The following is a 72,089-nucleotide window of genomic DNA, read 5'->3' as shown; positions in this document are numbered from 1 at the left end:
TTTTGAAACTCCTTCGAACAGAGCAGTTATACGCCAAGTTTTCAAAATGCGACTTCTGGCTTCGTGAAGTCCACTTTCTAGGACACGTGGTAAACAAGGACGGGATTCATGTGGATCCATCTAAGGTAGACTCGATTAAGAACTGGCCTGCACAGCGTACACTAACGGAAATTCTCCAATTCTTGGGTTTGGCAGGGTACTACAGAAGGTTTATCAAAGACTTCTCGAAGATTGCGCAGCCGCTTACACTACTGACACAGAAGGGTGTCACCTACCGTTGGGGTAGTACACAGGAAACTGCTTTTCAGCACTTAAAAGACAGGCTCTGCAGCGCACCTATTTTTTCATTGCCAGAGGGCACAGACGATTTTGTGGTTTATTGCGACGCATCCATTCAGGGTCTTGGATGTGTGTTAATGCAGCGTGACAAGGTCATTGCTTATGCTTCGCGCCAACTTAAAGTCCACGAACGGAACTATACTACGCACGATTTAGAGCTGGGAGCTGTTGTTTTCGCGCTTAAGATATGGCGACATTACCTGTACGGTACCAAGTGCACCATCTACACCGATCACAGGAGTCTCGAGCATATCTTCAAACAGAAGGAATTGAACATGCGTCAGCGACGATGGGTCGAACTTTTGAACGATTACGAATGTGCCATCAAGTACCATCCAGGCAAAGCCAATGTTGTGGCCGACGCCCTTAGTCGAAAAGACACCATACCTAGACACGTACGAGCATTGCAACTCACTATCCAGTCTAGTCTTCTTTCCCAGATACGAGATGCTCAGGTAGAAGCATTGAAACCAGAAAGCGTCAGGGCTGAAGCCCTACGCGGCTCAAGGCAACGGTTAGAACAAAGGGAAGACGGCGCCTACTATGTAACAGGACGCATTTGGGTCCCACATTATGGAAACTTACGCGAGCTGGTAATGGATGAAGCACATAAGTCTCGCTACTCAGTACATCCTGGTTCAGATAAGATGTACCACGATCTCAGAACTACGTATTGGTGGCCTAGCATGAAAGCCCACATAACAACTTACGTTAGCAAGTGTTTGACTTGTGCGAGAGTCAAGACGAAATACCAGAAACCATCAGGCCTACTTCAGCAACCAAAGATACCACAATGGAAATGGGAGGAAATTTCCATGGATTTTGTTACTGGCATGCCTAGATCTCAGCGTGGGAATGATACTATTTGGGTGATCGTGGATCGACTCACTAAGTCTGCACACTTCTTGGGTATCAAAGAAACAGACAAATTCTCTACTTTAGCAGACATTTACTTGAAAGAAGTGGTTTCGAGGCATGGAGTGCCAACCTCCATTATTTACGATCGTGATGCACGATTCACTTCAGAACTGTGGCAAGCAATGCACAAATCTTTTGGCTCACGATTAGACATGAGTACAGCTTATCACCCTCAGACATGTGGGCAGTCTGAGCACACTATTCAAACTTTAGAAGACATGCTTCGGGCATGTGTCATCGATTTCAGCAACAGCTGGGAAAAGCATCTCCCTTTAGTAGAATTTTTATATAACAACAGTTACCACACCAGCATTCAAGCCGCTCCATTCGAGGCATTGTATGGGCGTAAATGCCGATCACCTCTTTGTTGGGCAGAGGTGGGTGATAGTCAGATTACTGGTCCAGGACTTGTGGTGGACGCAACGGAAAGAATTGCTCAGATACGGCAACGAATGGCGGCAGCTCGTGATCGTCAGAAAAGCTACGCTGATAAGCGCAGAAAACCACTCGAGTTCCAGGTTGGGGATCGAGTGCTACTCAAAGTCTCACCTTGGAAAGGTGTAGTTCGTTTTGGCAAACGAGGCAAGCTCAATCCGCGGTATGTTGGACCGTTCAAAATCATAGAAAGAATAGGCAAAGTGGCCTACAAACTAAATCTACCAGCAGAACTCGGTGCAGTTCACAACATTTTCCACGTGTCGAATCTGAAGAAGTGTCTGGCAGATGAGACCCTCATAGTTCCTTTGAAGGAGCTCACTATCGACGAACAGTTGTGATTCGTCAAGGAACCAGTCGAAATCACGGACCGGGATGTTAAGGTCCTCAAGCACACCAGAATACCTCTTGTTCGAGTTCGTTGGAACTCCCGTCGTGGCCCAGAGTTCACCTGGGAACGCGAAGACCAAATGAAGCAAAAGTATCCCCAATTGTTCGCAAACAGTACAACCACTACTGAGGCTGAAGCTACTGAGGAATTTTGGGACAAAATTCCAAACCAACGGGGGGAGGATGTGACACCCCAGGAAAACCATGCAACTTAGCTAGCTTCCTCAGTGAGTACGTACCAAATTTCGAGATGAAATTTCTTTCAACTTGGGAATAATGTGACAACTCGTATTTCAAACCTCTTATTGTACTTTGTTTATGTGATTATGTGAACTTGTGGATTAATTGAAATGTTATGTGGTTATGATATGTGCATGTATGTATGTAATTGGACTACACAAAACGAACCGACCGCACAACACCCGTCCAATCGCACAAGCCCATTTGGGCCGTATTTCTTGTATCCGAAACCAAGGGCAACCCAAGGGAGAGTTCGGCCCACTCTTTTATACGTATGCACATATCCAACTTAGGGGTTTTGTTTCTCATAGCTTGCAAAACACATCACACACACAAAAACCCTACTCTCTCTTTCCCCTCTCTCGAAGCCGACGGCAATTCTCATAGCCAAAGCCATCTCGTATTGGATCACCTTTGTGTTACCTTTTAATCGGTTAGTGTTTTATTATCGATTTCATGATTGAATAATGTTATGGCTCATATGTATTGCATGCTGGTTTAGGGATGGTATGTGTTTGATTGTGATGAAAAATTGATATGGTATAATGTTCATGAAAAATCGATTCACATGTGTAGTATATTTAGATCATTGTAGAATTGATAATTGTATGATGTTAAAGAACCGAACTCATGATAATCGGTTGTGATATATTATCAATCGGATGAATGTTGTGATGCTATGATAGGGTACATGCTGGTAACCTAGATCATGAGCCTGTTAATGTGATTAATGTTATGGTTGTTGTTCTTGCCATGAATGTGATTAGGGTTCATAGGAATAAGATGATAAAATCTTAGTTTGATCGATTATTGCATGATTGGAAACAGTTATTTTGATTGAATGAATGAATAATAGGAAACTGTTGAATGATTGAAAGTAATTGCATGAATTTCGGGGATTAGTTAACCAATCGCACAATGCTCCTCAATCGTACAAGAGACAAACGTACAAGCTTCCCATCGCACAAGTCTTTGATCACACAAGATCAGATCGCACAAGATCTGATGTGATCGCACAAGCTTGGTACAACCGATAAAGCACAGGGTACTGTTTAGTTATGCATGATCACACAACATATTGTGGATCGCACAAGCTGGTGCCGATCGCACAAGATGTTGGGCCACACACAAACTACTTGATCTGTCTCGCTGTTGGGCCTTAAAGCCCAAATATCAGTCGCACAAGATACATTGTAATCGCACAAGATTATCAGAATCGTACAAAACTCATGTTTATTGTTTGGGCCATTTACATGCTGGACTGCTTATATTTTATTGGGTCGGGTATCATTGGGTTTCAACGGATGAATCACACAAGACTGTTAGACTTGCGCGAGCCCATTCTTTGAATCGCACAAGTCGGACATGTATGTACTTGACTGTTATGTGTTTGCCATGATCCATACGTGCTCGAAACCTGTTAGTTTATGTGTAAACATACGTGCATTACTTGAACCTAGTCCTGACTTGTATGGTAACCATGTCAGGACGTGGTTGACCACTTATAACTCAAGTGACCTTTTGTTTATCTGCCGAGCAAACCAAAGTGAGTTCACACTCTTACCAAGGCATGGGATTCCCGGGGTTGGGAATGGGAATGGATGAATATAGATACAGGTAGACTGGTAATACATGGGAAGTCCCCACTAAACTTCGCACACATGCCTGGAATGGCCGCGATACGAATACTAAACTTCACACACATGCCTGGGTGGCCGCGCTATGAATACTAAACTTCGCACACATGCCTGGAGGGCCGCGATACATATACAACTAGTCTAGAATACATGGGAAACCCCCACTAATCTTCGCAAACATGCCTGGAGGGCCGCGATACAAATAAATATGATACATGGTTTATAAAACGAACATGTGAATTACGAAACGGATACTATAACTAAACAACCAACTGTGAACTCGCACAAATTTGTTGTTGACTCGTTGTTACATGCCTTGCAGGTCAATAGGTACTCATGGAGCTTGCACTGGGAGGCGCGGTCGTTGTGGACATGGATCGGGGATGCCCTGATAAACATTTATGACACTTCAAACTTATAACTTATGTTGGGTTTTACATTATTGCTTCCGCTACACACTTGATTATGTTTTGGTTTTTGAACACCTTTCGTACTGATTAATGATTGTTACATATTACCTATAATGTTCAATATCATTGGTGGCTTGATCCTGGTCATGTCACGCCCCCATGCGGTGATACTCCGCGTGTGGATTTTGGGGGTGTGACAATAACCGACCCGCTACTTTCAGTTTTCAAAAACCATTAACTGACCCACTGGTTTTTTATTTGGTTCAGTTTTTTGGTTTGGTTTTGTCGATTAATTCGGTTATGGTTTGGTTAATTCGGTTTTTTGCATACTCCTATCATTAGGCGACGTATTAAAGGAACTTGCGTACAAACTGATGTTATGACCATGATCATTCTGTAAAAATACTTTATTTATGATATAATATCAGTAGGATATCAAACATATGTGAGTTTTATGATTTAAGACCAAACTATGTACCGAAGAGGCATTTTGGTCAATATGAACATAGTTTGAAAACTTGTTTATAAATCTGAGTTAAGACCATGTACCTAGTGTGAAAACATTATAAATAAGTTATATAATCAGTAGGTATCAAGTTTTGATTGATAGTTATGATTTGAAACCATGCTATGCGCCAAAAGAGCATTTCGGTCATGAAATGACGTTATTTGAGATCTTTAATCAAAAGTCAGGTTAGGAACTGATTTGATATCCCAAAATATTTTAATTATGATATTATATCAGTAGGTAGTGAGTTTGTTATGAGAAATTATGTTTAAACCAATTCTATGTGCCGAAAGGGCACTTTGATCATTTAAAAACATAATTTACGACATTATACGAAAACTCAGTTTATGATCAGTTTAATAACATAAAAATATGTTAATTACATTAACATATCAGTACATATATCATTTGCAAGTTCTTTATGGATTAGAACCTTATTTTAATAAAAAGGGCAATTTAGTCAAATTATGGTATATTAACGAATCTTTAACACAAACTCAGAATATGATTATGATCGTGTAATATAACCTCAGAGGGTTATGCTCCATTAAATTACGATCATAATTCAACTTTAAATCAGTAGCAAACTAATCTGAATCCGGTCTGTATCGAAAGTCAAAGAAGAAGTCAAACTTTGCGATTTCGATTGTGAACCGACCTTAAAACTGGAATTGACGAGCTGAACATGTTCACACATGTTCTAGTAATTATTACCAAGTTGTTTAAGTTTTAAAATATAATTTAGAACAACTCTAAGATCATATTATTATAATTTCAAAAACTGGCCTGTTTGACTTTTTAAATATTAAAACGTTGACCCGTCAATTGACCTAGTAAACGTGATTTTCAGGAGGTGCCCTTTTAAGGGATTATCACCTACCTAATTACCATCACGTAGCCATGTTCTTCTCAAACAGTGGCTGGACAATTAAGGTCTACACCAAAAGTCAAAGCATTTATCGAAAATGCTTGACTTCTTGCTTTAAAAGCCTAATAAATGAAAATGCACTTGAAAGGATCACTTATCAGTGAACCTTAAACCTTAGATGAAAATGCAGTAATTAGGAAGCTCCCTTCAGCTGGGAATCTCCAGAAAGAAAGATGAGAGGAATGAAAATAGAGAAGGTGGAAGGATATAGTGTTGCAACAACACTCTATTTATAGTGTCGGTGGGATTCTTGTGAGGGTACCAGGTGTAAGGTGTAATGGAGGGTTAGGAGGTGCCTAGAAGTGTCCTCATACGTGCCCTAAACCAGCATACAACATATGGTATCGAAATGGAAGTGTTTTGGCAGTTTGTGTGGGCTACAACATGTTTTCGATGCTGGGCAGGCCTTAGCGGCCCACGATAGGCCTAGCCCCGTCCTTACGCGGCCTGCGGCGGCCTGAAATAACTTTGAAAACTTGTCACCTTTAGCCCCTGAACCTTTATACTCTTATATTTTATCATAATAAGCATAAATAGCCCCTCGTGGCTAATACTAGGCACACCCGAGAGTATGACCGAACATCATTAAGCTCCCGGTTCGTTTAAAGGGTCACTTAGAGGTATAAATTAACATGTTGACGCCTTTAGTCCTCCAATTAACAAACTTTCACATAATTTCACAAACGGTTCCTCTCGTCCAACAAATGGCTCGTTTGAGAATACGGACACCATAAAAGGTCACTCAGAAGCATAGTTTCAGCATGTTGACACTTTTACTCCCTCCACATCATACTTTCAACATTTGGCAAAAATAGTCCCTCCTAGCCAACATTAGGCATAATTAGGAATAAGGACACGTGTCACATTACCGAAGAAGATTTTACAGGTGTTACTTGTAGTAGTGTTAGAATTATAAATAATCATATTTGTATTATTGTTTAAATTTTTAATATTATTATTATTGTTAAAATAAAAATTTATATTATTGTTAAAATATTAATATTAATATTATTATTATTATTATTATTTGTATTATTGTTATAATATAATTATTATTAATATTTGTATTATTGTTAAAGTTATTAATATTAATATTATTGTTAGAGTTAGAATTTGTATTATTGTTATTATTTATATTATTATTATTATTATTATTATTGTTAATATTAATATTTGTATTATTGTTAGAATTATTAATATTCATATTTGTATTATTGTTAAAATTATTAATAGAGTAAATTATCATTTTGGTCCTTGTGGTTATATCACTTTTACCCTATTAAAGCAAAAAGGAATCTTTTGATATATATACCCCCAACGTCTCTTTATCTAACTATTTTGACCCCTTCAACAAACACCATCCATAACCAAGTTAAAAATAGGTCAGGAGCCCCTCCCATGAAGGGCAATTAAGTCATTTCAGCCCCAAAAAATATCAAATACGTATTTAATTCAATTTAATATCCCACCCTTCTCTCTCTTTCTCTCCTAGCTACCACCACCACCCCCACCACATCCGAACCCTAACCTACCACCACCACCTCTCATGTTCCCCTCTCTTTAGCGTTGCCACCAGCGAAACCTGTAAGTGCAGTTCCTGCAGGGTAACTGTCGCTTATCAGTTATGTGTCAACCAAAGCAGAAGTCCAAGTTAAAGTCAACGATAATGAAGATTATAAGAATTGCTGAAGGCATTCCGGACGACTTTCTAGTGTTTCGGATTATTGTATTGTTTTGTATCCCGGACAATGTGTTTTGTCCGGGTTTAGTCCCTAGCCTGTATATATGTGTGTATTGTGTAGATTAGGGCAAGCTTTGTGCTCCTCTCCTAACTTTTGTTCCTCCTAGTGTGCACATCCTAGAGAGAGAGACTATGTGTTAGTGAGAGAAAGCTAGGGTTTAGATCTTTATGATCTAAACCAGCTTGTAGATGATGTATACTCCTTTGGTTTATGTAATCTGTGATGACTGATTCAACAATAAAGGGTTCATCTTCTACATATTTCTATCTTGTTCATATTTTGTTCTTCATGTCTTGAAATCAAGTGCAATGTTGGATGTTCGTCATCGATCCGGTACTTTCACAGTGCTATCAGAGCGTGGTTACCGATTCGGAATGGTCTAACCGCCTTCCGAATAACCATTGCTCTTGATTTGATGTTTGTTTCCGCAAAACATCTTGAAGACGTGAAGATTTTGGTCCAGATATGAAGAAATTCGAGAGCTGTGTTAGAGAGAACTGCTGGGTTTTTGGTAGATCTAGGGTTTTGATCTGAAAAAGGCTTTGTCCGGATTTTTGTAAGTGTTTTACTCGTCCGATTTTCCATTCTGTGTCTGTGTTTCTGGGGTTTTGGTGAACCAGTGTGAAGTCACACTGGGGAGATAGTTCGGAGACTAGTTACTGGAGCTTGTCCGAGTTTTCTAAGGTTTTAACTGATCTGAGTTTTTCTTTACATCTGATCCGAGTTTTAGATCATTTTGTGATCCGAGTTTTCTTTACAACTGATCCGAGTTTTAGATCATCTTGTGATCCGAGTTTTTCTTTGAGTTTTAAATCATCTTGTGATCCGAGTTTTTCTTTACAACCGATCCGAGTTTTAGATCATCTTGTGATCCGAGTTTTTCTTTACACCCTTATGAGGTCAGAGTTTCTTATATTCAGAGTTTCTACTTCAGGGTTTTCCAGTATTCAGAGTTTCTTATATTCGGAGTTTACAATTTTAAGAGTTTCAGGGTTTATCTTTCAAAGAACTACAAGTATTCCGAGTTTTGGAACTCCAAAAGGTCAGAGTTTTTTTTTCTTGTGTGTATTCAGAGTTTTGTGTGTATTCAGAGTTTTGCTTTGAAAGATCGAAAGATCAGAGTTTTTTTTTTTTTTTTTTTTTGTGTATTCAGACTTTTGCAAGAATTCATCAGAGTTTAGCACCTTCTTTTTCTATTTCAGAGTTTATTATGTCCGAGTTTTAAAACCTGTCTTAGGTCCGAGTTTTAGAATCTCCTTTGGGTCCGAATTATAGTGGAGTCTTTTTGTTTAAAATTAAGTTCTGAGTTTTAAATCCAGAACTTGAGAGGTTCCGAGTTTTGAGCTTGTGCCCTTTATTCCGAGTTTACCTTCTCTAGTTTTATCCGAGTTTCTAGTTAACATTATGTCCGAGTTTGGTTGATCATTAGTATTGTGTCCGAGTTTCCATAACCTTTGTGGGTCCGAGTTTTAATATTCAATCAGAGTTTATTGTGTTTGAGGGGCTTTAAGTCCGAGTTTTCTTGAGGTTAAGTCAGAGTTTTTAAAATTAAACTAGTTTGTCCGAGTTTTAATAGATCCGAGCTTAGACTTGAAATTTTTAGAGTTTGGGGTGTTGTCCGAGTCTTTGGTTTTAATCAGGTTGTGTGATCCGGGTTATACCACTCTGATTCTCTCCGACTTTTTACTCCGTGTTTCTAAGTTTCTTTTGTGTCTCCAGATTCTGTTAACTTAGAAACTTTTCCAGATCAAACCCACTTAGAACCACAACCCTTTCAATACTTTCATACTCTCATAACCGTGTTCAATGATGTGATAAAGTTTCTTGATTTCTTAGTGATTTCAACTTAATCTTCATCAAGAACTTAATCCTCATCAAGAAGTACTGATTCAAATGATCTGATCCGAGGTTTCAAGAGCTTTCGGGTTTTACGAGTTCTAAATTTTCTAGAATTCCGGGTTACCTGGGGTACCGGATTTTTAGCTAAATTTAGAAGTTTGTGTTGTTCGAAAGTTTCGAGTTGTGCATGTTCCGAGTTTTTCTAGTTATTCGGGTTACCTGGGGTACCGGATAATTAACTAAGAGTCAGAATTATGTGTAGTTTGGAAACTTGAAGTCGGTTTCGGATTATCGAAAAGTTTTATGGTACTTATGTTGTCCGGATCAAGTGAGGAGGTGAAGATAATAAGACTTGGTTGAATTTTTGTATTGTTTACAAAGAAATAGGGGGAGTAAAAATTTTGAAATTCCTATTTTCTTTGTAAACCAAAAGCTCGTGGTGCTACATCGAAACAAGTTCATGTTTACTATCTTTGAGATTAACTTAGTGTTAATCTTACTAGTGGCGAAGTGTTTATAACATGAAGCAAGTTAGAGCTAGTGTATGATTGAGTTTTGTCAAGTTTGTTCGAGGTTTAATCAAGTGTTGACGTGATGAAGCAAATTGTTCGTTTGGCAACTAGTTTGAAGGTCATGCCTTTATCATATGCTGGTTAGAGTAGAGAAGATTAGTCTTCTTGGTACCTCTTCCAAGTTGGTGACTGATCGGATTTTCGAAATATGGGGTTCTTACATTGAGGGGGAGATCAGAGACGAAAGTCATCGGGTAATTGGTGGATTTGTGAAGATACGAGATTGGATCTTGAAGATTCGAGATGAAATGATTTTAGACACTCAGTTGTAGACTTTGATCAAGATGGTGGATGTACATTTTCGGAGTTTGGTTTGTTATTAATTTATCGAACCAAACTTCATGTCTTTGCGAAATTTGAAGTGTTCAAGGCTGGGCATTGGAAATCCAATGTTTCTTTCTGCTGTTGGTTAGGTTTGAAGATTAATGTATCGAGCGATATTCTTACATGTGGTTGTAGGTCGGTTCGCGTTAACTTGATTCAGGAGTAGATTGAGGGGGAGGATCAACAGTGTTTGATGTTGGATTCTTCGGGTTTCACAAAGCGGTCATTTAGGTGATCGTCAGCAAGTCTTTGATTAGAAGGGTTGAAGATCACAGTACTCTGCCAGAAAGATCAAGTCTCAGCCAAAGTTGAAAGCTGACATGTAATCTGTGATGACTGATTCAGCAATAAAGGGTTCATCTTCTACATATTTCTATCTTGTTCATATTTTGTTCTTCATGTCTTGAAATCAAGTGCAATGTTTGATGTTCGTCATCGATCCGGTGCTTTCACAAAACCCTTCCGTCTAAAAACCTTCGAACTTTACCCAATTTGAGAGTTTTCACTAATTTTGTTAGAAAGCTCGCTGGAGCACTAACTACAATAGCAACAGTTTCAATTTCGGCACTTCAGACGAATTCAATGACAACTTATCTCAAAACAGCGAGACTTTCAATTTCGGATTGGGGAACATTTGGAACAACACTTTCAAATGACGATTCAGATGATTCAACAGCAACACTTTCAATTTCGGATCTGTATAGTTACGATTCATGTGAATTCAACAGCAAGACTTTATATTTCGGATCTGAAGAAGCAGTTGGTGGTGGTGAGTAAAACGACATTAATTGAGACTCAAGAGTTTGGGTAATGATGGAGTGTGTTTATATTCCTATTTTTTTCTTAATTTAGTTAAATATAAGAATAGAAAACAAGAGATAAGTATCTTATCACTTGTCCAGAGTGAAAGTCAATTTAACCGAATCAAGGATGATGCAGAGACCTTGGTGTATTGGAAGCGGTTTGAACGTCTAAGTGGCGACAACGGTGGTTGGGTCACACAGAGACGAGAAATTAACTATGATAGTGGCGCGATTGATCAACCCAGAGTATTGTATTGTGGCACATCTGGGTCCGTCAGTTTAAACATAGATTACGGACAGATTCGTTATGTCTAAAAAAATAAAGGCTTCTATTTGGATTCAAGAACACCAATTGGAATTTGCGGAGTAGTAATTCTGAGTTTTCGTTGTTGAAACTTTTGGACGAGTCTCGATATCGTCGTTGATGGTTCTTCATTACAATAGAAGGTGAAGGAAATTGTGGTTGCTAGGAGAGAAAGAAAGAGAAGGGTGGGGTATAAAATTGAATTAAATAGGTATCAGATACTTTTTAGGGCTGAAATGAGTTAATTGCCCCTCATGTGAGGGGTATGCGACATATTTTTAACCTGGTTTATGGATGGTGTTAGTTGTAGGGGCCAAAATAGTTAGATAAAGAGACGTTAAGGGTACAGATGTCAAAAGATTCCTTTTGGGGCTAATAGTGTAAAAGTGATATAACCACAAAGGCCAAAATTGTAATTTAACGGTATAAAAATTTTAAACGATATAATCTTCAAACCGCACCGAGACTTGGTATACTATTTTAATTTAAACCATATAGTATTGAAACGGCATAATATATTCGTACCGTATCCTAATATTTCAAAATAGTTAACGGTATAATATTTTAAACGTTATAGTATTCGAATCGCACCCAGACTAGGTATAATATTTTAGTTTAGACGGTATACTATTGAAACATTATATTCGAACTTTACCCGAGTATTTCAAAATATTTAATGGGAAAATATTTTAACGTTTTAGTATTCGACCGAACTCGAGTATTTCAAAATATTTTATGGTATAATATTTTAAACGTTATAATATTCAAACTGCAACCAGATTTGGTATAGTATTTTAATTTAAACGGTATAGTATATATAGGAGTAGGATCAAATACAAACCACTTTTCGTATACAAACTATAAGAACTCTTTAAAAAGTGTCATGTAGTATCAAACCATTTATAGAGAAATGATAAGATAATAACCTAAATAATATCAATTATATTTAATTCCCTATAATTTTGCTAACAAACAGTCAATTCTTTATTTGGATCATCCTCTTATTTTCAAAGTGCTCATATAACTCTCAATAAAGAAAAGTGCTGATATCATTCACATATGTGCTAAAATCAATTTCTTGACTAATTTTCATGTGCTAATATAATTCACAAGTGCTAGTTTTATGTGTGTATTGTTTTAGTATATGCTAAATTATTTATTTTTTAAGTGCTAGGATCTGTTCTTACGGTTTGTAGGATAAATATAATTTGTACCGTAACCATGCCCTAGTATTGAAACCGTATAATATATTTGAACCGTACTCGAGTATTTCAAAATAATTAACGGCGTTAAAGTATTCGAACCGCACCCAGACTTGGTATAATATTTTAAGTTAAACGATAACAGTATTCAAATCGTACTGTAGTTTTTCAAAAGATTTTAACGGTATAATATTTTAAAAGATTTAATGTTCGAACCGGATGAGAATTTATAACACCAAAACACCAAATTCACAAATTATAATTCTGGTAGGTTATTTACGTTGTGTATAACTTTATACGCAACGTATATAAATCCTAGTATTCTGTGCTAATAATTGTTGGCCAGACGCTGAAATCCATGCATTCTATACACTGCGTATAGCTCTATACGCAGCGTATATAAACCATAAGTGTGCAAATAGGCAGCAGTGTGCCAATTGTTTGAGCCTACTTAATATCTATTTTTATTTGTTAGCATAGACACCTCTAAACTATTTAATCGGCTAAACCTGTGGACGATTCGGTTTCTTACCAACGATATATTAGACAAACGATATATGCATTTGCCTTTAGGTGTGTAGTTAGTAAAAGTTAGAAAACATATATATAAATTTGAAACTCGTTCTTTGTACATTCATATACTATCACACGCACGTCAACTCTTAGATACTATCTAGAGTAAATTGCCAAAATGGTTCTCGAGGATTGGTTACTTTTGCCACTTTAGTCCAAAATTCAAACATTTTGAATCTGAGTCACTGTGGTTTCAATTTTGTTGCCATTTTCATCTAAAAAAAATTGGTCAGATTTTTCAGTTAACATCCAACTTTTTTTTGTTTTTTGCCTCCCTTTTAATGAAAGCCAAAAGGATCAGATTTTTTTAATTTGTTATAATAAAATGTTAAAAGACCATTTTGCCTTTCATTAAAAAGAAAGAAAAAGACAAAAAAAAATTGGATGTTAACTCAAAAAACCTAACCAGATTTTGATTTTGATGCAAATGGCAAGAAAATTGAAACCATACAGACCCAGATTCAAAAGGTTTGAGTTTTGAACTAAAGTGGCAAAAGTAACCAAACCTAATGGACTATTTTGGCAGTTTACTCTACTATCTAACACACAATACACCATCACATTGTAACACTAAACTTTAGCTAAATTAACAATCATTCAATTTCTTACTGGTTAACGTAATATGTAACCTAATTTGCAGGTAGCATGTTGTGCATGCAGCATGTCTACCTAATATAAAAGAAAATAAAACTTAAAACATTTATGAAAATATAATAGACATCTAAGGGGGTGTTTGGAATTCCTTTTCAAACCTCCTTATTGACTTTTACAAAAAGTTATAAGGAGTTTCTAAAAGTCACAATCCACTAACTTCAGAAAAACTTCTTTTTAACATCTTCAAAAAGTCATAAGGATGGACAAAAGTCACTTTGCCAAACACCTTTTTAACTTGTAAAAGTTAATAAGTCAATAACGAGTTTCAATAACCCTGGGCTTATAGCTTAGTGGTTATGGAAATGAGGGAAGACTTTTGACTGAAAGGTCTCAAGTTCGATTCCTGATCCACCCGGGTTTTACCAGCTCTGCATTGTCGTGCCCTCGGGCGGGTGCAGGGTCGGGTTTTTCCCGGAACTGGTGGCATGGTGGGCTAGGGGCTCCGTGCGTGCAGGTTGGGCTGCCGCGGGCTACCTTTCGGCCAATGGGTGCCGCGTACGGAGTACCCGGCGATTCTTATGTTGGACGTTCAAAAAAAAATAACGAGTTTCAATAAGCAATCCAAACATGCCCTAAATCCAATTTTATCACATATTTAAACATCTAAATCAGTTCAAGTTAAAACAGAAATCTTATAGCAACTGCATTGATTAATTCTTTCGAGGAGAATGCAGCTGCTTAAAGAAGGTCACCTTCAAGAGGTAAGTTTTTAGAACATATTACAACCACAGGCAAACAACCTCACAAGCTAATAATAATTTACAATCAACCCCATGGAAACTTGACCCGGCCCATAAAAGTAACACACAATTTCAAGAACACAAAACCACCAATTCACATTAGATCGATTATATGTTGTGTCGGGCGTGATGTTACTTAGAGTATCACGAGCTCCATTGAAGAGGGCCTATCATTGTATCCCTTTAATTTGTACGACAACATATCCTCCATCCTACTCACCACATCGCACATTGGTGGTCGTTGACTCGGCGCAATCGATACACATTCCTTTGCTAACTCTACCAACTTGTTAAAATTATGATTCTTCGTTAATTCCACATCAAAAAGCTCAACCTTAGGTTCCTTGCATACAATTGAACCGACCCAGTCAGAAAAGTGGACCCCTTCCTTATCCAATGATGCATGGTTAGGAATTTTGCGAGTTAAAAGCTCCAATAACAAAACCCCAAAGCTATACACATCAGATTCAAAGGTGAATTCCCGTGTCTCGAGAACTTCCGGGGCCCAATAACCGGTGACCCGATGGTAAAGGGAGCTTCTTGACCCATGAAAAAGTGTGTTGAGACCGTAGTCAGACAACGAAACTTCATTGTTAGTTTCTTGTTGGAACAAGATGTTTGATGATGTGATGTTGCCGTGAACAATTTTTTCGACTACATGCAAGTATGCCAACCCCTTAGCGGCACTTAGTGCAATTTGCACACGACAGTCCCAGTTGAATTGTGTTAGGACTGAACCTACAAAACAATCACTTGCACCACTTTAAATAATACATACAAGTATACAACTCATTTATACATGATCCTTTAGATGATTTAAATTATCATACGACTATCTTGATTCTTGGCACAACATAAATTCTTACGTCAATAAAAAGAATACAAAATAAACTATTCGTTTTCATAGTTATAAAAATCTAAAAATAAAAGAAATATGGTATAAATGTAATAACTATTCTTTCTTAATTGTATCTTTTAAATTTTACATAAATAATATTTTAACGTACAATATATAGTGAAAATGTAAAATACAATATCTCTTAACGTACAATACGTACGAGATGAAATAACAACATGCGTGATTAGTTTGTAACATGCGTGATTATGGTTTTACCCCATGCGTAATTTCTGATTTTTTAAATGCATGATTATGTTCATGCGTTATTATGAGTTTCAATATGCGTGAATATGGTTTTTCAACATGCGTGATTAGGGTTTTGAGTTTTATAACGTGCGTAATTTCATCTCGTACACATCATGCGTTAAGAAATAGTGTACGTTAACTAACCCCTATATATATGGTGGGGTTCTAGAGTGAGCACTAGTGTATTTGTGAGCTGAGTGAACAAATCCTAACCATTGATTTAAATCATTAATTCATAAAATACACTAGTGTATTTTCATCATCAAATCCTAGCCATTGATTTACACTTGTGTACTGATAATCAAGGGCTAGGATTTGTTCACATAGTTCACTATCAAGGGGATATATATATATATATATATATATATATATATATATATATATATATATATATATATATATATGAGGATCATTACAGAACACTAACTATTGTGAGAAAAAAAGAACAACTCTAAAACACTAAATTTTGGGATGTAAGTTTCTTGTTTTTTTTAATTTTATGTTTCTTACATTCATATGTGTATTATATATACATAAAAACTATATTTTTTACCTACACGTAGCCTACATACATGCTGGTAATTTAACCTACACATAACCTACATATGTGTAGGTTATACAAAAGTGAAAATTTTCCATATTTTGTTTTGAATTCTAGTGTAAGAAACAATAAATCTTACGTTTGTAACACTTTCATTTACTTTTTAGGTTTTTAGGATTGAAAAAATAGGTGGTCCATTATGTTCTGCGTGTTCTCGCAATATTTTGTGTTCTGCATAGAACCTTCCCATATATATATATATATATAGAGAGAGAGAGAGAGAGAAAGAGGCTTAGAATCATATGAGAAGTCATAGACTAATTCAGAAACTTGAGAAGCCCTAGACTTGCCTTAGACTTATTGTTTCTCAATCGTATCGTTTAAAATTTTACACAAGCCATACGATTTTTTTCCCTATTTTAAAATAATATTGAATCATATTTTTTGTTTACCTCTTCTATTAAATAATAATTTTCCACTTCTTTCTTATTTATATAATATTTATTTTCCCAACTAATTATTTTATTTTTACCACTTATTAATAACCGTTTAATATCTTATTGATCCAACCTCATCTAATATACATGTGTCTCATAAGATATAAAATACAAAGTAAAATGTTATAGTAAGTAAATAGTACATCAAAGTTCATTTATAAAGACATATGCTGACGCCTGTATGTGTTAACCAATTATATTATAATTATTTAACCCGTGTAATACACGGTTTAGGAATTGATAAGACGATGCTTTGTCGATGGATTAATATTTTATAGTCCTTAAATAAATATTACTTATAAATAACATGTTTTTAATATTTTATAAGTAACATGTTTTTAACCGCTATGAAGTATTTAATCCATCAATGAGCATCGTGTTTACAATTCCAAAGTCGTCTCCGGAAAATGTATCACAAAACTCTCTACAAAACTCTCTGGTTGTTGCACCTACAAACCATCCATTGGCGCCATGGTTATTTAAACTAGGATATTCTATAAAATTTCAAAAATTTGTAACGTCATTTATAAAGAAACGGGTTATTTTAGACGTGTTATAAAATGTCTGACACCGCGCAATGCTTTTTATCTATGTTTAAATCGACATGTCATAACGCATGACCGACGTGCTTATTTTATCAACATTTTGGTCTAAACTTCGTTTAAATAACTTATAATAATTGTAAAAGTGATTAAATAAATTGATTACACCAACGGTTTATGTAAAAACATAGTATAAAAAGTTACAGTAATTGTAAAAATAAGAAAAGTAATCAATTTAATCAAACAAATGAAAATAATTAAATTATAGAAAAATATATATTTGAGTAAAATGCACGGATAGTCCCTGTGGTTTGTAAAATAACATATATAGTCCCAACTTTTGAAATTACATCGGTGCTCCCTGTGGTTTAACAGTTTGTTACTCGGATAGTCCCTAGAGTTGATGGAGGTTAGTTTTCTCTGTTAGGTGGATGTGAAATGACAAAACTACAATAACTTAAACATTAAAAGAAATATATATCTTTTTATTATTTATTTAATCAAGTGGGGCCCACCATCCTTATCTTCATCAACCTAACCCACCCCCAATATTACCCTCACCAATCAACACTCAACAGAGCCATGAAGTTGTAACTCCGATGTAATTTCGAGGTGATTCCGGTCATTAGAAATCCAAAAACAACCCCCCCCCCCCCAACCTCCCTTATAAATAACCCAACCCCCTTCCACCTCCATGTTCACTTTCGCATCAAAATTAAGTTGCTTGGTAGGGGTTGGGATGTCCGATGGCATCAAATTGGTAGTACAAGGCGATTTAGAAGGTGTATAACAGGGGACATCTTGTTGCTTACCTTGATTGATAGCTTTCACATCATCATCAAACGAATTTGGGCTGCCAGACACACCGATAGGGTTTGCAGGAGTATCTTCAGCTTCCATTGGAGCAGCGACATGCACAGGAGATGGCGAACGATGAGAATCAAGCGCCGAACCCTTTTCCTGAACATTGATATTGGGATTCTCGTGGACTAAATCATTCACACTCAGGTTTGCTAGAGGTGTTCGTCCCTTTTTACTCTTAGATGACTTGTGCACACCTTTGACAAAAACATTAGCAAATTGAAATTAGGGCAAATGCATGAAATCAAAGGATCTGAAATATCAAGTACATTAAGGATACTGATTCATGAGAGATGTCTTTCCAACCTTGTAATCGATCAACAAACACCATAAAATAGTTTAATTGAACTTGAATCAGTAAATTAAATTAATGATTATAGACGTGAAAATTGAAGGAATTAAAGAAATTAACCCGTTGTCACCGAGGATTATGACTTTGAGAAGCATACAACGACGTGACACCATGGATTTTGATCTTCAATTTCTCTAGTTCGTTGATTTGGATGATTAAAATTGAAAAGGGGATTATGGTTCTTATCACTTTACAGCAAAGTGGGTAGAATATACCCTGATTTTTGTTTTAAACTTTTAGTGATATAAAAATAAGGATGATGGGCCCTACTTGATTAAATAAATAATAAAAAGATATAAATTTCTCTTAATGTTTAAGTTAATATATTTAATAGTAAGGGTGGTTTTGTCATTTCGCATCCATTTAACTGAGAAAACTAACCTCTATCCACTCCAGGGACTATCCGAGTAACAAATTGTCCAACCACAGAGAGCACTAGTGTAATTTCCAAAAGTTGGGGACTATATATGTTATTTTACAAAACCACAGAAACTATCTGTGCATTTTACTCTATATATTTATAAAAATATATGTTAATTAATAAACTAAGAAATTTTTAAAGTAATCGATAAAACAATAGTGATAAAGATAATAAAAACAAAAAAGAAAAGAAAACAACAAACGAAAGAAAAAAATAAAAGAAAAAAACTTGAGTAAATTTCAGATTATCTCATTTTAAATAGATTACAAATTATGTCACTCGGGCAAAATGGTCTTTTTACCATAAAATTAACTCAAAACATCAGTTATCCTAAAGGACATAGAGCGTGTAAAATTTAGTAATAAAGAACATTTTACGTGTATTTTTTAAGACAATGAATACAATTTGATATACGAGATTCAAATTAGAGCCTCTATTTTATATAATTTGTGTGATTGTGTAGGAAGAAGAAAAATAATATAATAAGTGTTTGTAAGTAATACATAGGTAGAGATAGAGAGTCGAATGTGAGATGTTTTCATAAAATATTTGTTTTATAGAGATAAGTATGGAGACTCCAATATGAATGCTCTAAGTAAAGATAATTTTATAATTTACTTAAAAAATATTTGTTTTAAGTTACAACAAGAATTAAAATTATAATTTAATTATTAATTAAAAATAAGAAAGAAAGTGATGAAAGAGGTGTTTTGTAAATAACAATTCTCTCTTTTACATTATCTTCAACTTTAGGATAAAACTCCTTTTATTAAAGTAATGATTTTTTATATATTCTTTTTCATAATAAAGGCTAATGTAAAGAAAAGTATAAGCCCTTAATTATATATAGCATATGAAGCTCAATTATAGTGATGCATTAGTAAGTTGTACTTAACTCATCGTTGGCAATAATGGAGTTTGTCTTGGTCATACTTTATTCAAAGCCAAAGCATATCATATCTTGAGCTTTCATTATACATGGGATTCAAAGATTTTCCAACAAAACTTACTACCGAGTATAACCAACGCACTTAAATAGTTTTAAACTAAAAAAAAATTCCTTCATGTATACAAATAGAAATAAAAAATGTTGTGACGAATAATAAGTTCATACGACGTGTATCACGAAGGTGGTCGTGAAAGGTGATGGCGCTCGTACCACCCCCTTGATCATGGTCATGACCTTTGTGGGGATCTCCACGATCTTCACGAGGAGGAGAAGGAGATGATGACCACACCCCCGGAGGAGAGGGACAGTGAAAGGGGATACTGACGTGGCACATGTGATAATTAAAAGTTCGCTGTTAAGCCACACCCATCAACCTAATTTTTTTTAAGATGAACACTTGACTTGAACCCTCTAACGTTACAAATTAATAATAGTTAGAGATGAAGAAATTACCATGAAGACGAGCAGATAAGCTACCAGCGGGCATGTAATCATAAACAAGCCACTTCTCATCACTCGAATAATTATAATAAGCTCTCAACGGAACCACATATCTGTTCTTTATCTTCCCCAAAACATCCATTTTTGCTTTGAACTCCTCCTCCGTCACCACAACATCTTTCAATATTTTCAGAACCACCGTCTTATTCTTTCCCACCAACACCTGTCACAAGAGTATGCAAATTAATAAATCTAAAAAAACACGTTTATACAAAACAGTCGTCATGATAGTATTAGAGAGTATGCGAGTGAATAAATCTAAAAAAACATGTTTATGCAACAACCGTCAAAGTAAAATTAAAAGGTGTGTGAGTTAGCGGTTAAAAAAAATAATAATAATTAAAATTAAAAAAAAAAAAAAAAAAAAAAAAAAAAAAAAAAAACTATAACCTGTTTATACGACGTTCCTACACTCCCTCCCCCCAAAACCTCAACAGTCGTCTTCAACAAATCCTCCAAATCAAAAACATCATCCCCAAATGTGACTAGCTGCTTATTCTCGGATGTCGGTCGGATATACTGATACATGTTCTTCCCTACAGAGCCAAGGAAAATGAGTAACATCATCGTTGATCCGCTGAAAATACCGAAAATTGCACGTCGTTTCGGGGTAGAAGTATCGTCTCCTTCTCCATCAGACTTAGGCGGCGAAAATGAAGCATTACATAGAGAAAGAGGAGGACCACAAAGGTTAGAATTGTTGGAGAATGCAGATAACGGAAAGCCAGAAAGCGAACGTGGAATTGGACCATCTAGTTTGTTATACGAAACATCAAAAGTGGATAGATCCTGTGCTTTAATCATGTCCGGGAGGTTGCCCGAAAAGCTGTTGTTATCTAAGCGAAGTATGGTAAGGTAGGAGAGACTGGAGAAAAATGAAGGGATGTTGCCGGAAAAGTTGTTGTGATTTAAGTAAAGTGTGGTAAGGAAGTTGAGATTGGAGAAATCAGAAGGGATCTCGCCGGAGAGTCTGTTATGTCCGAGGGACAGCACACGGAGGCTGGTTAACTTTCCGATTGTGTTAGGCGGTATTTCTCCGGTAAGATTCTTTAGTGGTAAGCGGAGGTAGAGCACGGTGATGCCACTGGGGTTGCAAGTAACGCCTTTCCAAGAGCATGCATATCCGGACTCTGTCCAGTTTAATGAGCTAGCGTTAGGAAGAAGCTTATTGATGAAGCTAAGGAGCGCTTGTTTCTCCTCAAGGTTCAGCGGATCAGAGGCGGGTTTGTTAACGGCATAGGATGTCTCGGAGTATGTATTGCGATTGCAGTTCCCATCGCAGTATGTCACAGAGTATGGATTGCGATTGCAATTCCCACCGCAAGCGGATATCGTATTGCCGCTTGTGGTTATGGCCGTGGGATTACCGCGGGGAGCAGAGTCGCGCAGTAGGGTTGTGGCTCCGGCGTGGAGAATAAGAACTGAAAACACAAAAACGAATAATGACGACATGGGAGAAATGTGTATGTTTGTGTTGTGGGGGGGGGGGGGGGGGGGGGTTGTTAATGGGAGGGAGGATTGGAGGAGTGTTTTTATAAGGGGAGAATGTTCCATAATAATCACATTTTTTTTTTTTGAAAGGTGTCCATAATAATCACATGAATGAATAAATAAGCAACATTTATCAAAAGCACTGATAGTAAGTTCCACTTGCTTACAAAGTGCAGGGTTCGGATTAAAAAAAAACAAAAAAAAAAAAAAACATACTTATCAAAAGCCACATGTTGGGTATGGTTGCTCTTGAAAAGAAGAGAAAAATAGAAAGTAAGATACACCGAAACATTAGAAATTTTTAACAAGTTTTAGTTGCTTACAGCCCAACCCAAACAAGAGATTGTCAACCCATAGAGCCTGGCCGACCATTGGTATCCTTTCAACTCAACTTTGCAAACATAAGGCCGAGAAAATAAAAGGTGAAAAGTGTTAAATACCATTGGCAACCGCTGCTTGATATACCATGGATCATGTTTCAAGACTTCACTTGGCGAGGCGTCTTTGTCAACGATGATATGGCATTCCTCCGGAAGGGGTCCATTATGAAACAGGTATCGCCACTTCTCGCGAGCATATCTGAAACCCTGGCAACGACGCTCCAATCCTCCTCCAAGTGTAGCTCGTAGCCAATACCTACTTACGATTTGTTAATTGTTATTGGGATAATATGGATATTTATATGCCAATGATCTCTAGATCAAGTGATGGAAGGCTTGCATTTCTCTTGAGAGATGCAGGTTCGACTCCCACTTGGTGCAGAGTGAGGCATTGGTGGACAATGATAGGAGACCCAGGGAAACCTGGGTTGGATCCTTGAGCCAAGCGAGTTTTACCGGTAATTTCACCGTCGTGCCTATGGGCGGGTGGGTTACCGGGTTTTCCCCGGAATTGGTGGTGGACTCGGGTTACTCTAAGAGTACTCCGTTTGTCCAGTGGGTGCCCCGAGAGTGCTCGGGATTGAGTTTGTTGGCCGTTCAAAAAAAATATGGATATTTATATCTTCTTTAAAAAATAAAAATCATAATCTTTGTTCCTTCACAACTCAAACCATCATTGTTATGTTACCAGCATCATGTGGAAATTCTAATTTCTTGGTTTATTTTCCTTATTTCATGTTTAGTGGTTAGTTAATTAAGATTGTTAGTGGATCTAGAGAATTATTTTCTTATGTAAGGCTATATAAAGCCAACTACTTGTTCTATTTTAATTAGGAATGAAATATGAACTAATTCTTGGTTTTCTCTCTAATTATCTCTTCAAGTTCCTGTCTATTTTTTTAGGACCATTTGATAAACGATTCGGTTCGTATCACATATCAAATTAACATGTAATTTTGTAAAAAGGAAAATAAAGGATCAAGTTCATCTTTCATATCCAAATATCTTAATGTGTTTTAAAACCCAACCAAACGGGAAGTTACAAGTAGTTGCAGATGTAGAGCTTGGATTCTCAACACAATAGTGCTTCCCTTTCGCTTGAGCATTTCTACCTATGTATGTATTTATTAATTAACAAGCTGGTAAGATTGCAGCAATTGAAATTGTTTTAAAACCCAGCCAAACGAAAAGTTACCGTTAGTTGCAGATGCAGAGCTTGGATTCTCAACACAATGGCGCTTCTCTTTCACTTGAGCATTTCTACCTATGTATATATTAATTAACAAGCTAGTAAGATGGGTCACAACAAAAAAGGCAAGCGGGCAAAAGGAGTCCTGGTGGTGGAGTAAGGAAGTGCAAACCAAAATAAAGGACAAGCAAGGGAGTTTTAGGGAGCTTTTGAGGTGCTCGAATGAGGAGGAGCGAGTTAGATTGAGGGAGAGATACAAAATGGTCAACAGGGAAGCGAAGAAGGCAGTGACGGAGGCAAAGAGCATTGCCTATAGGCAGATGTATGAACGTTTGGAAACAAAGCAGGGTGAGCACAATATGTTCAAGATTGCCAAAGCCACATAGCGTAGGAGGCAATTGATACTAATAGGTATACTCAATATCTGTGTGTGGGTACATAAGATAACCCTACGAATAATGAGCAATCAGAAGTTGATCCCTAGTATAGTAGTATCCGCTTGAAAAAGAAAATTAGAAATTGATCAATTTATTAAAATAAACTATTGGACCAATAACATGGGAACCAGAGTGTGTGAACCTGAAGTAGGGATGAGCATGATATTGGATATTGGATGAGTACCGAAAGTATCGGTCCCGAAAAAACCTGGGAAAAATGGATACGCGTACCGAATATAATTAGCACGGTACGATACCAGTATCTATCGGTAAATCAACTAAAATATCAGTATCGATCTCGGAAAACAGAAAAAATGGATATCAGAATAAAAATATTCAATATGGTACGATACCGATACCGATACCGATACCGATACCGATACCTATACCATGATCCGAAGTCACTTAAAACCGGAAACCAAGAATTAACCGCAAAAGGCAAAAACCCATCTGCAATTCATAGCGTCAAAACATCGAACACCTGTTATGCATTCATAATTTCATACAAATGGCGACTTCTTCAAATCCATCTTCCTCTTCAGAGCCTTTGATTCAAACCCTAACTAACAGCGGCTGGTGTTTTCAACATATTCATCAAATCAAAACCCTAATTGAAACCAAATTCTCTGAAGCTTCCACCACCATTCGCTCCATCGAATCAGAGCTATGTAACATGGACTTACGAGCAATCGGAGGTAAATCGTTGCCTGATTCTTCCACTCTCCGTAAATCTACTCATATTCAGGGCCCCAAAGTTCTTCAGGCAAGTCACATGTTTATACAAATCAATTTGTTTTTAGCTTTTTAGGGTTTTACTTGCACCAGCAGTTAGTTATATCATTATTAATAATAAATGTAGGTGTTATTGTGTTTGTTTTGTTTGTTCTAGGGTTTTGTTTTGGAAAGTGAATTGTGGATACTTGGTGGTTTTGTGCAGGTGTGTTCTGTTAGGGATATAAGTAAAAGTAGTATAGCTGAGAGTTCAGGCGGTTCGAGCGGTAAACGGTTGTTGAGATTGAAGCTTACTGATGGACATACTGAGGTGACTGCTATTGAGTTCACTCATATTCCGTCGTTACCTGATAATGTCGTTCCGGGCACAAAGGTAGTTATATTAATACATTTAGAATGTTTTGATATGTTAATATATATTGTTTAGTATAGTTGTGTGTGGCATTTGGTGATTATGGATTGTGATCGTGTTCTTTAGCTATTGGTTTAATGTCTCCGGATTCACCTTACACCCGATTAATCACAAGTTGTTGATTTCTTATTATGGGGTGCGTTTATGACCTAATTCGTTAAAACGAGTTAATATGATCGACAATGTTAGGACTTGAAACAGTTTGATCTTGAAGCTAGAAAGATATGTACGTACCCTTAGTTTCACAAAGTTTGATCTTGAAGTGAAAAATGGAAAATGTGGATAGCGTAGGTCTAGATATCTTTATTGTTATTTGGATACATATGCTTTGGTATAGTATTATGGACTTATCGTTTATAACTTTATACTTCGTGAGAGCTTAAAACAGATTTTAAAGGTATATAATCCACGGATGGTACTTCAAAACAATGAACATAATGAAACTAAACTGCTCGTTTTTTAGTATTTTCTGCATTCTTCAAGATTGAAATTAACTGTTAGTTCTGGTTCACAGATCCGCTTGGAAAATAAAGTTGTAATACACAGCGGTATTTTATGCTTGAATGCAAAGGTAGTAACTGTTCTTGGAGGTATTGTTCCATCATTATATGAAGAATGGGAGATGAACCAAAAATATGCAGGGTTTACACGCTCAACTGTAAAACCGTCACAAAGTGATGACACTGGTGGGCCACCACCTTTCCAGAAGTTTCAGACTGGGCCCCCTTCACGTCGGATCAATCAACAAAGCAGATCTTCTGGTTCGTTTTAAAACATTGGTTTTCTCTGAAACTGCATATCCGTTCGATAAAAAAAACTTTGTTTTATTTCAAGTTTTTTAAGTTCTTCTATATCCTTATTTTTGGTTTTTTGTTGATCAATTGCAGAGAATTCTATGGCAACGGTTAAACCCTATGGACCTACTGGTTCTTTACTGACTAGTGGGTCACGGGTTTCTGATAAAAAAGCCGATAGCGGGGGCGATAATGTAAAATCGGGTTCTACCACTGAGAAAAATGAAGAGAAACAACCTGCTACTGAAGCAAGACCAAAAGAAGGTTTGTATATAATATAATATAATAAGAGTATTATAAGTTAAGGTCCTTAATTACACGGGAAAAAGATACTAACCCAATATACTGGTCAAATATAATGTTTTGTCATTTCTCAGTTACATAGATACGATTTCTTTTGAATTGTGCTCACCTTTAGGGCTGCAAATGAACCGAAGAACATGAACAAGACCTTGTTCGTGTTTGTATTCGTTTTAAAGGAAATATGTGTTCACGAACTGTTCATGAACACTTACCGAACAGGATATTCTTTTCGTGTTCGTTCGTTAAGGAAATGAACGTATTCGTGTTCGTTTGTTAATTTTAGGCAACGAATGCAAACGAGCGGACATGAGCACAGATGAAAACAAACGAACACAAACAAGGGTTCATGAACAGAATATATAATACACTAATGAACTATCGAACATAAACTAACACATTACCGAACGTTCACGAACATAAATGAACGAACGCGAAGTTCGTTCACTTAACTAAAAACACAAACGTACTTCCCGCCAAACGGTTCACGAACTGGTCGCTGAACGTTAGGTTCATTTGCACCCCTACTCACCTTATATAACATCATTACACTGATTAAGGTTTTCATCTTGGTGACAGTGGCGGAGTCTATCCCTGTGCAAAATCAGGCTGCTGCACAAAAACTTCTACAGAAAATGAATTATTCTAACCGAAACGAAGGGCATTCTAGAGGTTGGAAACAAAGAGGGAGGGGTAAGGAGGAGAATGAATCCGCTGTTTTAACGATAGCGGAATGGGAGAGAAAAAGAGCCAATGGGAGCTCTTCGTTGAGACAAGAAAACGCTAACGTTAATCAAGATGAGGATCTTGCACGTCAGCTTCAAAACCAATTTGATTTGGAAGATTATCACGTTAGCGTTCCTTCTTGCTTGAGTTATTTTTATATATATTCTGTTAACAGTCTTATGTAGATGTGGCAAACTAGGTGGGTCGGTCAGGTTGGGTGATTTGTCTGGATGTGTTCCGTTAGAGTTGTAAATTGCGTATAGGTTGAAACAGGCTGGGTTGGATTTAGGGGTGCAAACGAGCCAAGCCTGAGCTTGACTAGGCTCGAGCTCGATTAACTTATGAGAGCTTGAGCTCGGCTCGGTTCAAGCTTTGGTTTTCAAGCTCCGAGCTCGGCTCGTTGGTAGTTTCTGAAGCTCGAGCTCGGCTTGGCTCGGCTCGTTTATTGTCTATTGATTAATATATTAAATAAAAATAATATAAATAAAATAGACTCGTTTAGGCTCGCGAGCTCGATAAGCGAAGCTTGGGATCTGGCTTGTTTACTAAAGAAGCTTATTTTTAAGTTCGGGCTCGGCTCGGCTCGGCTCGTTTACTAGACAACTTTAAATAAGGGGTAAACGTTATTAAATATTAATAAAAACTAATATTACACTAAGGCTTGGCGAGCTTCACATGTCAGGCTTGAGCTCGGGCTCGATAAATAAACGAGCTTTATTTTAGACTCAAGCTCGGCTCGGGCTCGATAAGGCTCGGATCGTTTTAAGCTTTTTCTCGAGCCGCGCTCAGCTCGTTTGCACCCCTAGTTGGATTGAACTGAAACAATTTTTGTCCAGAATTTTGGGATTCTTTATAAATATTTAGTGTGCCAGCTGTCAAATACACTTTTGGCGACTTTGACCTGTTTCCTATTGAACTAATATATCTTTATCATTCACGAAGGATAAAAACATAGTCCAAGGCCCCAACCCCAAATCAACCCATTTATAAGTAAATGGTCAAAATTGTTATTCCTGTTCTTTTGGAAATAAGTCACTTATTTAAATTTTTTATATGCTTTGACATCATAAGTTTTAATTGATTCAGGGTCAACAGGGTCAACACGTGACAGAAGCAGATGATATCAGGATGAGCATGTTTAGTTTTAATAGAGATGATCCTGGGGCCCACGATAGGGGAGAATTCAGAGGAAGGGGAAGGGGAAGAGGTAGAGGTAGAAGGGGGAGGGGACGTGGCAGAGGTGGGTGATATTCTCCCTTGCTCACACTATCAGGTAATTATTTCGATTCAAAGTATCAATTTTTAAGCCTAGTAAAATGCCATTTTCGCCCTGAGGTTTGGCCAGTTTTGCGACTTTCGTCCAAAGGTTTGTTTTTCCGCATCTGGATCCAAAAGGTCTGAAATCTTGCCATTTTCATCCGGCTCGTTAACTCCATCCATTTTCTCCGTTAAGGCATGGGTATTTTCGTCTTCTTTGTTAACTTAAGGATAATCTCATTTTGTTTGAATACTTGTACATTATGCTAAATGCTTGTACATAAAGTGAAAAGTACCGAATTGCCTTTTAAGCTAACAAAAAAGATGAAAACCCCCGACTTAATGGAGAAAAATGGATGGAGTTAACGAGCCGGATGAAAAAGGCAAGATTTCAAACCTTCGGGTCCAGATGCGGAAAAACAAACCTTTGGACAAAAGTCGCAAAACTGACCAAACCTCGGGGAAGAATATGACATATTATTCTTTTTAATATTAACTAAACAAACTGAATAGGAAAACCAAAGAAGATATCATTTCCATATCTAGTAGAAATGTATAGTGTCTATGATACCGAACTTTCAGTCAATAAATCGAATAGATAGGGGCATGGGGCTGATGCCACAAACAGTCAAACACAGACAAGTATCATGCATACAATTAACATGATGGACAAATAGGACTTATTTTGAAACCCGCGTGACCTCTAATAACAAGAAGAATGATAAGACTAAAAATGAAACCATTGATGGGCTTTATTACTGACCCCCTCTGTTAACTGTTATTGCGATTTATAGAATGGTGCCATTGACCGCTACATGTATATATATGTTCACTCAGGTTGTTGCTAAACCTGGACCAACTGTTGGCGGATATCCGGTCCTATCATACTTGACCATGGTGGTGTAAACCTTTGAGAGCCATTGTCATCAACCTTCTTATGCTTCTGCATGTTCTGTAATTCTAGTGCCCCAAAATATCTCTGTGATATCTTTTTGTGCCCCACACGTTCAAAGAGTTGCAGATACCCGTTTTGATTTGCACATGGTGTAAAATCGGTTAGTCAGGTTAAAACAATTTTGTTTTTTCAACTCGTTGATGTTTTATGGTTACAAAAGCAACATTGACATTGTTATCCATAGTTGTTCATAGTGATGATAGCGAGCGCTATAGCTATTAGAATGGCGTAGTCGCTATATGATGTTTAGCGCTTAATAGCGTGAAATAGCGGGTTTTTTTAAATAAATTATTAAAAACCGAATTTTTAGGCATTTTAATCAACCAAACAAACAACTGTAATCTCCACTAATTGCATAGAAATACTAATTGCATATAGCTAAACATCAATAGTGCTCGTCATTTTATCACTACGTAGCGTATAGGTAGCTTGTCGCTATTTACCGCTATTCGCTATTAACAACTTTGTTGTTATTTGGAGGTAGTGTGAGTTTAATGTACAATTGAGTGACTTTCGACTAATTCGTTTTGAAATTAAACGTGGTCAAACTTAATTTACTAAATAACTAGATGTAAGACCCCGCTGCGTTGCGGCTGGGGCTTACAAATTCAGCCGGCATGGGCTAGTTAATAATTAAGGGGCTGTTTGTTTACCTCTTAATGACGGTCTGAATGGTTCAGACCTCTTACTAGTTCAACACTTAATGATTCATACTGTTTGTTTCGTGAGTAAATGTCTTAATGTTTCAGACATTTGCATCTGAATGGTTTCGACATTTGCATCTGAATGATTAATTATTATACGGAGTCTCAATGGTTAAGACCTCTAATCTGAATTGTTCAGACATTCATTATACTGTCTCTTAATAGTTCAGACCTCATAGACCTTATACTGCTTAATTGTTGCCATAAAAAGTTTACGTCGAAACGTAGAGCAAATCGAATTCATATCGACACGCACATAAAAATATGCACATAAAAATTAGTCTTTCTTAACTAAAAGAGATATAGTCGTAAACTCGAAACAAATTATTAGTAAAAAACTTCATAGGTTAAATATGTTCGTAAAATCGTGCCAAGTAGCACTAATGCAACAGCACTGCCAACAACCACCAACATCAGAGGAGCTTGTAAAAATAAAATAAATAATAAAGTAAAAAATAATGCCGAACGAAAAACAGCCGTAAAATCGTTGAATCACGTACGCCCGTTGCAGCGTGTTAATTCAAAAAAATTAGACATAAATGTAAAACGTAGAAAAAAATAACTATGTCGATCCAGGACATGCGTGTTGCGACGAAGTTGTCAAATGAAGAAAAATGGACGTGTTGCGACTGCCTGTCAAATGGGAAAAAATAGACAAAAAAACGTTGAATCCTAGACACATGTGGCGTGTTGACTCGTAAATTATAACGAAACTTAAAACGAAAAACTTATGAAAGAAGAAAAGTATGAGGGGGCCAAAGTTGAAAACAAAAAAGTGTTGGGGGTTGAATTGTAAAAGATGGAAAGCTTTTTTGTAAAAGTAAAAAAGTCAAAGGGGTAAAATGCAAGAGATTAAAATCTTAGGGTTAAAAGTGAAAAAATCAAAAGTTTTTTGAAAAACTCCCAATGCCTAATTTACACCAACATATAGCACAACTTTGTTGAAAATTTATAATTTGGAAATAATTTGATTGAAATCAACATATTTATCATTTGCACAATGTATTTATGTGTGGACCCCCAAGGGACAAAAGTGAAGTTGTACTAGTTTTAACGTCATTTACTAATTTCGTGAAAATAACGTTAGAAGTGGCGAACGGTTAATCATGCATTATGTAGTGGCGTTGATAGCTGAAAGACAAGAGAGTACATGCACTAATCGGCCTTTTTGCCTAGAGTTATGTGCCTTATGTTCAAGGTTTGATGCAAAATTACTATCGAGTCGAGGGTCTCACCGGAAGCAGACTCTCTATTTCTACGGGGTAGAGGTAAGGCTGTCTACATCTTACCCCCCTTAGACCCTACTTTAGCTTTGCTATTGGTAGATTTAATGATGATGATGTTGAGGACAACTATCAGTAGAAGAAGGGGGAAAAGGGAAAGTAAAGTCAGAATATGTATGGTTAAAATTGGTTTACAAACAACAACCATACCCAGTATAATCTCACCTATAGCTAAACTATAGGTAGGGTCTGGGGAGGGTGGGATGTAGCAAGCCTTACCTCTATCCCAGGGGATAGAGAGGCCGCTTCCAGTGAGACCCCCAGCTCCTAAACCAAATCCAGATATAAGAGTCAAATAAACATACAAAAAGTACAACAACAACCATACCCAATGAATCCCACAAATAGCAAAGCTACTTATAAGGTCTGGGGAGGGTGGGATGTTGCTCCTAAAAAGCGTAGTTAGCTGTTTAGCCTATATTTTTTGTAAAATTCTTTTAAACCGTCAAAACTGAATCGTTAAACCTCCAAACTGGTAGGTTTGGTTTGTCGTTCTCAAAAACCGTAGGCTGGTCCCGCCCTCGTCAAAACCGGTTTACCCAAATTGATTTCTAACTGTTATTTAACAATTTTACTTATATAGAAGAAAGAGGGTTTTTTAGATGCAAGGGGACCATTGTTAAATGATTTGACAATTGTTTCTTGTTAAAACAAACCATTTAAGTCACAAGGGTGACCACTAGGTTACAAAAGAATGACACAACACCATTAATATACATAAACACTATTGTTGACATGAGATCAAAAACATTCTCAAACCTCAAAAAACCAATATTAAACAAGGGCCTTCGCCTTCGCATGCCATTTTGTGACATCTCTAGAAAAACCCGTTCTAAGCGGTTCATAAACTCGTAGCGAGTGCGTCACTGGCAAGAGACACATGTGGTGGTGTCGGTTTTCTCTAAAACCGACACACTTCCAACTATGTGTTGAAAACCAAAACCACCACTTGCAACGGTTTCAAGGCGCTCCCATGTCAATCTCCGCCTCTCGGCCACCATAGTAGTGGCTGATTTGTCCTCCTCAGCCTTGCCTTGGCACGAAAGCACCAATTGTTCATCCGCATCGTTAAACATTTTCATCACATTTTGTGCTAGGTTGAGAACCGTGCGGTTCCTGTGCTTCTTTGAGTTTTGTTGTATTGAGGAGAAGACAATAGGCATAATCACTTGGCGGTTACACATTATAAGATGGCGTATGTGCTCGTTGTTCCATAAGAAATGTGCTCGTTCCGCCACCTAAACACGGTCAAGACTCACATTAGCATTTAAAGATGCATGTCTAAAAATCATCAAACCACAAAATCGACATAACCAAGACTCACATTCCCAATTTAATTCATGACATAAAACATATTTTTAAAAAATAAAATATAATATAAATGGGTTAAACGGGTCAACCCGCCAACTCGACCGGGTTGACACGAACCCGACCCGTTTAGCTAAACGTGTTAGCGGGTTCAACCTGAAACTGACCCAAACCGATTTAGACTAAACCAAAAGCCGCGAATTTCGTGTTAGGTTCGTGTCACATTTTCGGGTCGTGTCAGAAATTCACACCCCTACTTTTGACTGACTTTCAACCTGTTCAAACTCGTTTACATTAGAAAAATATATTCTAAATCAACCCGTTTATGGGCTAATGGGTTGTAATTTCCATATCTAGGTGCACCATTTATGCATCAAGTTAACTCAAACGTGTACTATCTAACATCATAAGCAAAACCAACTGGGGTAGCCCAGTTGGCCACCAACACCCACCTCTTCCCAGAGGTCCCGGGTTCGAGTCTTGGGAGTGACATATGTCGCCCAGGGTAAGAACTCGGTAAGGGGAAGTCACCGCGGAGCTAGCTTGGTCGGGTAGCGGCTCCCGGAGTGGGATCACTCCGGCGGTTGGGAGGACCGTGCATTATCCCCCCCCCAACATCATAAGCATTAGATAATTAAGCATTAGATAATTAAGCATAAAAATTACCTGAAAATGGTAGCTGTCAAGACAACACTTTACACGTCGAAACAATGGAACCATAATTTTCTCAAACTCATCGGTACGAATAATCTCGAGCACTTCTTCCAACTCACTCAAGAACATCAACTGCTTCTGACTACTCGTAACGGGCCAATATTTTAGCAGCCCGTTTATCACAACACTCGTAAGCTTCGGATCTTTTTCTATAAACTGAACAACACAATACGTTAACTGATGATGATAGCTACCAACGGATTTCGGTTTATGAAGAGGAATCAAAACCCGTGACAAAAACGCTTTGTGCTCTTTCTTTAATGGCAACGTGAATCCGCTAATCACACTCCCGAAAATCTCCAGTAATTCAGCAATACCATTGTGTTTTTCGGTTTCGTATACAAACTGATACATAATATTGCTAACGGCCATCCGGATAAACGATCTGTGAACCATAAATTTGCCATAAATCCTATGTAAAACCGACTTCAAACAATCGCGTTCTCGAGGGTCCTCTGAATCAAAGAGATTTAGTAACTTTAACAAGAACGGATGATCGATATATTGTTTAGCAACTTTCGGATCAAGAGAAGTTAAACTAACAAATCTAAGGAGTATATCGTAAACAAGTTGTAAATGCGACCATGCTGGATCAAACCATGGATCTTCGTCTTCCGTTTCGCCACGTGGCGAATCGGAGTATTTTGGAGGGAACTCGCGAAAAAGATTATTGCCACATGTTTTACAGATCGCTGACATGGCGGGTTCGGAGAGTTTTACGGAATCAGAACCGAGATAATCGAGAATCTCGACTAAAACTTGCCGTTTTTGATCTTTCTCTACGTTATCTTTATCTTGATCGTTAAAATCGTATACGATCGAGCAAAGATTCAACTTACTGATAAGAAGTCTTGATTTTTCGGAACTTTGGACATCTTTAAACGATAAATGCGGCTGGATCATATCGCCATTGGATGTTGGGAAGATAGATGATGACATCTTTTTAACGACGTTTAATCGACTTGAAATAACGTTACAAGTGTTGGTGAAGCTGCCATTGTTGGTTAGATCGGCGGCTGCAGTCGCATTGCTCCCGTCTGAATAATTTTGATTCGATTTTGATGATTTTCGGGGGAGTTTTGCGAGAATTTGTTTAATCATAGTAGGAATAGTTGAATTTGCAGCCAATAATAAGCCTGGAATACACATATTAGAATCATGATTAGCAAAAAGAATCAACAAATTATATATTATTTAAGTGAAGTAATAAAAGCATATTCTTTAATTGTAAAGGAGAAAAGAAATTCATGTTCCTAAATAACTAAATAATTAAGATTAAATTTCCATATTTGAATCATGTAATTATGATTTCACAGAATATGAGAAACTTTGAACTTCAAAGAAAATATTTCAAGAAAAGTTAATACTCATAGCTATGATCTTATCTTATATGAGAAAAAAAAGAGAGAATTTTTAAGTTAAAAAATTCAAGAAAAGTTAATAGCCATTCCTATGATCTCATCTTATAAAAAAAAATTCAAGCTTTTCAAGAACAAAAAATTAGAAAGAAAAAAAAAACTAATTCATAGCTATGATCTTATTTTATATAAGAAAAAAAAAGAATTTTTAAGTGAAATAATTCAAGAAAAACTAATACCCATTCCTATTATGATCTCATCTTATTAAAAAAAATCAAGCTTTTCAAGAACAAAAAATTAGAAAAAAAAAAAACTAAAGCTATGATCTTATTTTATATAAGAAAAAATTGAATTTTTAAGTGAAATAATTCAAGAAAAACTAATACCCATTCCTATTATGATCTCATCTTATTAAAAAAAATCAAGCTTTTCAAGAACAAAAAATTAGAAAAAAAAAAAAAAAAAACTAATAATACCTACTTTATGATCTCAGTCATATGAGAATTTTCTTACTTCTTATATTAAGAAAAAAAAAATCAACTTATTTGAAAAAATTAAACTTTTCATGAAAAACCAACACTCATTTTGCTCATACACATACCAAAAACATATATATACAGATCTAGAACACACTAAAAATCATACAAAAAGTGAAGATAAAAAAAAAAAAAAAGGTTACTACAGTAATTTGCAGATCTGAAAGTTGAAACCCAGATCAGGATCTACAAACTCACCAAAAAGAAATATGAAACACAAACTGGTTTTCAAACCCAGATCATGAAAAGCCCAAAACACACAAATTTTGAAAGAAAAAAAAAAGGAAACAACTTTAACAAATATATGTCAGCAAACTGAAACAAAATAATAAAAATTTGATAATGCCAGAAGGGTTAATAAGCAAGCAACATGTCTTTACATTAAAAGATTGAAGAAGACAGTAATATAATAATCTAAAAGTCAGAGCACTGAAGAAGAATCAGGTGGTATTCCCAGAAGATCTATACATACACAAATATATATATATATTTATAGAGAGAGAATATACCTGGACTTTCTGGGACAAAAATGGACATGGGTTTTAGAGAGAGAGAGAGAGAGAGAATCAGAGAGAAGAAGACATGCAAATGAGAAGAAAGCTGGAGGAGAGAGAAATTTCAGGTTAAAATCTTGAGATTGAAGACAATAATAATGTGAAAATGGAGCCCATTTCTTTTCTGTAAGGATCCAAGAAAAGAAATGGTTTTGGTTTTGGTTTTATGATTTTTATGTAATTTATTTATATTTGTAATATTATCACTGCTTTAATCAAATAATAATTGGAGTTGAACTCTCCGGACAACAATATGAACATGGAGTATTAAGGAGTAAAGTTTAAGCTTAAATGCTTAGACCATGCGTAATGGTTAAACATTATAATGCCCCCTCCATGGGGTGTTTTGCGCCATGTGGCAGCCCAGTCAGCAAGGGGCATTATACCATAAAATGGTGTAGTGGGGCATTATTCAAATAATGCCCATGCAATCATTTCCCAATTATTTTTTTTAATTTAAAACATAAAAAAATACAATACTAAAAAATTAAAAACAGAACTTAAAAATAAAGAAAATAAAAATACAGAAAATAAAAAACAGAAAGTAAAATACAGAAAATTTAAAAAATACAATACTAAAAAATTACTTTAGGGCCTAATGTTTCAAAACAGAAAATAATAAAGTTTAAAAGTATAGGGGCCTAAGTGTCAATATCAAACTTTTAAAAAAAAACCTTTCTTCTTCTTCATGCCCTTCTTCTTCCCTTCTGCAAACCCAGAAAATCCGGCCAAAAATCCGACAAAAAATCCGGCCACAACCCCATCTCTCTCTCTAAACCCACATCTCCTCAATTGATTGGGCATTCAAACCATTGTTCAGCGTTTTAATAAACACGCCGGAGCCATTTTTTTTCAAAAAAAAACGCCCGGTAACGCCGCATGTAATGGAGGTGCGGGCGTTTTCCGGCGTTTTTTTTGAAATTTTTTTAAAAAAAACGCCCCATTACGGGGGGACTTAATGGTGTATGCAATGTTTTAAAAACCGGTTCAAACCGGCCGGTAGTATCAGTTGAACCCGTTCGGTAGTATCGGTTAAACTGTCCGGTAGAATTGGTTAAACCGTCTGGTACATCCGATTAAACCACTCGATACACTTGATTAAACCGTTTTTGAGTCCAATCCGGTATGGTATAAAAACCGATTTTAAAACATTGAGTGTATGACTTAATGGTCATGTTCCAAAGTATAATTTGGGTTGATGAGGTGGATTTATCAAACATATAGTTTGAAGTGGTATCTTACATTTATTTTTAAAAACTGTTTATTTAATAAAAAATTAGGTCTAAGTCTCAACTTTATATAGCGTGTTTAATAGTCTTGCGAGTTAAACAAGCCTATTATAATTATAAATATAATAAATTTATAACATGGTACATAATTAAATATTTTAAAAATAGTTTGTTTAATTAAAAAATTAGGTCTAAGTCTCAACTTTATATAATGTGCTTAATAGCCTTGCGAGTTAAACAAGCCTATTATAATTATAAATATAATAAATTTATAACATGGTACATAATTAAATATTTTAAAAATATTTTATTTAATTAAAAAATTAGGTCTAAGTCTCAACTTTATATAATGTGCTTAGTAGCCTTGCGAGTTAAACAAGCCTATTATAATTATAATTATAAATATAATAATTTTATAACATGGTACATAATTAAATAATAAATATTATCATATAAATAGTTACATTGAAGGGAACTAAATAATATATCTTGTATTTATATAAGATTATAATAGTTATTATAAATATATTAAAAATAGTTATATATGTAAATAAATAAATAAAATAACTATATATATAATAAACAAGAAACGAGTTGAGTCCAGATCAAGCTTGAGCTTGAAAAATTATTCACGAGCTACGCTCGAGTTTGAAACATTGCTCACAAGCAGAGCTTTAGCTAAAATGAAATTGAGAGTAGGTGAAAATAAAATTGGGCTCAACATGTTTGGAATGTTTAATATAACTTATATTTATTATAGATCGTCTATCTTAAAATACAATAAACTTATACGATTATTAGAGATGTACAAAAATATTGATTTGGGTCCATCAAACCGATTTAGAACCCGACCTAGTGCAAAAACAAAACCGGTTTGAGCCTGACCCCGGCCCTCCGGTTTGGTACCAGTTTGAGGTTTGAAGAAAACAAAATCGGGTTTAAATCTGGCTTGGTTAAGTTTGTTTAGAAAACGGTTTATTAAAAAGTTTGAGTGCTGAATTGGTTTAGAAATGGACCCTAACCGATCCATATAGAGTTGGGAATTATAATAAAAAAAATGATTCGTAGCCAGACCGGTTTTTTTTTCAAACTGGTTTGGCCTACTAAATAAAACCAATTTGTTTTGGGGCCCGAATCAGTTAGCCGAAAACCGGGTTTTGTAAACCTCTACTTTTTCTACACAACCTCAAATATCTCTGTAAAAAGTATTTTCTTTATTATTTAAGCTTACAATTATATTTTGTTTTTTTTTTTTAAATATTCATCTTTTGAATCAAGTTTAAACTTAAAACTTACATATGCTTCTTTGAATATTTGCTTTTGTCTTTTAGTGATTTCCAACAAAAGAGATAAATTTATAAAAGCAAAAAGTACTTTATTTGATTGAAATTTATAAAAGCAAAGGCTTACCACTTGTGTAAAAAAATAGTTTTTTAATTGCTAACCGAAAGCAAAAGTTTTACCACTTGTATAATTAAATTCAGTTATTTTAACCCATGATCGAGTTTTAATCAAAAGTTTCAGTTTTTTTAAAATGTAAAATCTGTCGGGTTGGTTTTCAGAAAGATTAAAAAATAGAGTTAAATGTGAATCTAGTCCATGTAGTTTAGGTTATTTTATCACTTTAGTTTAAATGTTTCATTTTTCGCATGTGTGTTCAAAAATGTTTCATCATTGTCATTTTAGCCCACTAGGTTAACTTCATCTATTTTTTATGTTAACGAGAAAAAGCAATTCGTTCATTTTATATGTAATTCTGTTATCTAGAAAGGCAATTCAACCATATAAAATGACCGAAATACCCTTCTAGTTAATAGAAAAAATGGATGAAGTTAATCTAGTGGATTAAAATGGCAATGTTAAAACCTTTTTAAACCCACAAGCGAAAAATAAAACTTTTGGACTAAACTGGCAAAATGACCCAAACTTAATAACTAAAATGGCATTTAACTCTTAAAAAATATTAATACATATTTCATAGATAGAGCAATCCGACATTAAGTATCTATTTAAACATTTAGGAAACTAAAATTTGAACAGACTATGGGTTGTAGGTTTAAATCCTTGCAAGTGTAATATGTTAAAAAGTATGCCGTTAATTTTTTTTAACAACATCTTTTTATTCTGTTTGTTTTCTAGCTTATTGATGAAACACCGATTAACACAGGGTTTATCGATGGGGTTATTTCGTATATGGGGTTCAACCTCTTTTCTCGCTCGTAACAATGGCTGGAGATCTGCAAAACAGTAAACACCGCCAGTCTCGTTAAGAGGGGGAGAAGGGGGGTTTCCCTCTTAACCAGGCTCCGGCGTGAGAATAAGTACTGTTCTGAGAGAAATAAACAGTGTGTGTATAGAGTGAGTATGGAGGGTATAAGATGCTGAACCTGAATGATGAAGGGTCCTATTTATAGCCGGAGGGTGAAGAAGGAAGGAGCAGCTGTGCCAGCTGTGGGCGCGTGCCAGCTGTCCGACCAAGGGGAATATCCTCTTGGTCTGCTCTGTCACGGCAGGTGTAGTGGTACACGTGGTGTCGTTACATTTGTCCACGCTGGATACCTCGTACTGGCGTCGTCTGCCCTGCTCCCTGATTTGTCGCAGGCTTATGTGGCGTTCTGCGTGTGGCGACACGTGTTGTCCTTTATGTCGGATAGGGCATCTTTGGTGCCAGTTGCGAGTCTTCCAGAAGTTTCTAGAAGCTTTTGGATTGCTTCGCTGATGTGGACGCCTTGTATGCTCAAAAGTGGTGTGGTCCCTGCCATGTAGGTAGGGAATTGGGACCATACCTCTTCAAGTCCCCCCAGTCCAGTGTGCCTTCTAGTTGAGTTGATCGTCTAGGAGGGATTCTGGACTTATGAAAGTAGTGAGCTTTTGCGGCGTGTGGAGTTTTTTGGCCTTCTATATATATAAAAATGAGCCAAGTGGACGCATGGCGCATGGGTTTTGGCCTTTTGGTACAAGTTGAGCCAAATGGACGCATCGCGCGTGGGTTTTGGCTTTTGTAAAAAGTGAACCAAATGGACGCATCGCGCATGGGTTTTGGCCCTTTGTAAAAAGTGAGCCAAATGGACGCATCGCGCGTGGGTTTTGGCTTTTTGGAAAAAGTGACCCAAATGGACGCGTGGCGCATGGGTTTTGGCCTTTTGGTACAAGTTGAGCCAAATGAACGCATCGCGCGTGAGTTTTGGCCCTTTGTAAAAAGTGAGCCAAATAGACGCATCGCGCGTGGGTTTTGGCCCTTTGTAAAAAGTGAGCCAAATGGACGCATGGGTTTTGGCCCTTGATGTTTCCTTCTGGTGGAAGTTTGGTGGTTATGGGGAAGTGTTTGGTGTGACTGTCTGACATCCCTGTCTTATCGGAGGTGAACAGTTGCTTTTTCAGTGACTTTCTGTCACGTCAGGCGGCCCTGTAGCCCATGCTTCCCGAAAAAAGAGCTGACGTCTTCTCTCTCTTCTGACGTGTCACCCCTTTATTGGTTGCTTTTTAAAAGCTCTGACTACCCATCGCATTAAATGTGATGGCTATAAATAGGAGGCGGTTACCCTTTCTCCTTTACATTTCCAAATTTCAAGTGTGTTTTCCATCTATCTTCTTCCCTTATTCTCCGTTCTTCAATAATTTTCTTGAGTTCTTATCTCCCACTTCTTAGTGCTTACACCATGTCTGAGAAGAACCCTACCAGTCGGAAAAGAAAATATAAGGGGAGGGCCCCTCCTGGTCCAGATCAGGCTGTTATCGGGTGGAAGGAAGAGGAGTTTCTTAATCTTGTCAGGGGTATGAATTTCCGTCCCGAGTGGGGAGCTCAGTACCCTCCTGCTGGATCCACTGCTTTGGATGCCCCTCCGGGCTATATCACCTTGTATGTAGCGTTTTTCCGGGAGGGTAGTTTCAGGTTGCCGATAACAAAGTTTACTGCTGCTGTGTTAAGGGGTTATGGGCTTCATATTTCACAAATTAATGCGATTGGGCTTCCACGCATTACCCATTTTGAATATGTCTGTAGGGCTTATCGTATTGAGCCTACTTTTGAGATGTTTAACGTATTTTATAGTGTTACCTACGCCAATGGCTTCTATTCTTTTCAAGCAAGAACGGGTGTTGCTCCGGTTTGTTCCGTGCCGTTAAAGAGCCTTCATGACTGGAAACAGAAATTCTTTTACATCCGTCGTGGTGTAATTCCAATAGATATGCCGTATAGGCATGTGAGTCAAGGGGTTCCGAAGGTGGATGTTATGGGAGACTTTGCTGCTCAGGATTGGTATAGGAAGATAACCTACAAGGCGACTGCCATTTCTCAACTGGAGGAGATGGCTTTGGTTGGTGCAGGGATGAGTTTGCTGTGGGTGCCTAAGCATCCATTGGGTCAACCTGTGTACAGCCATCAGGGCAAATGTATGTTTCTTTCATGGCTTATTGTTGATTTATTCTCCCTTATGTTTAGTATGTTTTTGTGTGTTCCTTTACCCTCTTGCTCCTTTGCAGTTGGTTATAGCTTGATCAATGTCTTGGACCCGAAGGTAGCGGGCGCCATGGTTGAGGCTATTCAGGCCGATGGGAACCCAACCTAGTTAGACCAGATTCGTGGTCGTTTTTTGCATCCTACTGATGAAAGCTTGGGGAGATATGCTAACGAAGTTTTAGGTGAAGATGCTTGGAATGACCCTGTCGACTCGGGTCGAGAAGAAGTCATTGTTCTTTCTAGTGGAAGTTCTGATCAGATTCTTGAAGGTCTAACTTCTCGTTGCGCGCGTGCAGGTACCGCGCGGGGTGATGTTTCAGAACCTGTGCTTGGTATTGATGATGATGACGATGAAAAAACGGCTGTTGATCTTTCCGTCCAATTGGAGACAAGGAAGAGGGCTAGGACGAGTAAGTCTGGGAAGAAGGAGGGAAGAACTGAGGGTAAAGCTGCTGGTTCTTCTAGTAAGCAACCTTCTACTCTTCCTTGTCTAGATTATGTAGTGGTTTCTGACACGTTCTCTGGCCTAGGGGTTGGTGAGAGGAATCGAGAGTCAGATCCTGATGATGGTGCTACATTGTCCGAGCACATGAAGAAAAAAGCCCTTGCGGATCAGAAACGCCAACTTGATGAGCAAGCTGCTGCTCTTCTTGCTGCTAAGAAAGCGAAGCTTCAAAAGGAGGCCCCTCCCGCACCCTCGGAGTCTGAGGTTGATTTGGGTGTGTTTAGTGGGGGCCGTGGAAATCTTTTGGAGGAGATATATGCTGCATCTGCTCCTCCCCCTGGTAATTCATTTTTCTTTGTACGTTTGTGTAACAACTCTCACTAAAATTAATACTTAGTATGATAATTATCCAATAAGGAAACCCTAAGTAAGACACCCAAGTGATTCTGCACAAACCCTAAAATTTCCGGAATGATCGGAATCAGGATCAGGGCCCCTAAAACTCAAGGGGGGGTTAAACCTAGTGGACGATTATCCTAAAAACGCGTTGCCTAAATTTGATTGGTCGAATCTGTTGATTCAGCATAGCTAGTCCCATGCGTGGCAACCCTATAGTCGGTTCTAACCCTTTACGGACCGTAAAGGGTTAGGCTTACGGTCCGTAAGCGTGTCCAATTTCGTGTATAAATAGCCGACCTTGGCTCATGCTTTCTGTTGTTAAAACGACGGCCAAATTCCTCTTGTACGTCGAGTTATACTAAACACAGTCCAAAACACACACACCACGAAGTGCTGCCGCAATCAGGGTATTAACTCGATCACTGTTCAATTCTTTTCTTTCCGTCAGCTTTTATTTTGTAAATAATAGCTCGGGATTTTGCCCTCTAAATCCCTAAACTCTGCCCGTTATTAGGGTAATAACTCTAATCACTGGTACGATACTTTATCCGATCGATTATAACTATCAAACGATTGTCTAAGTGTTGCTCAAATTGAGTTATACTTTGTTATTCATTGTGATTTCAACTTGAATGTTTGAGTGCTGTCCAAACTCGGACTATACTCTGTCATTCGTTGTGAATCCGCTGAATTATTAAGTATTGCACTTGTAAATCGTTGTGAGGGTTTTATCTCGTGATTATCGTTAAAGTTGAATTGAGTTAATACACTAATACGAGTTCTTGTGTCTAGAAATTAGAACTCATAATCAGTAAGCTGTTAAACTAGTATATCAAACTTAGCAGTTAAGTTAACTGAGTAGATTAATTAATTTGTTAATTAAGTTTAGTATAATTAATTAATCAGTTAATCAATATTAATTAAGCTAAGCAAAATTAATTAAGCTAAGTAAGTTATTTAGTTAAATAGTTAAGGAAACTTAATAATTAAGGAAACTTAATAGTTAAGGAAACTTAATAGTTAAGGAAACTTAATGGTTAAGGAAACTTCCTAGCTAAGGAATAAATCTACCTATAAATAGGAAGCTTAGGATTCATTTTTCTTTGCTCATTTCTTTCTTCTTCTCTCTAGTGTTCTAACCAATAATCATTCAATCGCTATTACGATTCATTTTCCGACCGATCAATATATCCAATGGATGTTTAAGTGCCGCCCATATTAGGGTTATACTTTATCGTTCGTCGTTAATTCGATGAATGTTTAAGTATCGCGCTTTGTCGTTCGTTGTGAGAATTTGATCTCGTGAGTTATCGTAAAAGCTGTATTGATCATTAACCCGGTTTTTGTGAAATTCGTTAAGGTTCGAATCTCATGACTACCGTTAAGGTTTGATTTGGGTTTTACACCAATACGTATTCCATTCTGTTAAACTATGTATTTAACTACCAAGAATACTCCCAACTACACCCTTACAATCAAACAAACTATTAAATCATCAGAAGATCCAGAATAATAAAGTGCATGCTTAATTATCGGAAGAAATAGAATCAAGAAGTTTGTTAACTCAATCCTGCATGCTGATTTGTGAGTCATTCTCTTTTTATCAACTGTTTTACAATACTCCAAATTATTTTCAGAATTATAAATTACAGTGATTAAGTTTATGTAATCACCAAATTACAGCCAGTATGTGGGGTATTGTGCACATTACTACAGTTTTTATCACATTAGGTGGGCGAACCTAAAATTAAGTGATACGTCATTCATTGGGGCAGCCAATGGTGATATGACCACTGTCACAGATCCGGTCGAGTGACAAATACTGTGGGTAGTTGGTTGATATCAGAAACATGTGTAAAAGATCTTAACACTGTGAATTATAACAAATGTGTCGTTTTCAGTAAAATGAATGATTCACTCAGTATTTCCCGCTGACAAAACCTTTTTAAAACGTGTTTCAGGTAATTACAATAGATTGGAGTAAGGAGTGGATCCGACACTGAAAGACTTCAAGAAGTGGCTTATTTTATTAATTAAATCAAATTAAGAAATATTATTTTTATTAAAAGCTACCTTTGTAAAACATGGAATTTATTCCATCTATTTAAATAAAGTCCGGTGTTTCTAAACTCTGATATTTTCCTAACTCACGGTCCTGATGAAATTTCCGCTGCAATGTTTTTCAAAATAATCACCGGTACCACAGGACTGCTCGCGGCTCCCGATTCCGTCCAGGGTGGGGTCGGGGGTCGTGACAGTAAAGGTGGTATCAGAGCTAAGCCACTGCTTTAAGCCTATAAGTGTTGTGATGACAATACTTAAGCTTAAATAAAAGAGTTAGGAGATTGCTATTAACTTAACTGGTAGCACATCTGATAGCATTTAGACTTGAACATAAGAAAAGATGCCTTAGTATAAGCTAAGCCACTTGTTTACGCAAATAAGTGTTATAATAATACCTAAGCTTAAACGGAAAGTTAGAAACTTAATATTATCTGATAACACTCTGAATGACATTTAGACTCGAACTTAAGAATTTTGTCTTAATATAAGCTTCAAGATAAAATTACTTATATAAGTATAAATAAGTATAATCGGTATTCAATAAGAATAACGACTAGCAGGCAATAGCATTTAATTGCTATTTATTCTTGTTTATTGGTATTACTTGGTCAAGAATAAAGATATATTAGGGAAATATAAATTTCCTTGATTCTGGATAAAAGCCTTAATAAAAAAAGAGGCACTTTTTGAAAAGATACTGTTTATGGGAAATAGGAAATTTTCTCCGGCAAAACTGGGTATAGAGTAGCAGACTCTCCAGCTTGTCCGGATATACTGAAATTACCGCTCCGGCGTGAACCGGATAAGACGGGATAAATGGTATTTCAAACCAGTAGCAAGATTTCCCTAAATAGTATCATAACATGATATCTGACTTGTTTTTGGAAATAAGAATATGTTAAATACATTAACCTTATGAAAGGTATGTATATTACAGCATGTGAAATATATAAATATATAGATATGTATATCTATAAGAAATTCCAAAAACCATAACGATTGATAATTAAGAATAAAACACAATCATATGTGTCAATAATAATTCTAGATTTCTTTATCAGAAATCTCTCGCATATATCTTTAATTTTGAGATCAAACATTATTTCGTTTGATCATCTGTCTCATAACTCGTGCAACAATATAATTAAATGAAAACCCATTAAGTTGGGACATCATCAAAAGTATAAGAATTTCCAATGCATTACTATAAACTATTAACGCAAGTAAGAAGTATATAAAGTTGTGAAAACACATGAAACTTAAAATATACGTCCACAGACGTTGAAGTATATCCCACACGATTTTCCAAGGCAAGACCTGTGAAAAATATAAATTAGGCACGATGACACCAATGCTAATTCCGTCAGTAGAAAAACTACTAATAAAAAAAAAAGAAGCACTTTGCCATATGATCCTACAACCAACATAAATCTCGCTGAGGTACGTTGTAATAAGATTTCACAATTATCGGTGTACAAGTCTAATCAGAGTCATAATTATCATCACTGCAAAAGGAGTCATATACCTTTGCAAATTCCCTATTTTATTTTATTCAACATTCCCTGGTAATGTCACTTAACAACAGTTATCACACGAAATTCCAGATAAAGTTTTTATATTTCTTTTCGTTAAAATTCTGACTTCTACATATAATAAGTTGACTTTCGCATTTTCTACTTCCTCTAATAGTCATCATATCATGAGGATTTCTTTCATAGCAGCAAATATTGATCTATTTCAAATTCTTGGTAAATCCACACGTTACGCATGCTCTGTTTGTTGTGAGTATGATTCATTTGCTTTATGAAGACCACTGGAGGGCTTCATTCCAATTTATCAAAACTCAAATATCATTTCACTTTTTGCACTATAAATCGCATTATTGCAAAACGATAATTCTTGGATATCAAGTCAATGATTTTTGTTAAATAATTGAAGTAAAGAATTTGTACTTTTATATATGTATATATATATATATATATATAAATTATGTTGGAGTATACTTTCATTTTAAGTGTATGTTTAAGTTATCTATTATTAATAATTTTATTATTAGTAATAATATGCTAATAATAATAGTGTTAATATTATACTATGGTTATTGTCTAGGGCAGGTATTGAATAGCCTAGCCTTAGTTAGGCATGGACTGGCCACCTATGCTTAAACAAGGCAGCATTAACCAATATCCAACCCTGATAATAACTAGTTAATGTATATAAATCATCATACCTATTTAGTAAATCTTAATTATATATAAAAATATTTTACTTCGTACTGTAAAGAAAAGACATATTTTCATAAAACAATACAAGAATTAGAAGAACGAATAAAAAATTATAAATAATTATGTGGTAACTATGTACTATAACACTCTAGCAAGAAAATAACCATATAAGAATAATATAGTAGTCATGGACTACATTGGGTTAGAAGAACATTGTAATACATAAAGAATAGTCACCACAACATTTGTAACTACATTTTACAACGCTATATGGTTTCAAAATAAAAATAAGTAATCACATAGAATTGACCCAGTGTTATATAAAATATTTTACAAATACTTTTACCCCTTTTATTCACAACTTTCATTTAAACGTTATAAATAATAGTGATTCTTTTACAAAATCATAATACTAAATGTAATAACTTCACTATAGTATTTTGTAATCTATATTACATAATAAATATAAGTTATTTTACATAGTATAATAAAATACTAAAAATAATATTTATTTGAAAGTGGTAACCATTTACATAAAGTAAAAATGCGAAACAAATAATATATATTACATTTGCTTTACAAATATAAATTAGGCACGATGACACCAATGCTAATTCCGTCAGTAGAAAAACTACTAATAAAAAAAAAAGAAGCACTTTGCCATATGATCCTACAACCAACATAAATCTCGCTGAGGTACGTTGTAATAAGATTTCACAATTATCGGTGTACAAGTCTAATCAGAGTCATAATTATCATCACTGCAAAAGGAGTCATATACCTTTGCAAATTCCCTATTTTATTTTATTCAACATTCCCTGGTAATGTCACTTAACAACAGTTATCACACGAAATTCCAGATAAAGTTTTTATATTTCTTTTCGTTAAAATTCTGACTTCTACATATAATAAGTTGACTTTCGCATTTTCTACTTCCTCTAATAGTCATCATATCATGAGGATTTCTTTCATAGCAGCAAATATTGATCTATTTCAAATTCTTGGTAAATCCACACGTTACGCATGCTCTGTTTGTTGTGAGTATGATTCATTTGCTTTATGAAGACCACTGGAGGGCTTCATTCCAATTTATCAAAACTCAAATATCATTTCACTTTTTGCACTATAAATCGCATTATTGCAAAACGATAATTCTTGGATATCAAGTCAATGATTTTTGTTAAATAATTGAAGTAAAGAATTTGTACTTTTATATATGTATATATATATATATATATATATATATATATATAAATTATGTTGGAGTATACTTTCATTTTAAGTGTATGTTTAAGTTATCTATTATTAATAATTTTATTATTAGTAATAATATGCTAATAATAATAGTGTTAATATTATACTATGGTTATTGTCTAGGGCAGGTATTGAATAGCCTAGCCTTAGTTAGGCATGGACTGGCCACCTATGCTTAAACAAGGCAGCATTAACCAATATCCAACCCTGATAATAACTAGTTAATGTATATAAATCATCATACCTATTTAGTAAATCTTAATTATATATAAAAATATTTTACTTCGTACTGTAAAGAAAAGACATATTTTCATAAAACAATACAAGAATTAGAAGAACGAATAAAAAATTATAAATAATTATGTGGTAACTATGTACTATAACACTCTAGCAAGAAAATAACCATATAAGAATAATATAGTAGTCATGGACTACATTGGGTTAGAAGAACATTGTAATACATAAAGAATAGTCACCACAACATTTGTAACTACATTTTACAACGCTATATGGTTTCAAAATAAAAATAAGTAATCACATAGAATTGACCCAGTGTTATATAAAATATTTTACAAATACTTTTACCCCTTTTATTCACAACTTTCATTTAAACGTTATAAATAATAGTGATTCTTTTACAAAATCATAATACTAAAATATTTTGTAAATGTAATAACTTCACTATAGTATTTTGTAATCTATATTACATAATAAATATAAGTTATTTTACATAGTATAATAAAATACTAAAAATAATATTTATTTGAAAGTGGTAACCATTTACATAAAGTAAAAATGCGAAACAAATAATATATATTACATTTGCTTTACAAATATAATATAATGGTTGGTCATGTCAAAACAACTTATTTTTATATTTCCATCTCTAGGACATAGTATGAAAAATATAGTCACTAATAGTGTACTATCACATTATTTCACCATTTAAAACAACTTGGAACTCTAATACACTAACTCTATTGTCCTTTGGTGTATCTTTGCAATTCACTCATCTCAACACATAGAATTTCTCATATCATAATATTTGACAAAACATTTTCATGTTTTCATTTCATTTTGAACCAATCAATCTTAAGTCTTCCTTAGGTACCAATCAAGGTAAGTTTTCTTCTGACAAAGAATTTTACTAATTCCAAAAAGTTCTTCACATTCATTTTAAGAATCTATAGATCATATATCTTTTGGCTTAAACATAATCAACTTGGAAACTATATCATTTCATCGGAATGTCTCATCTTTTGAAATATCCAGATTCGCCTCCTTGAAACTCTCAAATTCAAAAACGATAAATTTATTCGGTCATCATTGAATTCTTTCAATCATTTCAAACACTTTGTAGCGTCCGAATAGATTGTAGCCTGTGCTAAACCCTATTCATACGCCATTCGTTTGATTTGTCATTTTCTCGGTACAATTATATATTCAGATTACGATACACTAAATTCTATTGTCCAGTACCCTTTAAGTAAACGATATTGATTTTCGGATAATCATTAACAAATCATTTTCCATACTCCCATTTATCAATTCAGAATCTCCCTCAATTGATCAAAGTAAGTTCATTTCGAATATTGAATCCAATTGTTTCTATAAATCATTTTTAATTTTAAATTTTCATACCCCTCAAAATATCTTTTGATTCCATTCCACGATACATTATTTCTCTTAATTAAAAGAAGAAACATAAAGAAAAGATCATAGTCCAAATCTCGAGGACGAGATTTTTATTAAGGTGGGGAGGATGTAACAACTCTCACTAAAATTAATACTTAGTATGATAATTATCCAACAAGGAAACCCTAAGTAAGACACCCAAGTGATTCTGCACAAACCCTAAAATTTCCAGAATGATCGGAATCAGGATCAGGGCCCCTAAAACTCAAGGGGGGGTTAAACCTAGTGGACGATTATCCTAAAAACGCGTTGCCTAAATTTGATTGGTCGAATTTGTTGATTCAGCATAGCTAGTCCCATGCGTGGCAACCCTATAGTCGGTTCCAACCCTTTACGGACCGTAAAGATTAGGCTTACGGTCCGTAAGCGTGTCCAATTTCGTGTATAAATAGCCGACCTTGGCTCATGCTTTCTGTTGTTAAAACGACGGCCAAATTCCTCTTGTACGTCGAGTTATACTAAACACAGTCCAAAACACACACACCACGAAGTGCTGCCGCAATCAGGGTATTAACTCGATCACTGTTCAATTCTTTTCTTTCCGTCAGCTTTTATTTTGTAAATAATAGCTCGGGATTTTGCCCTCTAAATCCCTAAACTCTGTCCGTTATTAGGGTAATAACTCTAATCACTGGTACGATACTTTACCCGATCGATTATAACTATCCAACGATTGTCTAAGTGTTGCTCAAATTGAGTTATACTTTGTTATTCATTGTGATTTCAACTTGAATGTTTGAGTGCTGTCCAAACTCGGACTATACTCTGTCATTCGTTGTGAATCCGCTGAATTGTTAAGTATTGCACTTGTAAATCGTTGTGAGGGTTTTATCTCGTGATTATCGTTAAAGTTGAATTGAGTTAATACACTAATACGAGTTCTTGTGTCTAGAAATTAGAACTCATAATCAGTAAGCTGTTAAACTAGTATATCAAACTTAGCAGTTAAGTTAACTGAGTAGATTAATTAATTTGTTAATTAAGTTTAGTATAATTAATTAATCAGTTAATCAATATTAATTAAGCTAAACAAAAATAATTAAGCTAAGAAGTTATTTAGTTAAATAGTTAAGGAAACTTAATAGTTAAGGAAACTTAATAGTTAAGGAAACTTAATGGTTAAGGAAACTTCCTAGCTAAGGAATAAATCTACCTATAAATAGGAAGCTTAGGATTCATTTTTCTTTGCTCATTTCTTTCTTCTTCTCTCTATACGTTGGTGTTCTAACCAATAATCATTCAATCGCTATTACGATTCATTTTCCGACCGATCAATATATCCAATGGATGTTTAAGTGCCGCCCATATTAGGGTTATACTTTGTCGTTCGTCGTTAATTCGATGAATGTTTAAGTATCGCGCTTTGTCGTTCGTTGTGAGAATTTGATCTCGTGAGTTATCGTAAAAGCTGTATTGATCATTAACCCGGTTTTTGTGAAATTCGTTAAGGTTCGAATCTCATGACTACCGTTAAGGTTTGATTTGGGTTTTACACCAATACGTATTCCATTCTGTTAAACTATGTATTTAACTACCAAGAATACTCCCAACTACACCCTTACAATCAAACAAACTATTAAGTCATCAAAAGATCCAGAATAATAAAGTGCATGCTTAATTATCAGAAGAAATAGAATCAAGAAGTTTGTTAACTCAATCCTGCATGTTGATTTGTGAGTCATTCTCTTTTTATCAACTGTTTTACAATACTCCAAATTATTTTCAGAATTATAAATTACAGTGAGTAAGTTTATGTAATCACCAAATTACAGCCAGTATGTGGGGTATTGTGCACATTATTACAGTTTTTATCACATTAGGTGGGCGAACCTAAAATTAAGTGATACGTCATTCATTGGGGCAGCCAATGGTGATATGACCACTGTCACAGATCCGGTCGAGTGACAAATACTGTGGGTAGTTGGTTGATATCAGAAACATGTGTAAAAGATCTTAACACTGTGAATTATAACAAATGTGTCGTTTTCAGTAAAATGAATGATTCACTCAGTATTTCCCGCTGACAAAACCTTTTTAAAACGCGTTTCAGGTAATTACAATAGATTGGAGTAAGGAGTGGATCCGACACTGAAAGACTTCAAGAAGTGGCTTATTTTATTAATTAAATCAAATTAAGAAATATTATTTTTATTAAAAGCTACCTTTGTAAAACATGGAATTTATTCCATCTATTTAAATAAAGTCCGGTGTTTCTAAACTCTGATATTTTCCTAACTCACGGTCCTGATGAAATTTCCGCTGCAATGTTTTTCAAAATAATCACCGATACCACTGGACTGCTCGCGGCTCCCGATTCCGTCCAGGGTGGGGTCGGGGGTCGTGACAGTTTGTCATATCTTTCATCAAGTTGTTTTTTAATTGTTGTCTTACGACAGTGGTCAAGACTGGAAAGAAACCTCGTGTGGTGGATATTTCTCAAATTACGCCACCTGCTTCTCCCCCATCGAGGACAGTTGGTTTGACCCCTCCTCGTGATGATGTTGATGTGGGCACAAGGGGTGGGGAAGGGTTTACTGAGGGTGTGGTTGAAGGAGGTGCTGATGCTGGAGGTGATGGTGGGGTTGATAAAGGTAAGGGTGTTGAAATGGAGATGGAGTCTAGTGAGACTACTCCACAACAGACCGTTTATACCAAACGTCCTCCTGGTGGAGGTGGGGCTACTTCTGGCGTGGTGCGCAGCCCGCATCTTGAACATGACCCTGCTGATTCTTGGGGTAATCCAGCTTGTGATGACTTGCCTCATGCCCCGCGCTGGAACCTTACTCAGGGCTCCAGGATGAATGATGTCAGCAATTGCCATGAGTTTTTTTGCTATGTCCCTTCCTCCTGCTGAGAGGATGTTTCAGAAGAACCGCAATCGTTTTGCCCTGTTGGACGATCACGTTCGTGCTGGGGTTAATTTCTTTGCTACCTCTCAGGAAATTATTCGCGAGTGGCGGTTGATGGGGGAGGAAACCCTCGAGTTTGAGGAGTCCAAGAAGTTGTTTGTTAAGGAGAAAGAAAAATTTAATGCAGAGAAGAAGGGTTTGCAATGGAGGGTATCGGATGCTGAGCAGAAGCTTGAAGAGCAAAAACAGCTGAATGCTCAGAAGCAGAAGGATTGGGAAGCTGCGTGCGAGCGCACAAATGCTGAGATGCAGTCTCAGCGCAATGCGATTGTTCGCTTGTCTGGTGAGAAGACGAAACTTGCTGAGGAAGCAAATCAAGCGCGCCTTGCTGCTGAGAAGAAAGAAAAAGAATATGTTGATCGAATCGACAAGCTGGAGGTTCTTGCACAGCAAAAGGCGACTGAGTGTGAAACTGCCCAGCGTCTTCTTGCTGAGAAAACGGCTGAGTGTCAAGCTTCCGAAGTTCTTGCTGAGGAGGCCTCAGCTGACAGCAAGTGGTTGCTTTCTCGTGGTGTGCCTTTGGTAGTGCTCTTTGCTTGCCTTATTTTCTCTTTTTCTTTTGCTTTTGCTTCGTTTTATATTTGATTTCTCTTTCTTATTCGATCTTCCTTTTTATGTAGCTTGCTGATCGTATTTTGCATTCGACTGAGCCTGCAACATATATGTTTGAGTTGGGTAGGGCGGCTTACAACAGTGGTCGGAAGTTTGGGTATGCTGAGGGCAAAACCGCGGTCATTAATAAGGAAAAAGATTATCATTTTGATCTGTATAAGGAAGACTGTGAAGGTGCTTTTACTGCCAAGCGCAAGGAATTTTCAACCCTTGAATTCGCTGTTGTTCGAGCTGCAAAGAAGTTGGCTCGCAAAGCGGATGGGGTTGCCTTGTTAAAGAAAGCTTTGGGAGAAGACGGTGATGCAGCAGGAGGTGCTGGCACCAGTCAAACTTGATTGACGCGTTCCGGCCTGTGCGCCGTGTATGGCCATGAATAGGCCTGTAATGTTGGCTGTTTAAGACAATTTTAATTTTGTTTACCTGTGGGTGTATGTACATGATCTTCTGGTGAATGTTTTTATCACTTGCTTATGTTTATGCGAATTTTGTTATCGTCATAATATGTGCATGTTTAATTACTTTGATCAGGTGTCACGAATGAATGATGGCGCTGACAGGTGATGTTGTGTTACTACAACGTTTTTATTCTGTCGTTTGAATGTGTGCGCTTATAGGTGACGTACGAAGTGATCGAGTTGCAGGTTATTGTGTGAGCTCAGCTGTGTTCAGCCTTGGGAGCATTACAATGTTTAGTTACCTTGCTATCGATATTTTCGTGTTTATGTGGGCACGAAGTTATATTTTGTCGTTTTGTAGGCTTTGGTTGTGTTTCTGACCCGGCTGTTCACTTGGTTGTGACGAGCCTTGGAGGTCTACAACGTTTCCTATGGTCGAGCCATTGATGTTTTCGTGTACGCCCAAAGTAATAAATGCAGTTGTGACAAGTAATTTGCATGAAATAAAAGTAGCTAAACACTTCTTGTATTAAAGTAAATGTGCTGGTTGTACGCCCTTTACGATTACATGGTTGTGTTACATGTAGCACTTTCGTAGTTGTTGGGCATTCCAGGTTCGTGGAACCTCTTTGTCGTTGATGGTGCGTAGTTTGTAGGCTCCCTTGCCGAGCACTGCATCGATTATGTATGGGCCTTCCCATTTGGGAGCCAGTTTTCCGGGCTTTTCTGCGTTGGAAGCTTCATTGTCCCTTAAGACATAGTCTCCCGGGTTAAAAGTGCAGACTCGGACTCTGGAGTTGTAATATTTCTCCAGCTTCGTTTTGTATTTGGCCTCGTTGATTGCTGCCATCTCTCTCCGTTCTTCTAGGAGGTCTAGGTCGATCCTCCTTTCTTCTTCATTGTTGATTAAATTCATGGAGAGCATCCTTGGAGATGGCAGCCCGATTTCTGCTGGGATAACAGCTTCAGACCCATAGACCAAACTGAACGGCGTTTCACCGTTGCTTGTTTTTGGCATTGTTCTATGGGCCCACAGTATGCTGGGTAGTTCGTCGACCCAGCCTCTTCGTTTCTCGCCGAGCCTTGCCTTGATGCCATCGACGATGCTTTTGTTGACTGCCTCTACTTGACCATTCCCTTGTGGGTGTGCAACCGAAGAGAAGGTATGTTCGATGTGTAATTCTTTGAACCATCGCTCGAGGTCGTCTGCTGCGAAGTTAGTTCCGTTATCGGTGATGATTCGGAGAGGCAGGCCAAAGCGGCATATGATTTGTTCCCATATGAATCTCTTGACGACCGCCGAGGTGGTTGATGCGAGTGCTTTCGCCTCTACCCATTTGGTGAAATAGTCGACTGCGACTATTATGAACTTGACTGCCCCTGGTGCTTCTGGGAAAGGGCCTACCATGTCTATGCCCCATTGTTGAAAAGGCCATGCAGTTGTTACTGGTACTAGTTCATTTTTGGGGCGCATGGTCTTTGGTGCATGTCTCTGACAGCCGCTGCACTTTCTCAATTCTTTCACGGCATCAAGATGCATCCCGAGCCAGTAGTATCCAGTATTCATCACTTTTGCCACCACCATTCGAGGCCCAGCATGAATACCACAAATTCCTTCATGCACTTCCCGGATTAGGTAACTTGCTTCGTCGGCGTCTACACATCTCAGCAGTGGGCCGAGATATGACTTTCGGTACAGTAGCCCGTCTGCCATCTGATAATGTTCTGATTTGTACTGGATCTTTCGCGCCTCGGCTTTGTTTTCGGGAAGTATCCCTAACTGTAAGTACATGATTATCGGCGTCATCCAGGACGTTGTTCCTGTCTGGATGACACTTACTTCTCTGAGTGGAACGGATGGGTTGCTCAAAACCTCTATGCGCACATCCTTTGCTAGGTGCTGGAAACTTGTTGATGCGAGCTTGCTTAGTGCATCTGCTGGCTTGTTTTCGCTTCGGTTTATGTGGTGCACCTTGTAGGAATAGAAGGTTTGCAGCAACGTTTTCGCTTGGTTGAGATAGAGTGCCATTATATCGCCCTTGGCTTCGTATTGGCCGTTGATTTGGCCTGCTACTAACATGGAGTCCACATGCGCTTCGATGTGTCGGACCCCCATTTTGATCGCCAATCGTAAGCCAGCCAGGAAAGCTTCGTACTCTGCTTCGTTGTTTGTGCTCTTGAAATCCAGGCGTATGGCGTATGTGAATTCGTGTTTGTCAGGGCTTACCAGCCTCAGCCCTGCACCTGCTCCATCTTCGTTAGATGCACCATCTGTGTACAACAGCCATGGTTCTTCTGTTTGTTTTTTCTCAGCTTTCTCCATCGCTTTACATTCCCTTTCTTTGTTATCTGGAACTTCTGTCATAAAATCTGCCAAGACCTGGCCTTTGATCGATGGTCGTGGTCTGAAAACTACGTTGTGACCTCCCAGCTCTATTGCCCATTTGGCTAGTCTTCCTGATATCTCTGGCCTTGCAAGGATATTTCCAATGTTGTAGTTTGTTAACACGTGGATGGTATGATTGGCAAAATATCTGCGCAGCCGTCTTGATGCGTGAATCAGTGCAAGGACTAGCTTCTCCATGATTGCATATCGGGTTTCTGGATCGGTCAAGGTTCGCGACACATAGTAAACTGGTGTTTGAACACCTTGACGATCGACGAGTAGTACAGCCCCGACTGCCCAATCGGAAGCTGAGAGATAAAGTACCAAGGGTTCTCCTTTGTTTGGTGCGGTTAGCGTTGGCAGTTTGATGAGGCAATCTTTCATCTCGCGGAACGCGTTTTCTGCTTCCGGAGTCCATTGGAACTGGCTTTTTTTCATGCAATTGCGCAAGGTCTTGATGAATGGGAAGGATTTTGCAGCGTGGTTAGCTAGGAAACGATTGAGTCCGGCTAATCGTCCTGCTAATTTTTGCATGTCTTTGATGTTTGACAGTGAAGGCATCCTTTCTATGGCTTGGACCTTTTCTGGATTTACTTTAAAACCTTCATTTGTGACGATGAACCCTAAGAACTTTCCTTCTTCCATTCCGAACGAGCACTTTGCTGGGTTCAGCTTGATACTTACGCTGCGTAGCGTGTTGAAGGTCTTTTGGATGTTGACCAGCATCGTGCCTTCCTCTTTGCTCATAATCACCAGGTCATCCATGTAAACTTCTATGTACTTGCCAATGGCGTCACTGAATGTTTCGTTCATTAACCTTTGGTATGTTGCACCCGCATTCTTCAAGCCGAAAGGCATTTTGGTGTAGCAATATAGCCCTGTTGGCGTGCGGAATGCGGTTTTATCTTCATCTTGAACGGCCATTTGAACTTGGTGGTACCCTTTGTAGCAATCCAGAAAGCACTTTTCTCGTCTATGTCTGGTAAGGCGTAGCAGTCGCGGGGACATGCCTTGTTTAGATCTTTGTAGTCGACACACATTCTCCAGCTGCCATTTGGTTTCTTTACCATTACTGGACTTGCTACCCATGTTTGGTATCTGACTTCTCTGATGATTCCTGCGTTTAGCAACTCTAACACTTGTTCTTTCATGGCGTCGTGTTTGACATCGCCTAAGTGGCGTTTGGCATGCACCACCGGCTTTGCGTCTTCTGAGATATTCAGACGGTGTTCAACTATGTGCCGTGGAACACCAACCATATCGGCAGGTGTCCAGGCGAACACGTCCATGTTTTCGTGCAGCAATTTTTTGAGCGCCGCGCGCGTTAAGTCAGACATGGCGGGCCCCAGGGTGACTGTTTGTTCTGGGTATGCGCTGTTCAATACCCATTTTTCTGCCTCTATGCGCGGTGCTGGCTTGCTTGCTTTGGCTGGTCTGATTTCATCTGTTGCTAGAACCTCTTTACTTGCATATATCAGCGCAATGCCTGTTTCAGTGGGGAATCCAACAGCGGAATGTGGTGCAGAGCAGATCATACTGAAGTCTCCTTGGGATTCTCTCCCTAGGAGGATGTCGTGTCTTGAGTGTGCCGGCAGGACCATGAATGTGACTTCTTCAGTTCTTGAATTTCTTCCGTCCGAAAGTAACACCGGGAATGATATTTGCCCTAGGGGAAAGACGGCTTCGTTACAGAAACCAGTCAGTGGGTAATCGACTGGTTCTAAGCGCGCTTTGTCTTCTTGATCAAATTGATTGAAGCATTGTTCGTATATGATGTCCGCGGTGCTCCCCGGGTCGATGAAGATGTAGTCTGTTTGGTAGTGGCCAATCACTCCTGGGATGACTATTGGTCGCTTTTCTCTCGGACCCCCTCTAACAACTGGGAAAATAACTTGCTTCTCGCGCCATGAATCATCCTGCGCGCGCTTGTTGTAGTTTTTTCTCGGTCTTCGTGGACCTCCCTTCACCATGTGGGTTTCTAGCTTTCTGAGCTTCTTGTTATCTGGCCCTTCGTCTCTTCTTTGTATTTGGCGGTAATCGCGCTTTCCGCCTTTGACTAAGTGAGTGAGCTTTCCATCCCTTAAGGCTCTTTCAATTTCCTGCTTCAGGCTGAAGCAGTCGTCGGTGAGTTGGGATCTTGACCTCTTTTGTTGCGCATCTGTAGGGGTGGTTTGAATTGGTGGTTTTCAGTGGCCAAGACTTCTGACGGGGTCTTGGTTAATGGCGTCCACTGTTTCTCCCTGTTTTCTCTCTTTACTTCTTTTCTGTGTGCTATCTGGTTGATTGTGTGCCGCGCGTCTTCTCTTGGTGGACTTCTTTCTCTATGGCTGGAAGGCCTCCATGACTGGTTTCTTCCTTTTTTGCCATATCGGTCATTGGAGTTATGTGCGCGTTGACGGCGGTCATCACCGGTCAACTGTTTGTCTGTCTGTGCTATTGTTTTGGCGGCCTCAGTGAAAGTTTCCCAATCTTTGGGTCCTCCATCTCTTCCTTTCACGCGCTTGATCAAGTCGTCACACTTGACTGCCCTCATGAAGTGTGCGCGCATCATTTTTTCTCCCACATCCCCAATCTCTAAGCATTCTTTGTTATATCTTGTGATAAAATCTTCCACGCTTTCGTGGTCTCGGCGCCATATGTTTAGACAATCTGCTGGGTCTCTGGCGTGCCTCCGCTGTTGAGAGAAGTGTGCCAAGAACTTTTCTCTGAAGTCGACCCAGGATTTAATTTTCCCTGCTGGTAAGCTGTCGAACCATACGCGCGCTGCACCCACGAACGTTTGTGCGAACAGGTGGCACCAAGTTGGTAGGTTCCACCCACCTGTTGCTCCTGCGCCTTTGAAGACCTGGAGGTGGTCGTCTGGATCTGTCAATCCGTTGTATTTGCCAACGTTGTGCGGCAGCTTGGTTTTGTCTATGGCAGCTGTGGCAATCTCTCTGATGAATTTCGAATCTTCGGCCATGTCCTCTGGACGATAGCTTAAGGTATAGTCATGCTCTGCTTTCGGATTGTACCCTGTGCGCTTTGCAGGCTTGTATGCTTCATGTTCTGGGTGAAGTCTGCTAAACACCGTGGTTTCCCCTTTGTACGTTGGGTCGTCTTCCTCTTCATCCCATTCTGTATTCATATTGCGCGCGCCTAAACGAGCTTGGATCGGTTTTCTTTGCACATTGGGGTTTTGCACAAAATTGCTTTCTGTTTCACCATAGGTATCGCGCGTGTCGTGCGTGCTTGGCCTTCTCACATTTTGAGCTGGTCCTCTCTCCGGGCGTAGATTCCACGCGTTAGTCTGCTGAGTTGTATGTGTACTCAGAGACCTTGGCGGTGGAGTTACGAATGCTGACTGGTTAGCTTGTGCCTGGAGTAGAGCTTGCTGTGCGCTGAGTTGCGTATAAACGAGGTTTATGGACGCCATCTGTTCGGCATACCATAAGGCGAGAGTTTTTCCTTCGGGTAGCCCCAAAAGTGCAGAGTAATTGAGTTGTGTTTGCTCCGATGGAGCTGAGGGGCCAGCTCCGTGGCTTGGTGTTAGCACTGGTGGTGGTGTCTGTTGCAACACCCCGATCGGAGTTTGGAAAGTAGCTCCATTTGTGGTTTGAGTGATGATCCTTGCTGGTGGTGTTTGGAAAGTGGGTCCAGCTGTGGTCTGGTTAACAACCCTGGACACACTCCCAAAGATAGAAGGAAAATCATTGTTCAGTTGTCCCTCTTGGATGGTTTCGTTCCTTTGACCCCTTTGGACGTGTGCTGTGTCCGAAATGAGTTCAAAGGAAGAAACTTCTCCGTCGACTGGGTGTGAGGGAGTTTGTTCAGCCATTTTGACGAGTGTTTTTTCAGTAGAGAAAAGAGATGAGATTGGTTTTGCAAAAAGCGGATGGCGCCAATGATGAAACACCGATTAACACAGGGTTTATCGATGGGGTTATTTCGTCTATGGGGTTCAACCTCTTTTCTCGCTCGTAACAATGGCTGGAGATCTGCAAAACAGTAAACACCGTCAGTCTCGTTAAGAGGGGGAGAAGGGGGGTTTCCCTCTTAACCAGGCTCCGGCGTGAGAATAAGTACTGTTCTGAGAGAAATAAACAGTGTGTGTATAGAGTGAGTATGGAGGGTATAAGATGTTGAACCTGAATGATGAAGGGTCCTATTTATAGCCAGAGGGTGAAGAAGGAAGGAGCAGTTGTGCCAGCTGTGGGCGCGTGCCAGCTGTCCGACCAAGGGGAATATCATCTTGGTCTGCTCTGTCACGGCAGGTGTAGTGGTACACGTGGTGTCGTTACATTTGTCCACGCTGGATACCTCGTACTGGCGTCGTCAGCCCTGCTCCCTGATTTATCGCAGGCCTATGTGGCGTTCTGCGTGTGGCGACACGTGTTGTCCTTTATGTCGGATAGGGCATCTTTGGTGCCAATTGCGAGTCTTCCAGAAGTTTCTAGAAGCTTCTGGATTGCTTCGCTGATGTGGACGCCTTGTATGCTCAAAAGTGGTGTGGTCCCTGCCATGTAGGCAGGGAATTGGGACCATACCTCTTCACTTATGAAATTCTAGTCAAATGTATATCTAATATGTCTTATGACAAAAATATTGATATGTAAAAAAACCCGACGTACATGAAACTGTTTCTACATTACTAGCTTATAGGATTAAAAATTAAAGAAAAATTCACAGTTCGGTTCGGTTCAGTTCAATTTGAAGCAATTCAGTTAAAGTCGGTTAATATGGTTTTTCTGTTGAACTCGAATGGTATGTTTAACTATATTAACATTGAGGCGGATCTAACTATATTAACTCGAATGGTATGTTTAACTTATTGTTTAACTATTTCTAATTATAAGTCGAATCCTAGAGCTAAACAGTGGAGGATATCAAGTCGCTAACCTTCCTTTGGATAAAGAATAGGTCACCTTTTAACGTCTTGTTATGGAAAGATTGGTATAATTATAAGAGTGAATTATAAGTTTTGTCATTTATCATTATACAAAGTTTCAAGCGGTGTCCTTTGTTTTTAAAATTGATGAGTTTTATATTTAATGTTTTAAAATCTTGCATGTTATGTCCTTTAGCCCTAACTCGGTTAGATTTTTTTGTTAAATCAGATAATATAAGGGTAATTTAGTCTTTTTATCCATATATATAGATATTTGAATTAACAATAAAGCAAAAACAAATTTAAGAAACTAATATAATATAATATAATATAATATAATATAATATAATATAATATAATTTATTATATATGTAAATAAATATAAATAATATATGTATATTATTTACCCTTTTCTCTAACTCTGTCCTCCTCCTCCTCCTCCTCCTCCTCCTCCTCCACCAACTACCACCACCAACACCACCACCAACCGCCAACAACCACCACCAACAACAACCGCCATGAACCACCACCACTCTCAACATCACCAACACCATCACGTACTTGTCGCAACCCCCGACCCCTACCCCGGAAGCGGGCGGCCGCGAGTACAGTATCAATGGTATCGGTGTTTATTAATTTGGCAACGGAAATTTACATCAGAATCGTAGTTAGGAAATAGTTTATCAGAGTTAAAACAGCACACTATGTTATTAATTATATAGTAATTTACCATACTATTAGGAATTATTTATGCTTATAGCCAAAGCATGCTTCCTTTAGTACACATGTTTTTTTCCTTCTAATTGATGGATTTTCAAACCTTTAATTACTTTATTGATTTGTTGTTCTAACCTCTTAAAACACACTCATTTGGTAAAAGTTAATTTTAACCACTTGGTATCCACCATTATAATATTAAAACACAAAGTAATAAATAAAAATGGAATATTAGAAGACAATGAGACATGGGAGTATCAAAAAGGCTATGCAACAATATGACATGTGGTCCTAAATAAATGGTACTAAATAAATGGTACCATTAAAAAAAATCGATGCAAAACTATATATTTTAACCTTATAAACGTTTCCAAGACAACCATTTTGAATAAAATATTATTTATAATAAAAATTACGTTAGTATTCGAATTACAAAGTGATAATACCTAGTAAAGCCTACAAATATATAATATTTACTCTTTTGGATAAAATTAACATATGTATGTGTTGGCCTAATAATGGAATGTTTCTTAGCTACTCATTATCACACCCATGTGAATATGATTGTTCATCAAAGAAAAGAATCCTTGATTCATAATTCATTATAATTAAATAAAGCTACAGTTAACTAGAAAGCAACACAATCATAAAGCCTATAACATGAAAAGTTGATTGTATTCAAATCTAATATATATACTTTTCAAAGATATCTTAGTTTATATTTAAATTTTTATTGGTACCTTGCCGAAATATAGAATGAATACCGTATCGATTTTGTCAGTCTGGTAATGGTATCTTTGAAATTAAATACCAAAAATATCGAAATCGATAATAAGAAAAACAAATACGGGTACCGGAACTTACAGCGTTTGGTTGATACGGTACTAGTACTCGAAAGAAAATGCTCATCCGTGTTATGTAGTACATTAATACTTTGTATAATTATATGATACATTGTTATACTTAGTGGCAAAGAAATGTGTTATACGTTCATATAGCTATTTACATATAGTTACATTAAAATTCATTCAAGTATGTTACAAATAATGACAGAAATTGGTTATCAATTAGGCGTTGGGCTTTGGGGCTTTGAGCTGAGCCCAAACCGGTTTTGGGTTGGAACAATACAAGATATTGAAATTCCATCTTTTGATTTTGCAACTTTATTGTCAAGAAAATATATAAACCTTCTCATATCCTTAGTTTGAAAATGGTTAACAAATGACCGTTTAGTTGTTGGAAACCAATAAAATCATTCATGTATGTGATGGATGAAGTTAACTCAATGGACTGTTTAGTTAATATTTTATATGGTTGAATTGTCATTCTAGTTCACAGGATTACATATAAAATGACTGAATTGCTTTTTCATTAATAGAAAAAATGGATGAAGTTAATCCAGTGTATTAAAATGGCAACAATGAAACCTTTCTGGACCTACATGCGAAAAATGAAACATTTAGATAAAACTGGCAAAATGGCATTTAACTCTATTTTGATATATAATAAAATCCCACCAATCCCCAACCCACCCACCCCCTCTCTCTCACACACACACCATAGGTCCACAACCCCGATCTCCACCTCCACCTCCGTCACCTATCACCGCCCACCTCCACCACACACCACCACCAACCTCCGCCACACACCTCCACCACCCATCACCGCCACCTCACACGTATAAAACAATCGAATTTATAGTGTGTGGTAGAGGTGGGCGGTAATGGGTGGTGGAGGTATGACGGAGGTGTGGCGGAGGTCGGTGATGGTGTGTGGCGGAGGTGGGCGGTTATGGGTGATGGAGGTGAGGTTGTGGACCTGTGGCGATATATATAGGGCTTGGCTATATAAGAAACTCTATCTTTTTAAGAAAACTATGCAAACCCATTGTCAACCATTGATTAGCTTTCATCAAACTTGATCAATGGCTATGATAATTTTGGTATGAATAAAATTAAAAAGAAATGAATTAACTGCCATTAGTACAAGTGAAGGGCATTTTCGGAAGTGAACAAACACATTGGAAAACAAAAATCACTGCCATGCAGTAGCCGTCTAATCAAGAACTTCAAAGCAATTCAAATTATTTTCTTCTTTATCTTCAACACAGTATACTCATTACTCCCCTGTTCATGTTTCTCTCTCATCAAAACAAACATCGAAACGTACTTCTCTAACCCTAACACAGGAGCCGATAGTGTCGATATTGGAGAATGAGGAAATCGTTCATAATCTTGTCGTCGTCGGTTAAGCTGAAACGATTAAGGAAGATTAAGAGTTCAATTAAAAGGTTAGTATCGGTCATGTAAAAGGAGGTTTTGTTCAATCGATTTATCCAAAAATGGCAACTGAGTTTGTTTTGTTTTATATATATAGGACTTCGAGACCTATATTAGGGCGGAAAAGGTCTGAAAGCCGTAGTGTTGTGATTATCTCCGACGAACCCAAGGCAGGACCTTCCAATCAACAATTTGTCTTTGGTCCGACCCAAAGGGAGTTAGGTTAGAATTGATATGTGTATGAACCTTGAACATAGTTGAAGGTGATCTATATATGTATAGTGTGTTGGATTAGTAATTGTTCATAACAGACTTTTGTTGGCTGCGTTGCAGTGTATGATGATAGCGATAGTGGGTCACCAAGCCCTGGGAAACGACGGGAAACGGGTAACGGTTAACCAGTAATATTGTGTATAATTTGTATAATTTCTTGTTGGAGTAATCGTTTTCGTTACTAATTTATCAGGGCGTAATGAAGGTTGTGTGGAAAGCAAACGGGGACATACAAAAAATCACAAGGGTAAGTGCCTTTGGTTACAATAGTTGGTATTTGCGTATCAAGTTTAACCTGAGTAACATGTGTTAAACGGTAGGGAAGAAAAGCATTGCCGTGGATAGTTCTGGCTGTGGAAAGAAAAGAAAACGTGGTTAGTTAAATATTATTGGCTTTGACTAACATGTGTTAATTGGGCTGACTTTGAAGTTTCCCTAACATGTGTTAATTGGCAGGGGGAAAAAACAGCGCGGATGATAATTCTGGCAATGGAATGCGAAGAAACCGTGGTTAGTTAATTTTTAAGCCCTTCAAATTGTTTGATGTTAAAAATGAAAAATTGTTACATGTTTGATCGTATAACTGAAATGTTACCGTTTGTGTTAGAAAGATTTGTCATAAATGGTTGTAAAGTAGACTAATTTATTAAGTTGTTGTGGTTGCGTATAAAATGTTATTTCAGTAAGTAGGGCAGATGTGACGGCTATATCAAGGGGTGGAACGTTAAGGACAACAAAGAAGAAGGATTCACAGGACACTGTGAAAGGTGAAGCAAGGAAGCCAAAGGTAGTTGGTAACAAACAGGCAAAGGTTCCGAAAGCCCGTAAGCGAGCAAAGAAGGATGAATTTCCGGGAATAAGGACAAGATCCGCACCACTGCAGTTTTATAAGTGTGTACGGGCATTGGCAGAACAAAAACGTGAGGCAGTCAGGGAAATGGGCTTTGGTCGTTTGCTTACTTTCAGCGTTGATGGGTTACCGACTAAGTTAGGTTATTTTGTTGTCGACAATTTTAATCCCGATAAGATGGTGATATGTACGCCTGCTGGTGATATCAAGGTGAACAGGAAAGTGATACATCAGTTATTAGGGATTCCGACTGGTGGACAAAAGATTAGTTCGATTGATAAGCTGCCGATGCTGATTGATGCCATTGTGGATTGGAGGGCGAGATACCCGGGTGTAATGGTGCCTCCAACAAAGATGGTGAAAATGATAGATGAGTCCGATGGCGAAGACAGTTTTGATTTCCGTATGGATTTTGTAATGTGTTTTATGGCAGTGCTGGTTGACTGTCATAAACAAAGTTGTTTACGGGTCTTAGAGTATCTAGATGACGAAATGGACTTTGCAACAGTAGACTGGTGTGACCTGGTGGTCGAGAAGTTGAAAACTTGCAAAGATACCTGGGATCGGCTTGACCCACAAAGCTTCTTCGTTGGTCCTCTCACGATTCTGATGGCAAGTGAAATTTATTTATTTGGGAGAATTAACATGTGTTAATATACTGGCTTGTTTTCGGGCTGAACCGATCGTTGTTTGTTGTAGTTGTTGTACGTTGATAGCATTTTGTGCACAGGGATGAAGGTAGACAAGGCGGTGTGTCCTTTGGCTTTCTGGAACTTGAAAAGATTGCGAGAGAGAGAAAGGCTTGAAATACTTGCTGGTGGGTTTGGTCTGGGACGGTTTAAAGGATTAACACTTCCAAGTAACTATAACGTGGAACACTGGGCAAGTAAGGAGGTATAGTTATATACACTAACATGTGTTTTTTACAATTAGTATATAATCTTGGTATCAAAATGTTGAAAAAGTTTTTTCAACAGGAGAGGTTGATGATGGTACGACAGCTAATTAATGTGACAAAGAAGAACAAAATCAAAATAGAGGGTATGTTAGAATCTCTGTGTGTGGAGAGCCCTGACGACGAGGAAGTACAAACGTTGAAGGCAATGTATGAAAGTATGTTTGAACAGAAAGGCTATGAAAGTAAAGATCACGATAAAGCGGTAGATTTAGCGTCGCACCGGATCAAAGAGGTGTTGGAAGATTTGAAAAATGATGAAAGTATTCACATTAACGAGGGAGAGAACGCTGGTTAGTCACTGTTATTCTTTGTGTTATTTAGTTTATTAATGTGGATTGCATTTACCGATGTGCAACGATTTCGTAGGGAATGGCGTGGATGACGATTTTTCAGATGGGTCGCCAATAGCTAGCTTGTACAGGAAGTCACTTAATCGGCATAACAAAAAAATCAGTAAAAGTGATTGAAAGAAGTAGGATCTTCAGCCATAGACTTTGATGCCCGGGAAGGTGCGGTGATAATGTTTCTGAAATGTACACTCAACCACATGTTAATGTGATACCTGTTGTGTTAGTTATCATTCTGAAAATGATCACCGTAACACATTTTACTGTGTTGCAAACTGTATTGATTGACATATGTTGTGGTTGCAGCTGATGTTGCGGGCCAATCAAGCGTAGATGATGGTGGAAAGAGTATGCTGAAACGATGGAAGATGGTGGAAAGTCGGTACAGGTGAGGAGATCTGCTCGACTGGGGAAGTTAAAGGATGTTCGTGAGAAAGAAGAAGGCTATGTGACCCCAAAAAGGCGTAAGACAAATATAAAGTTTGGTGGACCAGACACGGATGGTGGTAAAGAAACAGGTAAATTGTTACATGTATTACCATTTTAAGTGTACGTTTATTGCGCGAGAAAAGTTTATGTCCCTGTAATATAGGTATGGGACTGAAATGTTTAGTGTAACACATGATAATGTGATAACGATCGTATAGTTTAACATCTATTGTGGTTGCAGCTGATGTTGCGGGGGAATCAAGCATACCTGATGATGGAACAGAGTGTACCGGAGCGCTGGAAGATGGTGGTATGTCGTTGCGGGTAAGGAGATCTCCTCGACTGAAGAAGTTAAAGGATGCTCCTGAAATAGAAGTAGGCTGTGTGACCCCAAATAGCCGGAAGACAAATATAAAGCTTGATGGGCCAAAAACGGATGATGGTAACAAAACAGGTAAACTGTAACATGTGTTACCAGTTTCATTGACAATGATGCAACCTACGAAGAAAAACATAAGTACACATTGATGGTGATGCGTAGTTTGTTGCTCGATAAAATTTATGACCCTATAATATGCGTAACCCATTTAATATTAATGTGATGTTATAGGGTTCAACAAGACTGAGAAGCAACGGGAAGAGAGAAAACTGGGGTGTAGTGAAGTTGGGGACGAAACAAATGAAGGCGTCAAAGGTGATAAGATTGTTCATGATACTGGTAATCCAAGTGGAGGTGACTGTAGTATGGGTGGGGCCGAAGATAATAAAGGACAAGGAAGCGGGGATAAAAGTGATGTTCAAGAAGTCCATAAGCCGTTGGGTTTAATGCGTGCGATACTGCGTATTAAAGCAGCAACAGTGCAGGGTGCACGTGGTAGTTCCCCGTACCATTTCAGATTGTCTGTTTTTAAAAGTGTGCTTTATTACTTTATTCCGTTTTAACATGTGTCATGTTGCTTTGACAGTTGACGGTGGGTCAGACATGCAGTTTGTTAGTAAAGATGCATATGGAGTGGATGCAAACAATAATGTGGCTGCGAATGACGATGATCAGCAGAACACCGATTTAGAAGCGAATGACGCAAAAAAGGATGAGATTTACAAAGCACGGTTTATCTGTGATGAAGAGGTAGCCAAAATGACTGAGATGGAGGTTAAGGTTAGTGAACAGGTTGAAGGGAATGACAATGAAGGTAATCTTCAGAAACCATTTTATTTGTAGGGTCGTAAAAACTCTAGAGACATCATGTTTAGCCATGTCTAATTTATTAGAGAATGTTTATGCAACTTCAGATAGTAAGATTGAGAATGAAGTTGGGGATGCAACTGATGCAAGTAAAGAAAAAAGTGGTGGCGTCGTGTTTGCCTTTGTGGAAGGTGATGTTATTGATAAGGACGAACAGGTGGTTTTGGATGGCAAAGGCAAGGGGGCTGTTGAGAAGTGTGACCGTGATTGTAACGGTAATTATTTGTGCAGCTTCTGATACTAACTTGTGCATGAGATGTGATAAGAATGTTTTATGCAGCTGAAAAAAGTAAGATTGAGCATGATGGGCTGCATTCAACTGTCGTAAATCAGGAAGAGTGTGTTGGCGTGGTGGTTGACTCTGTGGTAGGAGATGCTTTCGATAAAGCTGAGGACGTCGATGGTAAAGGGACAGCGACGGAAGAGGAGTGGCAGGCGGATAATAACGGTAAAGATTTTCATGCTATAACATGTGTTAACTACTTCCCTATTAGGATCATTTAGTGAGTTAACATGTGTTAATCACATGAACAGTGGGCGGAGGCGATACGTTTATTGATGAACGTAGTTTCGATGGCCCTAATTGTAGTCTTGGAATGACACAAATTGGTGGTGAATTTGACGAGTCACAGAAAACCGGTACGTAAGAGCATTAAAATAAATAGGATTGCCGGGTTAGTAGGAGTCATTTAAAATATACTTATTTGCATCGAACGTGCAGGTTGCACAAGTGCGAAGGTGGATGAGATGGATGGGACAGAAACAGTGCCGGAGCGTTCCAGTGAGCTTAACTATATTCATTTACTGTGAAAGTGCTATATTCGTTACAGAGTAACGTTAATTATTTATTTTATACGTGTTTAGGCGATATGGAGGCTACCACAAACTTGAGTATGGTTATAATGGTAGAACCAGTTAGCTCATACGACCCCGCAATTGCAATCCACAAGGGGCAAGCTGGGATGGAATTATTTGGTGGTGATGTGAATGAGGTGGAGGACAATATGTCGCTTGCACACCGTGTACGTATGTTAGCTGAGTTGGGGGCCCAAAAAAGGAAGCTCCCTTTTAGAGAGAAAGTGGCAGCGGAACCAAATAGATCACCTTACTATATAAGGTCTGTTGACATGGGTCAGCCAATCACTAAGAAGGAGACAAATATGTGGGATTACATATACGCTGATGAAAGCCCATCGCACTGGCTAAATGGGCATTCTCGTAGGAAGCAGGCAATGGAGGCAAACATGTAAGTAGAACTACAACGTGGTTTATTGTTGTATAATAGGAGTGTAAACTATGAACCAAATGGATCTAGTTAATTGGTTATTTTTTTATTTTTGCCGCAGGAAGGAACAGGGTACGTCGTCAGTTGTTGATGTAGATAGCCTGATACACATGGTTGTGTAAGTAGGGGGGACCGTTAAAAAATTAGTTGAATAACAGTAACATGTGTTAAGATATGGAATTTAATTTTTAATCTGTACACATGAAACCAGGGAGTTGCTGTTTAGAAGCCCTGCCCATGTAGAAGCGTCTCGGGCTATGTTCAAGAGTTTAAACGTTGGCAATGAGGTGTCGGATGGTATTATCGACTGTTGGGCGGAGGTGCTAAACTTCCAAGAGAAACGGAAATCAAGGGAGGCTTACAGTAGGCAATTCTTTGGTACTAAAGTTGTGGTGAGTGTTTTGTATATAGACATTACGGTGTGGCGAGTTTTTGTCCTTATTAATTTCTCTGTTGTGCTCAAAGTTTCCGTGGATGCTAACAACTGAGGAAGGTGGAGTCGAGGCGCGGATGCACAAGTTTCGACTTGGAATAAAAGGTGCGGTTAACAGCGCTGAAAAAGTTCTTGACTTTAGAAATCACGACATTGTTTTCTTCCTGATATTGGAGCACAAACATTTTTACTTGCTAGTGTTTGAGTTACGAGACCCCGGAATTTATGTTGTTGATAATGACAAAGCCAGCCAAGGTCAGGTGATAGAAGATAGTGTCTACTACCTCCACAAGGACACACCATATAAGTTTGTAAGTTATTAAAATGACCATTGTTGAACCGTAAGTGTGATAATATTGAAGATGTGTTTTTTTATTGAGCATGGCTTGTATATGTATATGCAGAAAGATATGTTTGTACAATACCTTCGGGAGGTTGGGAATCCGCGAGCCGATAACATAGACTACTGCAACATCCAGCGTATGCCGGTTAGTTGGGTGACCACAGCAAACACAACTGATTGTGGGGTCTTCTTGATGCGACACATGGAGTGCTACATGGGGAAAAACAAAAGCTTTAACTGTGGGTTCAGCATGAGTGGGGCGAGGAAGATGGCGGAGGTGCGGAAGTTGAGAAAGAGGTATGCTGCGCACATCTTATGTTCGGAGGTGAATGTGCTGCTGCCTAAAATCAAGCAGGATTGCCGAGTAGAGTAACGTGTGTTAGGGGGGTGAATGGTATTTACTGTAGGATAGGTGGGGCGTTAACTGTGCCAGCTTTGTTTTGGATGTGTCATGTACTTTGTTTTGGGGATGTTGCTTTAAACTTATTGTGGGGTAGGTGTTTTTTGGGTATGACATGTACCAGGTCTTTTGGGGATAGACTATCTATATGAAATCTGATGTTTATTAACTTGGTAATTGTATACTCTAAAGAATATTGATGTATTCTTGGATGTGTTAGAATGTTATTGATGTAGTTGATAATGTTTTAAATGAGGTTGTTTTAAATTATATATTGGTATGTGTAACATTTAAGAAAATGAGAAAATGCTGCTTCCTTATGGAAAAGGAACCATTGCTTTTTTGCCCCTTATGGTCACATCAAAGTCAAGTCACAACACCTATATTAAATGTATCCATGATATACCTCTATAAGTAGTGTAATGAAGAACCAAAGTTATATTCTGTAATACTTCACTACTTCAGTAAACCATAAACTTTTTGTGGTTCAAAAGTGTGCTAATGTGATGGACCCTTATAAACATAAGGTCACGGCTACACCACCAGGCATGGAGAAGCTGAAGCAAAAGGGGAAGGAAGCATGTGAGGGTCGGTACGGGGTGGGCTACGAAAGAAAAGTGTTTCACAAGAAGCCGGAAGACGTGAAAACTGGAGGAGCTTCTAGTGACGATGCTTCAGATAGCGGAACAAAAAATGTAGCTGATGTAGCTGGTGTTTCGCAAGAAGCGTCACGCCGTAGGGAACACGTTTTACCAGAAGCTGAAAAGTTGAAGGGGCTACCAGATGAGTTGGTTAGGTTGCTGACGGATCCAAACCATGAATTATGTGGTTGCCCGTTGTGTCCATACTCACCCGAAACAATCCAGTCCTGGTGTTACCATGACTCATGGGAGAGTGAGCGCAACCCCTCTCCTCTGTACTTTCATGATGAGGATGTTGCCACACCATGATGAAAAGCTTCTTAGAGATGGAGGATAATAAGGGGTAGTTAGGATGTTGTAAGTGGTTAAAGTTGTGTTAACCGGATGACCCTATGTTTGTAGACGACATACTAACGTCGTTTTGTTGGTATTTTATTATTAATATTTTTTTTGGGAATGGGTTGATGTCACGGCTCGGTAGTCGATCCATTGTTTTAGACGCGGTTGTAACCTAGTAGTAGAATGTGTGGTTAAGTTGGCTAGATGTGAAGTTTAATGCTATAACCTGATGTGTCTTAATATATAAGCTATTGGTGTTGTTAACACCTTTTGTGTTGATCCTTTCTAGTTAAAAAACCCCCATTTATGGGGGCTAACATGTGTTAAGCATCTGTTTTTATGCTGTGGTAAAAATATAAACCAAAAACACAATTATCAATGCATATAATAATAAGATAAGCCCATTAATAGCAAACAGAGGTCCACAAAAAAGTTGGGCTACAAACACAAAAGTGCCAAAGGCCATAAAGTTTTTACAAGACTATTTATGATAAATGGGATCAAAATAGTTCCACCTTCTTACACACGTAACAGAAAAGAGCAGGAGGATGTTAAAAGACTGTTACATGTGTGTAAGAAGGCCAAAATGAAGAGAGTCTCCCATTACATAGTACTAGAAAACGAAAAGAAAGATTTTAATCAGAGGGGGAGGCACCAGGGGCGGTCTGCCTTTGTTGTTCAGCAGCTGCCTTTGCTGCTTTCATTGCGGTCACCTTAACGCAGTTGCGTGAGTCGTGGTCATCGACATACAGACCACAACGCTTGCATAAACGAAGCTGCTTTGGACGTTTTGGTGGTTTTGCCTTTGCCTTCTCACCGGGGCCGGAAATGCGAGTATGAGTACCACATCCTTTATTGCGTACAACTTCTGGATTAGCAACTTCGACTGGAATGTTGATTGGTTGCCCAACTATTTCTTCCATTTCACACTCGTTTGTTTCATTTTGAATTGTACCCAATGGTTGCTTGGAAAGCACATTGATCTTGAAATCCCGGAGTTGGGCAACCAATTTTGACAACGAATCCTCATCGGTTCTGGACACATCAACGCATTCAGTAACGAGGTCGAGGATTTCATTCCGCATAATGGACGGTGCGTGTGGGTTGACTCCGT

The 72,089-nt window shown here is 37.7% G+C and overlaps 4 protein-coding genes across 4 annotated transcripts; 1 reads left to right on the top strand and 3 right to left on the bottom strand.

The window, feature by feature from the left end:
* Positions 1-14,373: 14,373 nt before the first annotated feature.
* On the bottom strand, positions 14,374-23,100 carry LOC110886855 (probable inactive receptor kinase At2g26730). The gene is made up of 4 exons (XM_022134715.2): positions 20,757-23,100; positions 20,319-20,529; positions 18,095-18,340; positions 14,374-15,296 (listed from the first exon to the last, which is right to left on the bottom strand). Exons 1-4 carry the CDS (start codon positions 21,918-21,920, stop codon positions 14,695-14,697), a joined length of 2,223 nt encoding a protein of 740 aa, XP_021990407.2. The 5' UTR covers positions 21,921-23,100; the 3' UTR covers positions 14,374-14,694.
* A 112-nt stretch (positions 23,101-23,212) lies between these two features.
* On the top strand, positions 23,213-29,220 carry LOC110886854 (tudor domain-containing protein 3). The gene is made up of 7 exons (XM_022134713.2): positions 23,213-24,626; positions 24,801-24,968; positions 25,522-25,768; positions 25,895-26,065; positions 26,681-26,952; positions 27,914-28,100; positions 28,922-29,220. Exons 1-6 carry the CDS (start codon positions 24,372-24,374, stop codon positions 28,073-28,075), a joined length of 1,275 nt encoding a protein of 424 aa, XP_021990405.1. The 5' UTR covers positions 23,213-24,371; the 3' UTR covers positions 28,076-28,100; positions 28,922-29,220.
* Positions 29,221-31,642: 2,422 nt separating this feature from the next.
* Positions 31,643-35,598, bottom strand: LOC110886853 (serine/threonine protein phosphatase 2A 57 kDa regulatory subunit B' kappa isoform). Its single transcript, XM_022134712.2, has 3 exons — positions 35,452-35,598; positions 33,001-34,184; positions 31,643-32,264 (listed from the first exon to the last, which is right to left on the bottom strand). Exons 1-3 carry the CDS (start codon positions 35,477-35,479, stop codon positions 31,890-31,892), a joined length of 1,587 nt encoding a protein of 528 aa, XP_021990404.1. The 5' UTR covers positions 35,480-35,598; the 3' UTR covers positions 31,643-31,889.
* An 18,706-nt stretch (positions 35,599-54,304) lies between these two features.
* LOC110883538 lies at positions 54,305-56,381 on the bottom strand. The gene is made up of 2 exons (XM_022131261.1): positions 54,588-56,381; positions 54,305-54,511 (listed from the first exon to the last, which is right to left on the bottom strand). The coding sequence occupies exons 1-2, from the start codon at positions 56,379-56,381 to the stop codon at positions 54,305-54,307; spliced, it is 2,001 nt and encodes a 666-aa protein (XP_021986953.1).
* Positions 56,382-72,089: the final 15,708 nt, after the last annotated feature.

The sequence above is a fragment of the Helianthus annuus genome, chromosome 10, assembly GCF_002127325.2.
Source record: "Helianthus annuus cultivar XRQ/B chromosome 10, HanXRQr2.0-SUNRISE, whole genome shotgun sequence".
In the NCBI taxonomy this organism is placed as follows: domain Eukaryota; kingdom Viridiplantae; phylum Streptophyta; class Magnoliopsida; order Asterales; family Asteraceae; genus Helianthus; species Helianthus annuus.
Note: the sequence above shows the minus strand (reverse complement) of the source record. Positions and strands in the feature narration are given on the sequence as shown.

What these genes read in the sequence shown, in the direction of transcription:
- LOC110886855 (XM_022134715.2), bottom strand. Translation starts at nt 21,920, where the DNA reads ATGGAACATTCTCCCCTTATAAAAACACTCCTCCAATCCTCCCTCCCA. An exon ending in CTTATCTGCTCGTCTTCATG is followed by an intron (nt 18,341 to 20,318) that starts GTAATTTCTTCA and finishes TTTTTGTCAAAG; the next exon opens with GTGTGCACAAGTCATCTAAG. An exon ending in TGTGAAAGCTATCAATCAAG is followed by an intron (nt 15,297 to 18,094) that starts GTAAGCAACAAG and finishes ATTGTTTTGTAG; the next exon opens with GTTCAGTCCTAACACAATTC.
- LOC110886854 (XM_022134713.2), top strand. Translation starts at nt 24,372, where the DNA reads ATGGCGACTTCTTCAAATCCATCTTCCTCTTCAGAGCCTTTGATTCAA. An exon ending in ATGTCGTTCCGGGCACAAAG is followed by an intron (nt 24,969 to 25,521) that starts GTAGTTATATTA and finishes TCTGGTTCACAG; the next exon opens with ATCCGCTTGGAAAATAAAGT. An exon ending in TGAAGCAAGACCAAAAGAAG is followed by an intron (nt 26,066 to 26,680) that starts GTTTGTATATAA and finishes TCTTGGTGACAG; the next exon opens with TGGCGGAGTCTATCCCTGTG.
- LOC110886853 (XM_022134712.2), bottom strand. Translation starts at nt 35,479, where the DNA reads ATGTCCATTTTTGTCCCAGAAAGTCCAG. An exon ending in TTTTGTCCCAGAAAGTCCAG is followed by an intron (nt 34,185 to 35,451) that starts GTATATTCTCTC and finishes TGTGTATTCCAG; the next exon opens with GCTTATTATTGGCTGCAAAT. An exon ending in TTGACAGCTACCATTTTCAG is followed by an intron (nt 32,265 to 33,000) that starts GTAATTTTTATG and finishes GACCGTGTTTAG; the next exon opens with GTGGCGGAACGAGCACATTT.
- LOC110883538 (XM_022131261.1), bottom strand. Translation starts at nt 56,381, where the DNA reads ATGAACGAAACATTCAGTGACGCCATTGGCAAGTACATAGAAGTTTAC. An exon ending in AACAATGGGGCATAGACATG is followed by an intron (nt 54,512 to 54,587) that starts GTAGGCCCTTTC and finishes CCAAATGGGTAG; the next exon opens with AGGCGAAAGCACTCGCATCA.